General features: G+C 38.7%; 1 protein-coding gene and 1 long non-coding RNA gene across 6 annotated transcripts; one reads left to right on the top strand and one right to left on the bottom strand.

Annotated features, from left to right (window-relative positions):
* Window positions 1-2,245: 2,245 nt before the first annotated feature.
* On the bottom strand, window positions 2,246-41,082 carry WARS2 (tryptophanyl tRNA synthetase 2, mitochondrial). Of its 5 annotated transcripts, none has more exons than XM_014884208.2 (6): window positions 40,938-41,082; window positions 20,986-21,243; window positions 9,851-9,931; window positions 8,018-8,103; window positions 5,231-5,349; window positions 2,246-3,230 (listed from the first exon to the last, which is right to left on the bottom strand). In XM_014884208.2, exons 1-6 carry the CDS (start codon window positions 40,989-40,991, stop codon window positions 2,782-2,784), a joined length of 1,047 nt encoding a protein of 348 aa, XP_014739694.2. In that variant the 5' UTR covers window positions 40,992-41,082; the 3' UTR covers window positions 2,246-2,781. The 5 variants fall into 5 exon arrangements, with proteins under 5 accessions (XP_014739694.2, XP_014739700.2, XP_014739695.2 ...); XM_014884214.2 differs by lacking the exon at window positions 40,938-41,082 and adding an exon at window positions 40,619-40,789; XM_014884209.2 differs by lacking the exon at window positions 40,938-41,082 and adding an exon at window positions 40,480-40,778.
* Window positions 41,083-41,186: 104 nt separating this feature from the next.
* On the top strand, window positions 41,187-43,259 carry LOC148224697 (uncharacterized). Its single transcript, XR_015801243.1, has 2 exons — window positions 41,187-41,785; window positions 42,231-43,259. It is a non-coding gene; the product is annotated as an uncharacterized LOC148224697 (long non-coding RNA).
* The last annotated feature ends 11,509 nt before the right edge of the window (window positions 43,260-54,768 follow it).

A 54,768-nucleotide genomic window follows, 5' to 3' on the forward strand; every position in this document is an offset into this window, starting at 1 on the left:
TGTTCTAACTCAACTGCACTACTTAGTAAACATTGCCACAGAACCCTATATAGAATGGGTGCTTATAAAACATTCCCAAGAGGAAACAGAGAGGTAGAAGAGGAGAGAGTAGCTTGAAATCAACTCATTGCTTCAAGCTCAGCTAAACCAGCTGAATGGTTAACTCTGCAGAAAAAATATGCTCTATGAAAACTGAAATAGGCAACAGATACCTGCAAACATCTACATTTGTTGTCTCCTCTCAAGGGATTCTAAAGATCATGGTCGTTAATGGGATTGGGATTATCTCACTGGGCAAACACATGTTATTTTGAGAATTCCTGCAGAGGAGCAACTAAAATGAAAAGCTAACTCAACAATCAGTAGGTTAATATACTTATTTTACACAAGTTTGACTTTCCTGAAGATGATAAAACATGCATATTTCCTTACTTGAAGGAAATAGGTCAGGCAAATAAGACTTGTTTGACTGATAGGGGAAAGGGAAGGGAAAACCCCCAATGTATTCTTGAATTAAAAAGAGGCAAATTAGTGGATTTGATTGAAACACAGCTAAATACACAATGACTTAAACTCCAATCCCAAGGAAAAGGCTCTTCTGAAGTTTTCCTGCTTTACTTACATGATTTTCTCATAAAGAATCTAACAGTTTTGGAAAGATTGCTCAGAACAGTTTAAGTAACAAACCAAAATTACCTATTGGTATCAACCCCTCCTATGAATGCTCTTATTTTCCTTCCACTGCAAAGAAGGTGTGTTGAATGGCAATTCTATATATTAGGTGATTTGAGTATCAGAAATGTAAAGAGATCTTCAAACTGTGATTTGTCTTTTGAATATATACTTCTATCTTTGCTAGTGAAAAAGAGATTTGGGTAGAAACTAGACACGCCAGTATTAAAGATTTTCAAAGTCTTCATGAGCACAGTGTTAGGTTCTCTCAAGGTACATACTGTGAGACCTTTGCAGAAGTCAGTCTATATTAAAAAGCACCACAGCAAACATTTTATGCTAAGTCAGGAAGCAGCAGTAATTGTGTGCCTTAATTTTTCATTGTAGTGCCCTAATGCAGCTGCTAAACACTGATAAAAGTTTTGTAAAACTATGTAAATATAAACATTTATAACATGTCCTTTCCTTATCCACTACAGCTTATTTAACACCACAGACAATTTTTGAATATACTTATTCTTCCCAGAGGACATTACCTTAGGCTTGTCTATACTGAGTTTGGTTCCAATCAGTCTGTCTCCATCCACTCTGCTTCTCTAGTTTTGACTAATTTTAGAAAAGCTGTGATCATCAAGTTCTTGCATGGCAGTTCTCTTCTTCAGATCTGGAGACGCACAGTCCTCAGCTTTATGTTTTGGAAAATTAAATATTTCTTTCTGAATCAACTCACTATAATTAACTAAATACTGCTTTTTAGAAAAACCCCAAAACAACCAACCAACCAACTGCACTATGCAGAAACACACCCCCTCCCTTCATATTTTACTAACTCAGTCATGTAAGACTGCAATCCTTCATGACAAATGCCACAGGCATAGAGTGGTTATGAGCTGCCAGAGTACAGGATTAACTCAATTTACATTACAGTACAGCAATTTCAAACACAGCACCATGAAGTGTAATGACACAGTTAAATATGTTGGCACAGGACCAGTAGGGTTTTGTTACCTTTTAACATGTACTACTACCCCTCTTCAGAACATGGTGTCTCCTTTTGGCAATTCCCCTTTGCCACGCATTCCCCAACAAGTGCCACAATCCATGGGTCCAAATCTGTGGATCTTGTGAGACCCAAGATCAGGGCAGGCTAACACTGTTCTCCCATCACTACACTTTCTCAAGGCTCAGTAGTGAAGAGTCCATAAGTATCTGTTCAACTCTATTCTGGCTCTGACCTTGGCACAATTTTCTAAAGAAGCAACTTTGTAAACTTTACAGAAAATTCTCTGATTCTTAATCCAAGATTTCTTTGATTCAGGAGTACATCTTCTCTTCTGCACCTTTTTTAAAGTAATCCTAGACTTGATGCTGAACTGAAAATCCAGGAGCTTCCTGCCAAACAGAACAACAGGTGAAATAGGAGCAGCTGAAGCACATGTCATTTCTCACTGAAGTACCTCAGACCTGACCAACAGGATGGCACAAATGGCAGAAGTGAAATTCACTTCCCACGAACTATCTAAATAAAAAAAAAAATTCACACTGAATTTGAAGACACTATAGAAAGAAGCAGTAAGTTCTCTCCTCATCACCCTGACCATTTATTTTTAAGTCTCTGCTTTTATTCTGGTTATCCAAGAACATGTTCAATCACCATATCAAAGCTTAGTAACTCCCAATAGGATAAACTGCCCATCTGTAACAAGATCACATACAAAGCTAAGTATGTTCTTGAGAGGATTACAAATCTTTCTGCTAGATTTTGATCACCTTGCCCACACATCGGCTTCTTGCAGTGGTCAATGGAAAAAATCCAAAAACCCACGCAGGCAAACTTATAATATGCTTTTGCACAATTTCTTAGTGAATTGTGATTGCTTCTGTTCTCCCTCTTTGACTATCCAGACAAGCTTAATGCTGGTACCACTGGAAATACCTGGCTTCATGCACATTTTTTAACGCAATTACTTTCAACATTCTCCTTGGATCTTCCAGGTAAAAAAGTTTTTGTTTCAAACCAAAATTATTAAAAATTAAGAAATTATTTTATTACAAATAACAAAATCTCTGTCCCATGATACAAAAGTCTTTGAAACTACTCAGCAGCTTCTATTGAAATCCCACCAGTCTTCTTATTTCTTGATAGATAGGAGCAGCCAGTTCTTTGGCTTTTTCTGCTCCATCCTCTAAAACCTTTACCAGATGGGACTTGTCTTCCTGGAGTTTCTTGATTTCATTCCTGATAGGTGCAAATTTTTGGATAACGGACTCTGCTACCACCATTTTGTAGTGAGCAGTGTCGAGATCAGTGGCTTGGTGCAGCACTTCTTTGATGCTAAGCCCCGTTACTGCAGCGTGAATGGACACCAGATTGGAGACACCGGGGCGAGCGATGGGGTCATAGGTCACCTCCGAGGTAAAGTCAGTCACAGCTTTGCGAAATTTCAGCACTATTTCATCAGGGCTGTCTGCTATGTTAACAGTAGCTAACTTCTGTGGGTCTGACTTGGACATCTTCACTGATGGATCTCTGAGGGATTTTATTTTCTTTGTTGTACCTTAAAAAAAAAAATGAGCACAGACAATGGTTTCTTATGATAATTGCTAAGAACAATGTGCAGTTATATGATGAAGCTGTTTATCCTTGCTCAAAAATGAATTGCAAGGACAATCATGTATGCTCTGTTTAGTCCTTGCACCCTTCCTGTCCTTCTAAGAAGCTACCTTTCTCCTCTCATAAACTGAATGAAGCTTGTTCCATCTCTCCCATCTTCACTAAGCACAAAATTCTGCTGGGGCTACTCCTAATATTTTATGGGGCTTGCATGCTGATTTCCCCTCCAAATTTCTCCTCCCTTCTATTACTACACATTACTGAAAGGTTCTGAGCAGTGGAGAAACAGGTTAACTCCACTGGTAAAAAAAAACAGTAAGAATCACGTAACAGTTAATCTCTTTATTTCAGGAAACTCTTCCACTCAAAATCACTTGGCAATTCTCCTAAATCTCAGTAAAAACAGTTATTAAAACTCTCTAACTCAAAACTAACCAACTCTGTTAGATGTAAAGCACTGTTCAGGTAAGAAAGGTGTGGGTATTGTACAAACTGCTAAGATACATGCATGTACATGAAATAGATTAGTAGCATTAGGAGAATGTTGGAAAGTACTTTAAAAGCATCAATGCACTCTGTTTCAGTTTTTCACCAAGAAATATAATTCATGGAGTATATAAAGTATCACTTATCCACAGAGTACTCACACCAATTATTTCTAATACAGCCAACTAAATTACCTGCATATTGCTCATAGTTGGCTTATGTACTCAGTGAAAGGATAAGAGTTGTTCCAGCATACAATTCAGATTGCCCCAGAAAGTGCTTTGTTCTGAAATCACCTATTGTAAGAGTCTGTCCCTTTTCTGCAATTTTGAAAGAGTCCAGGTAATTCAACTGTCTACAGCTAGTGAGTCTGAATAGATCCCTACCTTCTCCATTCATCTAGGATATTTTGTTGGTTTGCATGTACTTGTGAACTTAAGAAGGAATGCTTTTTGGGAGCAAATTGAAACGTTTTTTTCTTTTTCAAACTGAGCTTTTTATTTAATGGTCAAGAGTCTCACTGCATTATAGGTTACACTCAGCTCCTCTTTATAGTGCTTAGTGCTCAATTAGAAACTGCAGTTTGCAACCCCTAATATTCTCAGAACTCCACTCTAGGTCTAACATCGTTTTTGTCACTGAGGCTTGAAAATCGAGAAAGGTTTATTACTGCCTGTCTTTTCTAAGGTGAGAATTCCTTGCCCTTTTGGGGGCGAAGGTCTCTGCTGTGCATTCCTCTCCATTACTTACAACAAAGATGCAACGCTTCATCCTTGCCCAATTATTCACGTTTCTTAACAAACATGCCATTTGCGCCATCTGACTCCTCCTCACCCCCCGGCCTATGACCTTATTGCTCAAAAATGGCTGAGAAGATTTTCCTTATAAGTTTTCCTGAGTCTAACATCAAAACCATAAAGTCTTAAGCTCTCTGACAGATACATATTGAAATACTCAAGTATATATTAAACACTCTTAAAAAAAATTGGAGCACTGTACATATAAACCAACAGGCTGTTCAGCATGCTTAAAGTAAACATCTCCCACTCGGACACTGAAGAATTCTGCTTGCTAGAGGTCTCTTGCCTTGCTGCTAACATGTCTCCTGAATGAGCAACATGGAACAGAGACACTACTCTTAAAAAGTCCAGAAGTCCTTGAAGTCCAGAAGTCCTTGAAGAGCAAGGCTGACTGGCAGCAATAGAGTGCATCTGGCCCTCCGGACTAGAATACCAGACGTCATGTACATTCCTCGACCATGGATTTCTAAAGTCCTCTATCTATCTTGAAAGTTCATTTTCATAGCCTCTAGTCTCTTATTGCCACTTTTTAACTTTCCACTCCCTTAATATCAGATTGCCCCCTTTTCTTGATCCCTGAAACTATTTCCACAATATTTAAATCAATCTTCAACTTCAAGTACAGTTAAGGGAAAAAAAATAACCAAGATCAGCTCACTTAAAATGGCTTTGGGCACAGGAAAGAATTCTCCATATTTCTTGTTGAAATGTTGTGCTATATCTTGGGCTAGTTCCAGGTGCAGGACTTGATCTTCTCCAACAGGAACACGTGTTGACCTTTTAATAAAAGACAGACACAGGAAACTCAGCAAAGCTCTCTGATTCTGCTGAAATGTTACTCAAGACTGTCACAGCTTCTGCCATGACTGAGGGCCGGATTGAGCCAAACACTCAGTCCCAGCTAGATATAGGTGCTGTGGGAACAAGATCCCAAACTGATGGGATGACTCAGCTTTTTGAGCTGAACTGAAGCACATAACCAAGGGCAAAAATCGCCCTTTTGTGAAGACATATACAGCAAAGATACCTGTAAGAGCAACTCATTAAACTCAGCTCAAAGAAAGGTTTCTGTAGTATCTCCTGCTGCCTCTTCAGAGATCAAAGAGTACATTTTATAGTATGCAAATGAAGTAAGAAAGATCTGCAAGGCATCAAGTGCAAGCACCTTGCCATGTCAAGTCTCAAGAAAACATAACTGTTGAGGAGTTAATACTGAGGAGGTTACAAAGAGAAGGAAAGAAGAGAGTGTTTCTTCCCCATCACAATATTATAAATCATGTGATCCAGCACCTCTATTGTCACAAGTGTTGTTAGAAGATTAGAACTGCTAGATTCAAAGGATAACGTGATCTTCTGTATTGCACTCAATGGCTTGAATACGCTTTTGGAGGGAAACACAATCTGCATCAGAGAACATCAGGAGGTGAAGAATCCATTACTTCCCCTGGTGGTTCTTTCCCACAGTTAATCATACTTGCTAAAAATGTTCTTTTAGATGAGGCAGACTTGAAATCTTGCCAGCTTTTGATTACTCTCCCATCCCCCAGCAGATTTTTTTCTAAGGGTTATGGGGTATTCAGCTATGAATACTGGACATATTCCAAAGTAAGAAAGCTCACTATGCATCTTTTAAATTCCCAGAAAATTTCAGATCAACACGGTACTCTTTCCTTCTGATTCTGAATTACTAGGCTGACATGCAGGAATCAATTTGTCCATCTTTATTCCCAACCAGTCAGCAAGGCAACCTAAAAACAGTTACAGTAGTCAATAGGAAATCACAGTTCCCTATAACTGAGAGAAAATCAGTTACCATAATCAATATACTTTAAGCAGGTCAAAAGAAATGTTTCCATATGCCAAAATGGTTCCATATTCACAAAGTTTGCCACTAAACGGAAAACATATTATCTCTATAAAAGTCCCTGCACAATACCTTACCTTTTTCCTTGCTGGCTTTTAAAAAAATATTTTTATTCTGGTGCTATTTTTACTCCTTTCTGTCATATATTTACCTTATGTCCATTTTCCTGTCTCTTTGATCCTTGGTTCATCTGAGCTAGTACTGTTTTTCTGCCTCCTCCAGCTCTAAATTCTACTTCATGACTGCTGTTTTCTTCCTGTGTTTCCGTTTCTCACCATTTCTTGTTCCTCATATTATTTTGTTGACATTAAAACATTTCTTATTAAAGATATTAAGTCAAATTTCTTCAAAGATATATTGTTTCTCTTTCACTTCCTTGTTTTGTGCTCTGTGTGGACAGCCTGCTGTTAACATAGATAGTAGTCAAGAAACCACTGGCTTAACTAAGAAAAGATGGAATACCCGGTCTTATTAGAGATGGAAGAGACAGACATGGTTGAGTTCCATCAAAACAACGTGATTTCTGATAAAGTTGTCTAAATTTCACCCTTCAATACTTGACACTCAAATCACTCAAATATTTGACAATCAAGTGGGACTCACTTCAAATAAAGTTACAATATTGTATTTGAATATTATCATTATAATATTAAAATTAATTCTGACTTTTGCTTGCTTCCTGGTATTTCTAGATAAAATTCAGGTAAATTAGAAATACCATCTCTTGGTCTTCTAACAGTCCTGTTTTCCCTACTATGATCAATTAACATGAAATTTATCTAGATACATTTTTCTGAATTCACAATTGGTTAATCTTGATTAGTCTGACCTGACATCCTTGTCCTCAGACCTGTGCTACTTCTCTGTCTCAACCAATACTCACAACTTCCTTCAGAACAATGACACAAAGTACATATGCTCTGAACATAAAAATAATTCATACATGGTGCCCTGTCCTTAACATTTACTTACTGAGACAGTTTAAATAATATTATGATACAATATGATGAAATATAACCAGTCATGACAATGCTCTACAAATTATGTCATCCAGGCTACAGGTTTAGGGCATGCTGAGTCCTCAGTTGCTCACTAGGCTACTTCCACTGCAGCACACAAAATTGACAAAATTGAGCCAGCCCAGGTTACTACAAGCTGCAGTCAGTAACTTAATCTTTTTCATCAGTATGAACTGGCCTACACAGAATCCCCTACTAATACTGGTGTACTACATACAGACAGTTTAAGTACATCTACAGTACACTGCATAAAATAAAGCATGACTACTTTGAAAGAAGTGTATCTGTGTGAATGTGTAATATACATAATTAAACATCCGTCTGTTGTAATTCCCTAAGAATTATTCTCACGTGACCAGCTTTTGCTCTTTACAGTCCTGTCAGTAGCTTTTTAACCAGGCTAGATTTCAACCCGCCACTTGAGAGTCTGTCATCCATTTCCAATCTTCTGATCTAATCACACCCAGCTCCCCTGCTCAATAAGTCAGCATGTTGACCTGACAAGCATTCATTCCAATGTAGCTGAACGACATTGCCCATGGGCTCACATTCTGCCTCTTACTTGTACAGCAAAATATCTGCTGCTTGAAGCACAGGGTAAGTCAACAAACCAACAGTTCCTTCGCTATTCTGGCTGGCACGCTTCATCTGTTTGGAAAAGAAAAACAGAGATGAATCACACTTTTGACTAATGGTATCAAAGTCCAGGATTTTAATTAATTAGAATTCTGAATAACTGAGTAATTTATTATGTAGCTCTATAGAAGACAGTGTCATGTAAAATCCACTCCTTATGAATGTATTCTGGTTTATGTCCTATGTTTATGAATTTCCCTACACTGTTCTGAAATTCTAGTGAGAAGGGAACATAGGGTTTCTTTTGTTTTCCATTTGTAACCTTCTTAATGGAAACGATTTCACATGCAAAACCATCAGGCTGGGTTATTATATTTGTATATTACACATAAATTCTACTTTTAAAATAGTGTCTTCAGCAATAAATTTTTGTAACACTTCATAATGAAGATATAAAAAGGTATTAATACCTGTGTTAGAGATCAAGACACCGTGATCACACAGTCACTATGATAGCCAGTGACAGCTGGGAGAACCTGTGACAGTGACAGCTGACAGAACTACAGGGGCAGAGTCCATTGTTGTCTCTGTTAGCTCACACTGCTCCCCACAATCCACCTAATGCATTCTTATGCTCCCTGATATGGATCACCTAGAACAAGACAGTCAGGCTACAAACACAAATTCTGTTCTAGCTATGGCATATCTATGTTTTACTCTTAGCAACAGTTAAATGTACTAACCCCCTTGAAATCTGAATTATTTCATTAAGACTGTTCAAATATATTTAGACTTGTCTCACACTCTCCAACAGATCCTGTATTCTGTCTACATCTCTAAGTGCCTAGGGTTCAAGGAACCTAATCTGCAAAGCCTTGCACCTGTAACACCTATCTGTAGGTCTGGAAAGTCAATCCAGTCAAAGTAGGATTTAAGAGCTTAACTTTAGAACCTTAGGTTTGAAAAGGTTTGCTTTAATCTATGCCATGCATTAACACTGGTTGCTGTATTTAAGTTTTACTGGTTTTATTTAATTAAGAAGGAAAACAGGAAAAAAGAAAACATCTGGAGGTATTTAAGACTGCTGTGAACTCTGCAAGCCAAGCTGCTCTTAAGCGGTTGGGTTTTTTTTTCCTTTTTCAGATACTTCTCTCTCCTATCTTTTTCTTTTTCTGCTCACTAAATGTCAAAATAAAATACAAGGAAATTAAATGCAAGAACTCTCTTGATGCAGTCATGCTGATGCAACACTGAGATTATGAAGATGAACATTTGAAGCTTGTAAAGGCAAACATTTAAGATACAATATCACTCAGCACATTTTTAATATTTATAATTTCTATACTCCTCTTCAAACATATGCCTCTTTTTAACACTCTTCCATAAAATTTACAGAGCAGCCACTCTTTATAGTGGAAAACGAAAAGCTGTTTACAGAACTCCTTAATCAGGAAGACCCAAGTTTGCCACTGCAATATCTTGCATCACTTTTGCATTATTAAATAAGCATTGAAATAACACTGAATGTTCTAGCAAAATCAGTTTTATAACAGTAAATAAACTTCATGTTTAGTACAGTTTTTCTGCAAGTCTCTGACAAAAACACCATTCTGTAGCTTTCAGCGGGAAAATGTTCACTAAGAGGAACAGACCTGGAGAGACATGTTTTCTCCCTTCCACCACAGGACTACAGAAACCTTAAACCTAAAGCAAGAATAACCAAGGTACAGCTGGTACTTCATAGATGAAAAGTACTTTCAGGGCAACATTTCTCCTGAATTCCCATAAATTTCTTTCAAATTTACCAAACAGTCCATACCTTCCACTGGGGCAAACGTAGCAGACGTGGCACATTAGTTAAGCACCCAAGAATCCAGGCAAGTTCTGCATGCTCAGGAACCTGAAAGTATGAAGTTAGAATCCATTTAAATCTTCTTATTTTATATGCATATTTTCTCAAAGTCAATAAGAATAAATTGCATCAAAGACCAGAAAACCATTTATTTCTGTATATTACTTTTTCAGTGAGGTCAAATGACAAGCTAATGGAAAGTTTTGGACACTGCCAGGATTGAATGCTTTACATTAAAATAGTATAGCAAGGTTTTTGATCCTATCCACTCATATTATAAACAAGAAAGAAAATGCTTTAGCAATAGCAGAGTTGAACACATATGTAAACTCCTTTGCTTGCATACTTGATTCACTCTTTGCAATATTGGCAGGGTTCAATCTTTAAGAGCATGCTAACTGTATCAAAGACGTTCAAAACTTCATGCCTGCAACATGATATAACAACCCAGACAGAAGGCAGTAAAAAGTGTTTGTTAATAATTAAGAATTACTAGGATTATTAATTGCAATTCCTTTGTTGTCACATTTTAAGTATACTGATTTCCTAGCTAGCAGTCATTAGACTACTTTGGTCACCAATGTGTAAAAGTATCCAACCTTCAGGCTACAGCTCAGTGGTTAGAAATATTTCAGTTTGATTCTTTCCCTTCTTTATGCCTTTCCCACAGATTCAGGGTTTTTATAAATTCCCTCATGCTTATTTGACCTGCAATCTTCTGTGCACAAGACAAAGTGCAACAAAATACCGGAGTAAAATTAACTTCACGGAAAATACGAAGCACAAGACTCCTATTTCATCTAGAAGGAAACACCATCTGGTTCAAAGTGGTTTTTCATTTCTTTCTTCTAGTCACGGATGGAGAGGAGATGGTGCTCTGTTGCACTTGTGTTGACAAGAACCCTCTTTAAAAGCTATGCAGTCATTGATTCGGCTCTGTCAGATGTTGATTTCGCAGCCAAGACTGCACGTGTGTTTCACTGGATCGGTGGATTTGACATTACATCAGTTACCAAAACACAAAGTGATCTAAACAGCATTTGTTGGGTTGAATACACAGTTCTGGGTCCTACCAAATTATATTCATTTCCCATCTTCAAACACCAAGTCCTTTCCTAAGTAAGACTAAAGTGCTGAATAAGCTGAAGAAAAAGCCTGATAAAACGGGGACAAAAGATGTAAAAGCATACCAAAGTGTAGAGATTTAAGTTGGAATAAAATTCAATATCGGAGGCTAATGAGACAGCATTCATCATTCAAATTACAGCAACTGACTGTATATTGGTGTGTGAATCAGGAGGTTCTAGGCTTAAACCACAAATCACTTGTCAGACTAAATCACGGTTTAAGCTACTGTGTTTTACTTGTCAAGAGGGGCAGGTAATTGCTGCCTTTGGTTGGTCATGGTGCATCTGCCCAAATGTTGCTCATTTAGCTACAGTATTCCATCACATTGATTGCACAGATTTGATACAAAGAAGTTGGAAGATGTGATGATGTATATGACACCAGCAGAATAAAGGCTCAGTCTACTCCTCTGTTCACTGAGCAATACCCATGGATCACAATCAGGACAAGACATTCACACAAACTTAATCAGCTTCTTGCTGCAGGTCTATTTAAAATGGCAGGCAAATGTCTTAATTAAACAACCAAAATACAAGAATGTAAGAAATAACACTGTACTGGATCACAACAAAGACAATGCAGTCTCGTGCTCTGTTTCCAGGAGTAGCATGTGGGGCAAACACATGAGCCTCCTGCTTCTTACGAGTATCTTCCCCTCATACTTCTCCAGCATCCATAATCGTTGCACTGGGGAATATCAGAAGGTATTATCCCTGGCCCAGTCCTGGCAATGTATCAAGATTCCCCAGGAATGTGTCTTCTGAACCAGCTGATTCTTCATACCAGCCCACTTCATAACCCCATGGTGCAGCAAGCTCTAGAAGCTTAAACCTGATGTGTAAAAAAAGAATTGAGCCACTAATGTATCCATGTTTGTTTACTGGTTTTGAATACCATCTCTTTCTTATATTGCACAATTTGGTGAACAATTCCATATCCAGCTTATTCAGTGTTTTTCTGATTTTGTAAAATTTGATTGCATAGACGCTGCAGCCTTCTTCTCTTTAAACTGAAGCAAACCTGACTTGCAATTTTTCCTTCTTAAGGCAGCTACTTTATCCCCTGCTGCATGAATTCCTCTCCTTTGTATCATATTAAATTAATTAGTTTGTTCTGGAGATGTAGACTATAAAACTTTACCCAATATTCAAAAAATGGGCACACTAAGGTTTTGTATGGTGATCATCTCTGTCTTATTCACAATACCCTTTCTGGTGATGTGGTGATGACATATCATTAGCTTTTCTGAAAACTGCTAGTGCCGAGCCAATGACTTCAGAGAACTGTCAATCATGACTCCATGACTTTCTTTCCTGCATTATGTGAAGAAGGTTTAGAATACTTTCACCCAGATGTTTTAAAGCATTTAAAGCTCTTCTACCCCTTATTTGCCTGTCCACTCTGTTTCATGAGTTCTTTTGGAATTCCTTTCCTTGACATAGCATTTGGCTACCCATAAAGTCTTGGCATTGCCCATGAACTTCTGTTCACTACCTTCTTCAGGTCATGAAGGAAGAGGTTGACCAGAACTACTCCCAGCAAGAATGCCTGAAGAACATGACTGTTCACTGTGCCATTCAAAAAAAAGTAATCATTACAGCCTACGTGGCTTTCAACAGTGAAATGAAAGGAAATAGAGAAGAGACATCTCATATTTGGATAAATCTACAAAACGATTTCCAGTTGATTCCTATTGTGTTAGGTAGTGTTTATTGTGCCATCACAAGGAAAGAAGCATGACTTTTCACAAAATTTTCATTAAAAAGGGTATGACTGTTTGAGAGGTGTTCTGCTTGCTTTTTTAGTTTATTTTTTTCAAGGTTACCCAATAATCTAACTAGGATTTCAAGAAATAAAACTATAAAGAGTTCCAATTAATTCAGGCTATTCTGTGTATACTTTAACCAGTATAAACTGGTTAATTATAAATAAAATTATTATAATTTTATATTATAAATTCTAACTCAACTTCTTTTGTGTTTTAAAATCTGACAACGAACTACTGTCCAGAACTACGATGTACTTCAGGAGTTACCCAGGTTTTCAAAAGAGAATAGATAATAATAAACTTAACTCTTTTCCAATGAAGACATACTTTTCTCAGTGTGCCCTCTCCCCCAAATACATCAGTATAAGAACAATATAAATGGTAGAAAACCAGAATTACATCTCCTATTAACAAAACCCACAACCAGTGACAGTGCCTGAACTGTATGTCAAACCTAACTTCAAGAATATTACAATCACTGGTAATTCTGAAAACCAGCTATCTAATCAACTAAATCCTTCAGGTCAACTTCAGCTACTTTTGTGTCCTTAAAAAAATATAATTGCCTGTTTTCAGTATAAACATTCTTTTCTTGGGAAATATTTCTTGCAGACCTGCTGAAAATATTTCCAGAAATACCAGTGTTTTAAGTGCTCTATTTACTGTTTCCCTTTACAAAGTCAACTATTTCCCATTAAAAATTTTCTAAAAAATCTTAACCACATCCATATAGCAATCACCCTTTTCCAGCCCAAATCCTACCCCTTGCTCTTCTCAGTAAATACAAGTTTCTCTCTTTTCTCCTGCTCTGTGCTCTTGCTCATTTTAAGTTTTCTCTCCTAATCTCATACAAGTCTGTAAAAACCATCAACATTTCTCAAAGGGTTAAGACGGTCATCTCTATGCTATTACCAGGAACACATTTCCTCCCTCACTCTCAATTGCATTAAGCATTCTCCACAACCTGGCTTACTAATCACTAATCAGAGTTATTTGCAGACCAAACTACTTACATTCCTTCTTAGTGGCCTGACAAGGCCAAGGCTGCATAGCCAGATTCCTTTTTCTTTTTATTTAAAGCACACGTATTTAACAGAGGTGACCACTTCCAAACGATAATGAGCAGTTCTCTAAAAGGCACAAACATTTCTGTTTGTTCACCTGAGTGCCCTGCTCTTCCCTTTTAAAAGACATATAGCTTCTTAATTATTTACTTGTGCAGCCATGTGAAGTTATTAAACTCAGGTCACAATTTATACTTGGATAATCTCTGGAGCTTTATATGCTGAAGTACAATCTCAGGGCTTCTTCCTGCAGATCAATTTTTTTTGTCCTTGATCCTAGCTATTCCTTACCAAATTATTGCTGATATTCCCTGGCCAGAGCCAATGAAATATGCATGGAAAAACAGTAGCTACTTCAAGTCCAAATAATTCTAGATAACTTTTTATGATGAGACATACAGCTGAGGAAGACAGCAAGCCATGAGATTCAAGAACAGTGGGAGAGGCATGAATACTGGAAGCAGATCTGAAACCAACCAAATCAGCAACAGTGGGCCTCAGCTTTCTGAGGTTATAATACAAAGTTGTATGTTGGCAGCTGAACTGGCTTTCTGCAAGAAGTGATGCAGTGTTTTATTTTCAAGATCGATTTCCTCAAGTTGCAACCCATAGCCCTTCTCTGTAAGGCACTGCAAATTTGCTGCATATCTATCATGTGGAAACAGCTTTCCCTCAGTAGTTAACCTCATTAAGGGCTACATTTTAAAGGGGCAGTAAATTTAAAAGATTTAATTTTGATAGAGTACAAACAAATAGTCTCAGGAGGTAATTTGGATAGCTGTGTACTAAAAGAAATTGGAACAGAGAAGGGAAAGAGTCCTACACTTAAAAAGAAATGTTTTAGGACTTTTGTCTCATCTAGAAGTACCAGTAAGAGCTTATGCAAAATTCAAGAGGTCCTTTTTAAAAGCAAATGATGCTCAAAATTTTCTTGAATAAGAGGTAAGGTTTTATTAATGCCTAAGATTGCAGGCAGTATGTTCAAGATACATACGTCTCTATATTATACAACGGAGGGAAAAAAAAGCCATAAAGAAGACAAAAAAACTAGACTACTCTTGAGTCAAATGCACATAGTGCAGGTACTTCTATGACAGAAAATTTGCCACAGTATCCCAAATTTCTGTTCCAAGAAATAACTGATTGGGTAGAAAAATTTATGGTTACAAAGGCAGTATCAGATTTAAAAAACTTGTTAAGCAACGTATTGAATTGAGGGGTGGTTATCTAGTTACTGTCGATAAATGTGTCAGTTTCTACAGCTTTCACCTTTACCTTGGAACAATTTAGTCTCGTATCCTTATTTATATTTGGCTAAAACATACAGAAAAAAGATCTGTCTCTCCTTTCTGAAGAAGCTGACCAAGAATAATCTTACTGGAATCAAGCTTTACTGGTTATAAACCCCGACAGACCACAGTAATTTGGCTGAAGCACCCTTTCCTCTCCTTTATTCATTATGAAATTAACTTATTTTCAGAAACATTCTCCTAGTATAACCCCCAATACTGTTTGAATAATTAGTTTGGTGTGTCGAGAAGACCAGTGAAGAGAGGAAAATATAACAGCTACATAACAGTATGAGACGAAGACAGTAAATTAACGCAGAAAAGAAAAAAAAGAGAAATCCTAGTGAACCATGACTTTCCTTCCCACTGAGCTGTAACTATGTCTAGTCCAGTCCATGAGAGAGAAAACAGAGGAATGAGAGAAGTAGAATAATTTTCTAAATTAAACAGTCACATACTTCCTCTTATGACAGGAAGTTTTCAATGGACCATGCTAAATTAATGTGCTTTAATGAATTTATACGCTATGATGCAATGGAAGCTTTTCAGACCCTCTGAAAAATGGAAACGGGGTAGCGTGAATCTATTCAAACTCTGCCCACAAAACAAAGCAGATGGATACTTCTGGAAAATAACAGCAGTGAAACAGTGCACATATTTATATTGCTGTATTTTGGGTTTTGGAGTTAAGGCTAAGACAAATTTGCAAATTCCCACCTCCCAGAGTTACTGCTTCTATTTGCTTGCACACTGCAAGAATACTGCAGTTGATTATACTCAGAAAATAAATCACCCTATCCAGAAGGATGAAAACTGCAATTTTCCGCCCAGAAATTGAACATTATGTTGTCTAGAAACTCACAGGACTCCTCAGAGAAGTGTTCATGCAGCGTATCAAGCACCGCCTGCTGAATCAACTCTGATGGAATTTTAGTTTCTCTTGGGACATTAAGCATGTGTCTACTACAATAGATAGGTGGACAGGAAGAACAGCCTGAGACCACATAAAAGCAAAATCAGTTTCTAATATTGTTTTGACTGTGAAGCAGATGAGATACAAGATGGTTATGGGTAAGAACTGAAATGTGTAGTGTACCCACCACGAGTCAGAGAAAATGGGTTATATCATATGAATTTACCATGTGTGTAGATGGCATACTGTCTTCCTTATTTACTGCCCCCCCCAGTCCTTTTTGGTTTTAATAAAAGATCTAAGTTTTACAACAGATGACTGTTACAGCTTTTATCAGTTATGGTACAATTTAAGGAATATATTTTCAGTTTCTTCTAATACTTTCATGATATGTTGTATAAGTCATTATTCCATAACTTCTTTTGTATGCCTGGTAGGCAAAGGCAGCCACTTAAAGCATATCTTGACATTATTTTCTCTAAGAGGGTTTCATACATCTTGCAGCTGCACTCCAAATAAAAATGCACTTGAAATATGCGTTTATTTTTATTTTTTATTCTTACTAAAACTGTCACTTTTAAATAAATTCCTACTTGAGAAAATATAATTATACAAGATGTAATGAAAGTGCTTCTCTCACTGGGAGGCCATCTCACTGTCCAACATACAGTTTTTCTAGATATTCTAATTAAATCTGCTTGTTCATAACCCTTCACAGACAATGTGGTTCCAAACACTACCCCAATTATTCATCGCAACCCTTCTTGCTTCTAAATATTTTCAAATTATCATCACTTGTTCTTTGTAGCCACTACTTCCCTAGGCTGGAATTCAAGTTTTTATATGGCAATATAAGTGTGGGAGGTATTTGGTGAATTGCAATGTATTAAGACCAAATATGCAGCCAGCCATTAACTTACTGTTTGTACATGTTTTAAAACAATACAATCTATAAATGGTAAACTCTGAAGCATATTAAACTAATTTTCATCCAACTACCACTTTCCATTTATAGGTAATAGCTGTATATCCAACAGATGAGAACATAGGCCATATGCTCTCTAAACAGTACAATAAAAATTTGCCTATGCAAGATTTCTGTCACTTTTATTTAATTTTAGTTGAAAGGTGAGGACATCACTGAAATCTGTTCTGGGATTCCAGGTCAACTTCACCTGTATCCTTATCACAGCAGCACCTTTTGGATCTAGCATAAGCATGAGAAGTATCTGTTCTCACCACACTTTCTCCCAGCAGTTAGTCTGTGATTCATATTGCTCAGCCTGTTTTGTCTCTTGCATTGAAAAGGATGATGAAATGTGTGAAAACTCTGAAGGCAGGTATTTCAGATTCTCTGGATTAGAGATTTGCAAAAAAGCCTAAGTAAGTAAAATAAGTGAAAACCTTACCAAAAAGCACAGGCATTTTGAGAAACCAAGTAGCATTATTTCTTTTCACATATGGCAAACATCCTAGAGAAGCAACACAAGCAGCAAAACATAAAAAGAATAAGCCAAACAAACAAATAAAGAACAAAAAAACCACCCCTTTTCAGCAATTCTAGACCACTCTTGCCCAGTGTAATCCAGAGAAAGGGAGAGAACACAATACATTTACATGAATGACTGCATGAGCAATTCCCTTACTGGGGCTTACCATTACTAGTAATATACATATTAATAACATATACTTCTTTAGTGCAAGAATTTCATTCCACCTTTACTGCTATAGAATCAGGGTACAGAAAAAGTCATCAGTTATGGTGGGTTTTGGTGATTAAATTAAAAGTTCATAAAGAATAATTTTGTTGCAGGATGTTTGTTTAAAAAAAAGAACAGAAATGCCATTCAGGAGTAATTAAAGAAATATTTCTGTGATCTACAGATTTGGTAATTTTCTAGATAGAACTCAAAATACAACAATAATTACAGCATGCTAAGCTACTGAGAATTCTCTCATTTAGCAGTTTGATCTGCCATTAAAAAAAACTACTCAGTCCATAACTAAATACCTAACCCAGTTCTCTATTTGCGGCTGGATTTTCACTGCTTTCCTGCTGACCTCTGGAAGTACACACCCTATTTCAGTATACAATCAGTTTTGGTCACTTTGCTTTACACCTCAGCCAAATGTTTGTAAGCTAAAGTGGGGCTTTTTTAGACCCCCTTGGAGACTGCTACAGTGGCTGAAAAGGAGGCCAGCTCCTTTTTTTTTTTTTTTTTTGAAATCTGAGAAATTTCCAATCAAAATCAAGCAATAAACTTTCTTGATTAGCAATAGCTGCAATCCATCTTACACCTTCATTTTTAGGAACAATCATCTTGATATTATGACATTCCATAACGTACTATTTCATTATCATACTAACAATAATCACATTAGCAAGGGTCCTGTCTCCTTTCCTCACATCAAGAGCTACACGCAGACACTCCTTTTAATTGCTTCCAGAGAAACATCTGGTGCTGCCTATGTAAATGTAACAGATCATACTGCATCTCTGGCTATACCTGACCACTTCATACAGCTTGTACAGACTTGGTTTGGGGAACCTGACAAACCACTGCAGCCTGAAACAGAGCCGAAACAGTCTATATTCACAAACAACTGTAACAGTTCTTCTGATTGCAGTGTGACAATGAGCTTTCAAAAACATGCTGGAATCAGCCACTTCTGAAAGTTGTATGGATACTTGTGTGGTAAGTATTAACAAACGTAACATTCAAGACATCAGACACAGCTCAAATATTTAATCTAATGGTTTAGATTTAATAAGAACAATGGCCATTACATCTGGACAGATAAGAACACAGAAAAATTAAGGTAAAAAGGCAGTCTATTTAATTGAGGCCAGTCTATCCACCATAAGGAAAATCAGAATCATATTTGTTGGAAACTTCCATTTGATAAAGCTGAACATGTTCAAGTTTAGCTGTCTTAGGTTTTCACTAGCTTTTGACTGTATTGTAGAAGCACTGCACAAAGAGCCATCATTTCCTGAGTCTGACACTTTCTCTTTGGGGATTCAAAGATTCAATCTCTGCATTATTATATTGTGAAAGATATTTTTCTGTGGCTAAGTGCAATACAAGATCCTCACTGATAATCTGCTGGCTTCAAGGTGAAGCCTGAGTGTCGGTTTTAGCAAGACCTGGAACAGCACTAATTTAGCTTTTAGACCTGTAGGAATATAAGAAAAGCAACACTGAACCAGATCAAATATCCATCTCTGACAGCAACCAATGAAAAAAAAGAACGTAAGTGCAGAAAAGCATGGATATTCTCCCATCTGTGGTTTCACCACTTCCTGTAGAGGGGACTGCTCAGATATGCAACAGTCCCAAAGCAATTTTTCCGATTAATTTGTTGAGTCCTTTCTGAATTCATATAAATTTCAGCATGCACTGTATCCTGTGTAAACGGGTTCTGTATCTCAGTTGTGGATTTTGTGAAATGCAGCATTGTTACGCTTGTGTTGAATCATCCAGGTGTTAACTTGTTTTGATATGTCAGTTCACATTCTTCAGTGGATAAAAAAATTTCTCCATATCACTTGCAGTTTTATAAACCTTCACTTTCTTCCTCTCTAACCGTAACCTGCAAAGCATTTACCCTTCATGCTGAAGAGCCCTCTCTGCGTATCTAGTCACTGATCCTCTGTTGTAACTAATTTAACTGTTCAGTTGCTTGAAAACAAGAAAAAACCCCTCTCTAGATTGGTTTTTACTGCATCACTGGCTTGTAACTCACCTAGCGATTATTCCAGCTAATGACTTCATCATTTTGAAGCTGACAAGTCAGAGGAGAGGAAAATTAAAACCCAAGCAGGTAACATGTTTAAAATTATAAACAGATTTGAAAAAAATGGGGTGTATTTATTTAAACGTATCTCCACTAGAATTCTGAGATCATCTATTTAGACTGGATTTTTAATACAGAGGAAAAGTGAAGCAGGAAGTATATCTGTCTTCATCAATTCATTATTCACCAGGGATAGAGAGCTATGATTGCCATTTGCAGTTTAACAACCCCAGGAAACTGACTATAAAGAATTGTGTTGAAAGGGAGAATGCCACACCATTTCAGCTTGCATCAATAAAATTCAGATCCTGTGTACATATCACCTTTGCAATTCTGTTGCAAGATGGACACCCATTTATGGGTGTCTTCACAAGAGCAGAAGCTATGACACATTTGTGTCTGTAGAAATTACAGAAGTTTGCCAGTCTAGAGTCAGTAACAGAAAGTTCATCGAGCAAGAAACTAAGTTGTGTTCCAGAAATATAAAACATGTGATAGCTATATGCCAAGTGGGAAGATAAGCCCTCTACCCCTTGGAGTAGTCAAGAGAAGCACATGGTTTACATAAGAATTACCCGATCAGATGGAAAAGCATGCACATGAAAAGGAGGTTATAGTAAAGAAAGTAAAATAAATCCCAGAGAAGTAACTCCCTGATGATCACGGTGGAATTGATACAGAACTTACCATGTTAATCACCTGTTACTTCGTGATTACTGTGCAGCTGGCAGAAAAAGTGGCAAGAGCTGATATAAAAGCATAGAAATGCGTTTTCCATACATTTATGGTTACACACGCCAGGTTTATGCATTTTTGATTTAACCTTTTGTGACTGAAGTGTTACAGAGACGAATTAGGTGTCTTCTAAGAGGTCTTTGAAGTATTTTATTCATAACCTACACAAACTCCTATCTCTGCTTCAGAAATTTACAGTGTACTTATCCCTAAATGGGCTTCTCAGTCATCGTGGCAGCCTACAAAATTTCAAAACTGCAGCAAGGGATAAGTTTAAAATCCAACACTGTTAACATTTTCTAGGACCACCAACACGATAAAGGAGTTCAGCAATGCTACAGTCATTCAATAAGATGTGTGGAAAGCCACTTAATCAGAAACAAATCCAACACAACAGGAGCACTCACCAGTGACTGCCGGAACAGGAAACACTTCTTCGGGTCAATCCCACAGGCAAGGATGGCAGCAGTGGTGTCGAGGATGTTTTGGCGCAGGACAGCTGGCTCCTTGGGCATGGTGAGAGAATGCATGTCCATAATGCTGTAGAGCACTGAGCTGCACTTTTCCTGCAGATTCACCCAGTTCTGAATGGCTCCAAGATAGTTACCCAGATGAGGGGTCCCAGTTGGCTGGATACCAGAGAAAATCCGATCCACAACCATATTCTGTGACAAAGCATTGGCAAAATTAACACACGCCTTCTTTTTTTTTTCTTTTTCTTTTCTTTTTTGACAGATTCTTTTGTATTTAAAAGCAATTTAAAAAGCCTCATTTATGCCTGTCTCTTCTCCCCTCCTGTGGGTGTATTAATATATAAATGACCTCAGAACTGATAATTGCAGTAAGTCAGTTAAAATACTCTATCTTACAGCAGAGACTGACAACTACCATAATTTTAAACTGTCAGACTGCATATGCAAAAAACTACAGCTGTAAACAAGATTGGAGAAAAGTTGGTCTCAGAAACCAAGTGGTAGATTCTCTCATCTTCTTTCGCACCAAAGTTGTATTTTTCTCTTTAGTTTCTATATCCACTCTGATATAGAAAATTAGGGTCACAGTGTAGAGAAATTCAAACATTTTTGTTGTAAACTCATGCAATGTCCCAGTAGATTGCCATCTTAACTCCCATGAACACTGAAGTCTTATTTTTCTAGCTGCAAAGAACATTTTGAGCAGTTCCTGAAAGAAACCTACTTCTTGACCCAAAGGTCAAATAATAATGAGAGAGATCATCAAAGTTCTGAAACTCCCCATTCTGGCAGCAATAGAATTTCTAAAAGAGCGCTACAAAGAAATACGGTTATAGCTCAAGATCACACCTGGAATACTGCCCATGCATCAGGCCCAGTAAAATGTCAACATTGGAAAAGAGTTCACAGAGAAACAGCAAAACCAAAAAACGACTAAGAAGCTGAGGTTGTGAGGAAAGATTAAAAAGCTTGAAACATGTATAGCTTGGCTAAGTGACAGTTACCATCTCAAAAAGTTTGTTTTCCTGCATCCCAGCCCTCCATCTGACCATTTTCTCAGAGCCCTGAGCTGTCAGCATATGATCAATTACCTCCTCGACCTTCCCAAAGAATTTCACCATATTCAGAAGTAGCTCAGCAATGTTTCATGTGAAAATGCCTGTTACATGCAGAATTGCAAAAGCATGCAAGACTGCTCAACTTATAAAAGAGGGTCCCCTCCACCATAGCAAGCTGTACAATACAAATCCTCAGAATCAGTTATGTGGCAGGATCATCCAACCTCATTATGCTTGTGGCTGCATGATTTTTTTTCCTGCTAACTTTTATAAGTGACATCTATAACTTAGCAGGAAGAATTTATTTACTGATGTAGTCTGTTTTCTTTTCTGTGAATCTCTTACAAATGTGTGTGGGAGAAAAAGAAGTCATACAGCTATTAAACCACACAAAATGGCAGTAAAAGTCAAGGCCAACTACCATTATTTTTAACTGTTAAAAAAATACTTCAAATTGACTTAATTCATTTTGACTCAGACTTCAGAAAAATTAATGAGGAAGTGTTTCCGAGTGGAATAGGACTTTTTTCACGATCTATAGCTTAGAAAAGCCTAGACTATTTCTTTCTAAATTTGCTGAAAAATGCTCTTTTCTTTTAAAGTAAACTTGTTTTTCAGATCAAGACAATTTTCTTATCCAATGTTTAAGTGTTTGTGCTGACAGACAAGAGCAGCTTTGGGCTAGCTGGCATGCTAATTTCTCCTGCTCACATAAATGCCTACATATTTAAGTCTTGATGGCAACTCCTTTACCCCATCCCAAACATCTTCTTGACTTCTGGTATATTCTTGAGTCAGTTTCTAAGTGTTCTTGGAGAACCTCCAGCACAGGAGCTTCAAGGTAATCACCTGAAGCAATGAAAAGCACACCACTTCTTCCAACAGCAATTCCAGCTTCCAGTTCTTGTGTTCCAGTCCTTGACCACCCATGCACCTCTCTTCTTCATTATACAAAAACGGAATTATGACACTCAATCTCTCACTTGGCACTTGATTCCTTGTTTTCCTAGGAACCTATATCAGAGCATTTCTCACCACTCACACAATCCACTCACCTCCCACTAAGCTACTACCTGGCCTAGGACTACAGCCAGCTTCCTGTTAACACTGAGAATGGCCAGGTGCTCTCCTACGGAAGGAGGCATTCAATATTCTAACGTATATAAATGAGATGAAGTCTTACAGAAACTTGGGATTCACTGGACTTCAGAGCTGTACTTCTACTACTACAGGCCTAGAGCAGCTGCTAGGCAATGCAACAGGCATGACATTTGTCTCTTGCTTCCTATGTTTCTTAACCAAGATAAGAAGTCTGGAAGCAAACAGTTGATGACTAACATGGTGTTCTACCCCTACTGGGATCCCAGAACAGTTGGTTGTTTGTCAGAGCACAAAGCCTTTTTTCATGTCCATGTTTCCCCTCCCTAAGTTCAAATCCTGATGCTCCTTCCCACAACTACTTCTCCCCACAGTACTGCTTACTTTCTGTTTAACAATACTTTTCTTCACAGACCGTACTTCTTACAGGCCTATTCCATTTTCTTATCAGACAATTTTATCCCTCCTGTATTCTCTTCTTCTTCCACTTGTGCTTTACATCCCTTGCTTCCCCAAAGAGCTCTTACATATAGCACTTGATATACAGCTCTTACTGAGTATCCAGACAGTAAGAAGGCACAGACAATGCCATGTTAAGATTATTACTATTATTACTAATTAAGCTATTACTGCCTTGACTCCAGTGACTTTATAGAGAACATGTTTTCTACCTGCACAGTTATTAAAGCTAAGAAACGTTACCATGTGCCAGAAATCCACTATGGATCCACATCAATTAAAGTACGTTAGGAAGATCAAGTTTAAAGCATAGTAAAGAAACTTGCACATCTTCCAACTTTAGTCTAGTAAAAGACAGCATCACCTGGCACGTCTCCTGATGTTATTGTTGCTTCTCCCTGGGATCCTGAAGCTGGTGCTACTTCAGTGCAGGAGCAGCTCTAACCCCTGGGGTAACTGTGTGTTATGCCAGGGCACAGGAATTTCTGTGCAGTCAGCATAGATCAGCCCATGTGACAATATCTTGATGCAAAAAGTGCTGACACCCTGATTCTGTGGAGAACAGTTCTGCCTAAAAACTTTGTTGGTCCCCAAGGCAGACAGACTCTGTCCCTTTTGCAGCTGCAGTCCTTGTTTTGCATGCTTCCCATAAGATGTTCACTATCCGCCTTTTCAACTTCTCAGATCACTGTCCAGTCTGTGATGTTACTATGAACATATTGGGTGTATTGGCAAAATTGGGTCCCTTAATGTGAGTATAATACACACAATACATAAAAATGCAATAGTAACATTTAAATAGGAAGTTTGAGAATGTCTTTCACCAAGCAAATACGAGACATGAGAGTCTCAGCATAAACTGTATGTTCAAACACTGTACTAACTCCAAATGTTCAAAGGCTAACAATGAGCTAATGAAAGGTAGGTTTGTTGTAATGCTACAAAAATTAGCATCTGGTGACACACTACATGTTGAAAAGAAAACACACAATCTACAATGTCCAATGGACACAGTTTCATATAAAGAAAGAACCAAGTTCTCTATCCATTAAAGAGAATACCTGTGAAAGCAAGCATGACATCTTTAATGGTGCTTTGTATGTTCAAATGATAAACAAATACTTACAAAAGGTTTATTCAGTATAACGGCAATAAATAGCAAGTGAAACATTAAAAACAAACAGTAACAGTATTATGTTCAGTCTAAGTTCAGCAATTACTTAACCTGAAGTAGAGAATTCACAGAAATAAGTAAATCCAATAGTGAAAACTGAGCTAGGCTGAACCTGAGTAAAGCATTAGTAAATCCATTACAAAGAACAAACCCATACTGGCTCCCAGCTGAGGGACCAGTTGACAAGAAGTCTTTCATCTTTAACTCCTTTGATTCCATTTAACAACATAAGGCATGAGAAGTTACAGCAAACAGGGTGGCATGAAATATTCCATTGTGTTAGCAGAAGCCTATATTAAAAAAAGCCCACACGAAACACCCTCAAATGAATCTTGGATTTCTTGCACTAAAAATATACAGAGAACATTGCTCCTTTGGAGAGAGTTTATGTTCCCTGTTTGTTCACTCTGTGAGAAGCAGCGGGCAGCATAGCAGCGTGGCAGGGGACTTCTGCCTGGTACCATGAAATCATGAGGCTGGAATGCACTTCAATGGAGCTGTTAGGTCAGGGGATGGGAGCTGTGTGCTCCAAAGTACTAGAGCTGGAAAAGGATAAAAACAAAAGGAGTGAAGACTTCCCAACGGAGCAGAGTGAAAGCCACAAGACATGCAGTTCCAGCCCGCAGGCACTCACTCATTCAGACATCTGTAGTAAGCACAGTGTGAGCCTGCTGTTCGTATGTTTAACTCTGTGTGGTGTGTACACCTACACCAGCCGTGCCACACATTATTCCTCAGGCCTGTTCAGAGCACAGTATCTGACAGTGACTTAGCATCTACTATTTGTTTTCTCTCTAAAAGACCTCTGCATGGCAATGCTAAACACCACAGTGCATTTCTCAGCTGCATTACCGAATGAAGCTTGCCCTCAAACCCATAAAGATTCAGGTGTTCTCTCACCTAACCTCCCTTTTGTCATGAGATAAACAATTGCCACTCCTTATACTGAAACAATATCAACATCCAAATGCTATCAAATAATCAGGAATAAGCATAGCATCCTTGTCCCAGAGTAGGATGGCCAAAGTCTGGTCCTGCCATCCTGTGGCATGGCCACATCCATTTTCAATGTAAAACAGGAAAGATGACAGCATCCAAAAATCCAGTTCTGCTCTCTCAGACCAAAGCAGAGCTCTTCTCTGCATGGAAGGAGAGCTGCAGCTGTCAAGGCCTCAATTCAGCAGTCAAAACCAAAATCATTCTCTCTCACGAGATAGATGTGCCAGAACTGGAAGACACACCAAAGCTGATAAAGGAAAAGATCCATGCAGGTCCAAGCATCTCATGTTACAGCCAATTCTTAGTGTCCTGCTTATACATTTCATGTTTAGCTTTATGAATTCTGTGACTGCTGAACACAAGAATTTATTTACCTGTTGAATACATGTATTTGCCTGGTACAGTCAAGAAAAAGCTGCATCTCAAATATGTAGTAAAATCAGTTGTAAAACAGTTCCCCCTTTACCAAGAGTTACAGAAATAAAATCAAGTGAAAGCATTCACAAGGCTGAAGTTTTCAGAATCTCTCTTCTTTACAGCTTCACATAAATATTGCCATCACACACTTGAAATGACAGCAGACAAGCTGCAATTATAAGGTAACCTTATGCCTATGCTTTCATCTCTTTTGGGTTTTAAAAACAGAGAAACATAGCACCCATTCAAGGGGATAGGAGAAAGCTGCCAGTAGACAAACAATTCTTAGGATTGTTTCCTCCTTTTATTTTGGCATAGGCATGTTATAAAATTACATAAAAGTATACATAAAAATGTGGCTGGTTAGAGTCCAGTTATGAGCTATTGTTTAACACAACAAACCATTAAATGATCACATTAATCCTACCCCAGAAGTACAGAGGCAGTGCCTGTCAGCTTCTCAATCTACCCAGTCATGGGGGAGACAGACACATCTTCAAAATCAAATTTCAAGGAGGCTTTTGCTAATTATATCCTTGGAGTGACTGAAGGCAAGCTTTGGACGAACTAGTCTTTGTTCGTGACTTTATCCCAGCAGCCTAACAGATGAAAGATAGGCTTATGCCTCCATCTATACTATATCTTATAGATATTTAAATTTCTAAATAATAAAAAGACTAAGTCACAAACTCACCCCGGGCTGAAACAAAAACAAGAGATTTTAGGCCCAAACCCCACAATGTTACATAAAATTATGACAGTATTACAAGAGCAGCTGCAACAGAAATCACCCCCCAAGCCACAGAGGTGGTTACTATTCACATGCTATAGTATTCAGCTGCTCTGTTTTATTTTAACAGCCATTTACTCGGGGCAGAACAGGTGAAGAACCAAGTGAGATCTGCAGCATCAGAGCTAATTCTAAACACAGGTGGTGGGCATGACAGGGAGAGCAGGAAGTCGACAGGAGAATCACTGCTGACATGTAGGACAGGGAAGATTGATGGCTTCCCTCTCTAGTTTTCCCCACTGTGTAGGCACGCAGGGGGTGGGGGAAAGGGACGGAGAAGCTGCTGTGCTGGCGACATAACACACCACAAGCCTCCACAGCACCAGCACTGATTAATGACACTGGAACGACTCAGGAAACAGCAAAGGATCATTCACAGACCTTGCTCTTCTTATTATAATTTTATTCGTGGGGATTCATTTTGCCCCAGCTGTCCCCAGCTGAAGCAAGTTCAAATATGCCAGACGAAAAGAAAAAGTGGAAGTCGAAGGGAAGAAAGCACAGTATAAGCAAACACAGACATACGCATAAAACACAAAAATTGGAAAATTTGAAATTTCAAACATGAAGATCTTCTCAACAGGGATCAAAAAGGGAAGAAAAATAAAACCAAAACAACACAACCAAAAACTTGCTCCAACCTCAGAGACAAAAGAAATACTTTGGCTGACAAAAGTCATCAACTACTGCATCTGTCTACAATTTTTTTATTTCCCTCATTAATACTTTGCAACTTCAAAGCTCTGGTTGCTAAAATAATATGCTCGTCTGTTACCACTGGCTTAGTAAAACCTGTCTTGAGACAGTTATTAAGCAGCAAAATGAAGGGAAGCCAGACGAGTCAGATTTTACTAGCTAAAGCATAAATTTTAAAGCCTAATTGGGACAATTTAAGCATTAATGTTGTTATAGAAAAAGAAATGAAGGGAAAGAGAAACTTTGGAGCAGTGTATGCAATACATATTTTGTTTCATTTATTGTTTTTAACGCAATTACTTCTCTGCAAACTTGCTGTAGAAACTTTTAAACATGCTTATTTTGATCTGATAATTCATCTGGTACAAATGCTATTTCAACATGCTTAATTCTTAAAATGAGAGACTAAAGATCTAACATTAAATTAGAAAGAAACATATTTGTACCAGAGCAAGTTTTCAGAAAAATAGCTTCTGAGAAAAGATTAACCTATTGCCCAGAAACTGAACTAAATTAAGATTTAAACAGCACTGCCTAGTATCCCTCTCTTGAATGTCAAATGCACTCAAACTCCAGTAGGACTTTAATTTTTATATTTCAAATGAGAAACACATTTAAAGGAGGAACATTTACAGCACACACTAAGCCCACCCTATAAATTTAACTCTGCCCTCTAGGGCTAGCAAAAGAAGTCAGTGTAACTGTGGCTGGGTTAGGCTGCCCTCTCACGCTGCCTTCGTACAGATGACTCCGTACAAATGGCTCCTTTCATGTGGCTCGCTGCAGCCCGCAAGTGCATTCTCTCATTTGCATTATGAGCCCCACGTGCCAGTCGGGGTGCTAATGACAGCTGCACTGACACACCCCAGCTTTATGGACAGCGGGCCGCCAGCTCCTGCTGCCACACACCGCAAGGCTCCTCTGCACCTGAGGCAGGCACGGACCCTTCTCTCCCGTGTGGAATGGAACAGGGGATACAATCTCTGCTTAGGGACCTGGAGGCAGCCAGCAGCCTCCTGGCTCAGAAGAGCTGCGTTCAGTTGTCAAGGACAAGAGGCCTCTCTAGAGGCCTGTGACAAGAACTTGTGCTAACATTTGTGCAGAGCTGGTGAAGGAACTAAGCACCGGGCCTGCATGCAGGCAGCAGCAGTCACCAACCTGACCCTAAACCACAATGCCTTCCTTAGCAAGGACACAGCCTGGTGGTTATTTTTTGTGCTGTGCTCCTTACAGTTCTCCACATCAACTTGAAGGACATGTTAGAGCTCCTGTTCAAAGCTGAGCCACAACCCAGCTACAGAGCAGGTCCAATGCACACTGAAATGTGTACTACTTCTGCACCTCCTGGGTTCCAAAGGTGTGCACAGAACTGCAATTAATGGCCTCAGATGCTGCCTGATGCAACCCTGATTAATGATTCTCAAACCATTTACTTGCCTTTTTAAAGCTGGGGCAATAAAGTGTCTGCACTCAAACTATCTAACCATAGACAGTAACTGCAGGTCTTATCAGTCCATTTCACACAGGGTAGGTGAAAGGCTAAAGGAATTTATAACAATATTTTTTGACAATTACCACATAAGGAAGGCAATTAGTCCCTCAACGACAGGAAGCTGCAGCAGGAGCTAAGCCTGAACTATCAGCAGAAACATTCTGGCCAGACAGGCAAGGCAGGAAGGTAAGGTCAGATCGTACACGCTGCTTCCAAAACCATCAGATGATGCACTCGGTGCTGAAAAGCACTGAAAATCTGACAGTACCAGTACTGCAGGCATTGCTTGGAAGAGGTGGCACCAGGGAAAAGGAGAGGGAAAAGCAGGACAAACTTTTTAGACTGTGAGGAACTCCCCTAAGTTACAAATCCATACAAAAAGTAGTTTACTGTTCATTGAGCAATGTGTTGAATCAGCAACAGCTAAAGTTTTCAGGCACAGGTGCCTCCTGGAAACAGTTCCCCAAAGCACCCATCAGGTCTGGCTTGTTTCTGATCCACATGCAGCCCCACAAAGCATACTGGCATGGAAGCACTGGGCCAGGGAGCTCACAGAGAACCTCGTGTTCCACTCTGTGACCTCACAGAGTTACTGTGTATCAGTCAGCTCAACTTCAGCTCCTGGAAAAATACAGGAACAAATAACGAACTTCTAAGAAATTACAGAAATAACAGAAGACAGCAGTATTTCTCAAGAACTAGCGCCTCTTAAAAACTCTAATTGCCTCCCATAGTACAAGAGATGCTAGAACAGAGAAGAAATACTAAAGGTTATATGCTGATTTTTTTAAGTTCCAATACTATCTCAGTTTCCAACAAGCTAGAGAAATAGCACCTCGAATACAATATTATGTGCTGGGGGTGAAACTGGAGAGAAAAAAATCCTGACAACAGCACTTATTGATGGCTTACAGTGACTGGGGAAAGATGTATCAAATACAGTTCTCAGGGTCTTGTTCTGGGTCCAGTATTATTTGATATTTTCATATCTCGAAATACAAAATCTAGATGATGAAATGGAGTTTTCATTTGCAGACAAAACAAAGTTGGAAGGATGATAAGGGCTCAAAATAATCTTGATAAAGCAAAGAAACGGTTTGGAAAAAAAAAGAATGCTATTTGCCAGGCAAAAGCACACAGACTTACACAGAAAAGTTTACTCAACCACACAAATACAGGAAGGAGAACAGCTGTCCAGGCAACCACTACAGAACAGAATCTGGGGTTTACAACATATTAGAAGGTAAGCATGAATCAATACCATGCAGCTGCAAAACCACCACACTTATAACCCACACCAAAAATTGCACAGGAATATATGAATAGGATGAAAATCCAAGAGACAGAAAAATCTTTGCTAATTTTACTCAGGATGAAGATGACCTCAAGCCACATAAGTTGGAGAGTTTTAGGTCCTGTATTTCAAGAGTGGTAGAAAGAGGCCAAAGAAGTTCAACCAAGTCCAATGAGTGACCTGAATAAAAAAGACTACAGAAGAAAGCCCAAAGTGTTTATAGTCCAGTGGAAGGAAGACTATGAAAGTAAAAGGCGTTTAACAATGAGCTTGGGATGAAGTAAGAAAGATTCAGATCAGACGTAAAGAAAAGTTTCCAAGAGTAAGAAAAAGAAGGCCTTTCAGAAGAGTGTTTAGAGAGGATTTTTTTAATTAAAACAAACAAAAAAAAAAGGATGTGTTGATAAAGATGTAAGGGCACTTAATTTTTATTCTGGGCCAGGGGAAACACCAGATCACCCCAAACAGGGTCTGTTCTAGTCCTCTGAGCCCACAATGTTACACAGGCGTGATTAAAGTCAAAATGAGATGACAAAACAATGAGATGGAAAAGGAATCAGAATTCTATTTAGATAGATTAGATCTCATGGCATTTCAAAATTCAAGTCCTTCTACATGCAAGCAACAAAAATGTAAGAATTGAGGCCTTTTCACTGATAGCAGCTGAACACTGCAAGCTTTGAAACACCATTTCGTGCTGTTGAAAGATGGGAAATACAAGTTAACATTTAACACTTGTAAACTGGTACAAGCCCACATCTAGAAATGCACATTGCTCAATAGAATAAACGCAATAGCAACAAGTGAACAATTAGCATTTATTTTGCTACAAGATACATGTGGAACTGTCAAAATGCAGTGAAAAGTGTAATGTATTTCTAAATTACAGACTATTTGATATATGAAAGGTTGCTGTGATTTTAATATTACACTATTTTAAGTACCAAAACCTTAACAATCTTGAATCAAAACAAAACAGAAAGCTAAAGAATGCCCTAAATACTTCCCTCACAGAGAAATTAGAGAAGTTTTATGTTTTTGCTTGCAGTAGTATCCAAATCTCTTAAAACCATCTGATTGCTCTTGCTCTTTCTCTGACCTCTAGCTGAAAGAGATTTTATTGTATTTTTTAATAAATTTTCTTAAAGTGAGGAGTCATCTTGCTACTAAGATCGCCCTATGGGACATAAACAATGAATATCAACTTACATCTAGAGGGATGTTTTTTAAATAATACTTTTTGTTTGGAATTACTACATTTCTTCAGAATATTGTCCTAGAAACTCAAAGAGTAGTTAGTTTCTTTTCCATTATTTTATTTGGCAATTTCCTGTAGCAAGGAAAAGTTGGTATTGTTTCACATGGGGCCAAAATTAACACAGCTGTTCAAAAACTTTCACCTTGTGGTCACAGCATGAAATTCATCTCAGGTGAAGTTTTAAAACCACCTGATAGATGTTGAGAGGCCTTAGAACGTGGAAATCCCAGTAAATTCCCTAATGATGCACACATGCACAAAAATGCTACAGCTGGTCCTCCTTGTCTATGCCGGAGAGAATTCTATGAATTTAAATATTTTAGACATAATAATCACACTTGTATAAGGGACTTACAGAGAATTTAAAAACCTTTTCTGGAGCTAGACAATACTCACAGGGTACATTGAAACTGTTGTTATCAGTGCGGGCTGGTCCTGAACTCACCAGGCCGGGCTGTTTCCACAGAAAGGACAAAAAAACAGATGAGCAATGGATGATGGATGAGGGGGACAGACACAAGTGTTCTTTTGTGTCCAGGTCAAGAGGATGTAGCCAAGTGAGATGAGAATGGTGACAGCAAACTGTGACTTGCTTATTAGACAGCTTGAACGTGTGACACTCACTGCTTTGCTTGTCCTACCTGTATTATTCAAACTGGCCAGGCCAGAAAGCCAGGCAAATCACCAACTCTCACTTTGGATGTACCCTGTGGAGTATAAGAGTGTAAAAAAAGCCATGTGTTTTTACTGTTAGTATCCCAGAGATGTACCATACTCCATTTTCTTTGGGTACTGGCAAGTATTCTGAATACTGGAGGCTTACAAATTTGCATGGTCAACTGTTAAAATATCCCCCTGGAGGGAATGACAGCACCTTAGACTGTTGTGACCTGGCTTAATGCTTGATGAACAAGAGTCAGAGTGCTGACATTGCTTTAACTCTGCAAAGATCTAAAACGTGGATATCGTTAAGAAAAATACCCAACAAAACACTCCAGTGGAATTGCATGAATGGCAGAATCTGAACTTGACTGCAGAAATTACATGGGCTAATTTGTTGCCAGCAGAGATGCAAAATGAGATTCGGTCAGGAATTCAGAGGGCTGGACCCCTCATTCCGTTTACGTAAGCAACAAAGAAGCTTTGAAATGTTTGAAACTGTTTTGTTCTTCCATGCAAACGGAAAGCACCCTATGGATGCCTATTAAGTAAAGTCTTTCCATATCTTGGCAAGTATGTGATTTCAAGAAAAATATTTGTAAATGGATAACCCAATCCAAGAAGAAGTCAAAGACCACCTTTGAAAGAAACTTTGATGTGGCTATAAAAATACTATATTTAGGAAGGATAGCATAACGTGGTTCTGTTGTTAAAAGTTTGTACCACCCCGTATTTCTTTGCTGTTTTTCATGTAAAAAGCAATGCTGGTAAGCAGAGAAGTGAAAGCCCACGAAATGTAGGATTAAGGCAGAATCCCTAAAAAGAACTGCTCCTGACTGTTGGATAAAGACAAAACAAGCCATTTAGCAATCTGTCATAGGATAGGGATATTGGAGCATTCACAAGTGTGAAAGCAAATGACAAAAATAGTTTCTATGCGAATCTTAGGTGAGATCACCAGGAAGCCTGGAGTCTTTTATTAACATGGAAACACTGCTATATCTTTCCCAAGGTACAGCTATCAAACACAGACTTCAAAGTCAGAACTATGCACACCTGGCAAAAGGAAAGGATGATGGTGAGACTAGGAAGTTGTGAAGATATTTGCAATTTACTTTCTTTTTTAATGCTGTCCAACAACCTTCAAATGAGACTAACAGGTCAGCCAGACTCTGAGGATGACACTATGCAGATCAATATACAATAACTGACTGTCACTGAGTGCATGTGATCAGAGACAACAATGACGGGATTCAGAACAACGCATCTGTCAGAATGGAGAAGGTATACCATTTCATCTCCTTTCAGCTTCTGAAGACTTCTTGGAATTGGAAGAGTCATACAGAAGCTCTGAGCTTTAAAAATGGAAATATAGTACTATTCAACTCTAGGATCTTTCTGCACAAGAATGTAAATATTGACATCCACCTACATAAGTGAATGAGATGGGGTTACCACATTTTGAAATACCAGTAGGAAGCATTTAATTCACCTTCTAATCTGTATTGTAAGGCTCCAAACCACTTATCCATAAAAAATACAGGTGGTCCAAACAAAAAGAAATTCCTAGTCTGAACAGTTATGAAAGTGTCATTTAAATACAAATGAAGCATAGAAGGGTTTTATCTGCCTGTTACAAATATAACATCCTTGCAGTAGTTTATAACATGAACTATGTGCAACACCATGAAAACCGAGGAAACCCCTATTTTTAAACTTCACACAACACTTATTCTTCATTCAGTTATTGTGCAGACATCACTGAAGCAAGTGGGTCAACTTCACCACTGTATTGCTTTGGCCAGCTCCACGGAGCAGATACATGTCCTAGCATAAATTCAAAGAACTTGAAGCTAAAAGTAAAAACGGATATTTCCGGTAGCAATCATCACATTTCAGCACAAGAATGAGTGCATGAAAAAGTAAGATATATGTATTTTATTGTCTATTTTTGTGTGTATACATATATACAAATATGTATCTATTTCCTCTCCTGTGCAGCAAGAATTTCAGGTGGATATCTATCTCAGGGGGCTTTTAATCCTGTCCAGGGGATATACAGATTTGCCTGATACAGCAGAAAATTATAAAATCTGCCATGTGATTTGTCTGAGCTAGGGACTCCAAGAATGATACTGTTAGTCAAGGGCTGAAATAACCAAAGGGGAAACAATTTCAATTCACTGATTACAAACACAGCAAAATTCAAAAGACACATGATCTAAGGTGACTTGACTGACTTGGGTTTTTTCTCCACTTCAGCTTCTGATCCTGCTGCAATTTGAGTAAATTCCACAAAATCTTTGTTCATCTAACCCTAGAGTTGCAGCGTAAACCACAACTTATGCTATGGAAAAAGTAATTGTTAAGTGTCTAGAATAACACTTGCTGTATTAGTAAATGGAAATTCTATCTGCCAATGAACCAGCATGAAATGGGAGCCCAGTCTGCTGTCCAGAGACAGAGGTGATCTGCTATAGACTGACTCACAATGCTTGTTCAGCATATGCACTGGAGAAACTCACAAAACTTCAACATCCACGATGGCCAGAGTAGCATCTTTTATTAAACTCACAGTACAAAAACATGTTAGTAAAACCAGAAATCCCTCAAGAGAAAAACCAGGCTTACTCAAGACACTGAAAGCAAGGGCCAGAGGGGGAAAGAATGGTGGGACTCTACCCAAGCCCTGCCAAGATGCCAGAATAAAGGCCTGTTTCCTGCTAAAACAATCTATGTTTGCCAGATTCGATTGTTAGAACTCCACTATGGAAATGAATAGGACTCGTTCACGCCCCAAAGATCCTTCATTTCTGTCTACAGTGGGGGATCTCTCTGTGCAGCTACAACAGTGGTCAAAATCCACTAGAGACAAGGCACTAAGCAAGGCAGATTACAAGAAGTCTCTCTACAACTGGAAGATTAATAAATCTGTGTGGATCTCTCAAATCCAGTGAAAACCCAAGAAATGTATATTCTCACTGTATACTAACTTGCCTTTCGTTCTGAAAATGTTACAAAAGTTAATGATTTCATTCTTGCATGAAGAACTATTCCACTGCTTTATTTGAAAGATAAGCCAGTTTCCCCAGAGGATTAAATATATTATTTACTTATTGCTTACCTATTTATTTATTTAGCTATTTAGTGATTAGAATAAAAACAAGTGACCGATTAGAAAAAAAACTTCCATTCCAACATGAAAACAACAGAGGCTTAATCCAATGGCTGGAATATGTTGCTAAATCTAGTTGATTTCATAAGTATCTGGGTAACTAAATAACTTCCAGTATCTGTGCCCAATAATAAGAGTAAAAAATGTTAAAATTCAGGAAAATAAGAAATTGGAAAAAAAAGGCACCAATTTCTACATATGAATCCAGAAAGAGGCTACTACCTTAATTGGAAAGAATTTCTCAAATCACTTAGATCTTTCCTAAAAGTCCTGTATATTACAATATATTGAACCAGCCCATACTGGACACCAGGAAACATCAGGGTCTTTGCTGCCGAACAGGTATTTACATTACCAGCCTTTTTTCCTCAGTCAAAAGCACTTTGCTACTTCCAACCTTCATGCTCCCTAGAAGAAAGAGATGCAACACAGAGGACTGTCACAATCATAAATCCAGGGCAAGCACTTAAAAATCTGCCTGTTCATCCATCAATTTCAGCACACAAGTGTCTGGACAGACATTCTGAAGTTGACCTGCTGCAGTAACCTGTGTATGTGCGCATCTTGTTACATGCACCTGGGGACTCATTTCATTAATGGTTAACAAAGTGACCCCTACGTGACAGCAACAAATTCAAGATGGGAACATGGATGCTTTTAAAGTGTTTGCATTTCATTCAAAGAACATTTGAATGATACTGAAAACTGTGCTCTCTCTCCCACTGTAGTTTTAACTACAATATTTGAAATCCATAAGGATTAGTCTGGTAATTCCAGTTACTTCCTTTCTCTGGAGGTCATATGGTAACTATAGCTAAAAATTTTGAAGATTTTATTTACAATCTGGGAAAAAGCATTTTAATGGTCTTCTCCAAAACAACCCTTCAATTTTTACCTAACTGCCTTTTTCACAGACATCTTTGTTAAAAAATATGAAACATGACCCATCATTAACATGAGTAGCACAGTAACAATAGCTTGATCAGGTGGCCTGAATACAGAAGGAACAATACTTGCTCAAAAAAAGTAAATCAGATTTCACCAGACCCAAACAATCTAAACATCTCCCAGAAAAGTGGCCAGAATCACTGAGGTTTACAGAGGCCCAGGAAAGTATCAGAAGACCAAAAAAGGAAAAATGGCATTCCCATCTTCAAAAATACAGGAAAAGAGGAGCAGTCTGGGAGGTAGTCTGCTTAGCATCAATACTCAGTGAACAAAACCCATCTTTTGCAACTCCCTAGAAGATAAGTAGAGGAAAACAACAGAAAATGTGGATTTGTTAAGAGCATGCCAGATTAGTCTAACTGGTCTTGAGACTCATTAGGCTGCCAGAGCAGGGGAAAATGCAGTAAATGCCTCTTGATTTTAGCACCACCTTTGGTCACGAACTGTAAAGCAAAACAGAGAAACGGCATTCAGGGATCTATACTGTGGTATTTTTAAAAGATAATGACTCAGGTCAGAAAGAAACAGATACATTCCTAAATGAGCTACTAAGATTCCTTGGATTTGAAGATCCTGTACTTGCAGTGGCCATGACTAAACATTCACCAGAGATATTTTCTGTGCAACACTCACCAAAAGGCAGAAAAAAATTCCTTGGAACAGTGGGACTCAAACCAACTTTCTCTTTGTATGACCTGAATAGCTAGAGTCAGTGTCCTGAGTTTCATTACAGCAAATCCACCTTGGAGTGCCAGAAAGAAAAAAAAAAAAAAAAAAAGAGTAAATTCTAGTACCAAAGAAGAAAGGATTTTGTGTTAAAAAACACCAACCCTTATGGCTGGAAGATGCAGTTCTGTACCACATAAAGCCAAAAGAGAATCCACTTCCTGATGCATCACTCCTGTGAAAGTTGACAAGAGATGAAGGTTGTAGGACATAAAAATGTACAATAATACAGCCACTATCATAGATGTGTGAAGGCCAGGCAAGGCTTTCCTACCAAAGAGGACAACTAGGGTGGAGAAAAGGCAGCAAAATAAGAAGTTCTTGTTTTTTTTTAAATATATTCTCAGGAAGAAAAGCAATACAGGTATTAGAGTATCCTTACAGTAATTGTAATAGTGATAGCTACTTTGATACTTGAAAAGAAAAATTATGCCAAAGACTCCTGACTTCTTGGAGGCAAATAACATGGAAATGTATTCTTCCAGCTGAGTGTCTGGAAGGCCATCTAGTGATGCATGAGACCATTAAAACCAAGACCTTGCCATTCTTCTACTTCCCCTTTGCAGCCAGGATTAAACCTAATTCATGTTTTATCAGGACATATACCAACAACTGATTGACTCACCTTTGACTAAATTTTCCTATTGACAAGTTATGGCATAGTTGGATTTCTCATGATTTTATCAGTAATTCCCTGGAGTACCTGTAGTAGCCATTTTTAAGAGTGTCTCATCAAAGAAACACACCTGATGAAATGACTTTCTATAACCCTGGCTTAGAGAGCACTGAAGAACATAAATTAGGGAATTTGAAAATAAGCTCTTAAAAGTCAAGATACCCCAAATGTAATGGATCTCTCCAACAAAACATTACTTTCTTCTTAATCACATATGCCGACAAATTTTAGTTGTGTGCTAGAAATATGTACAAAGAAATTTTCCACAGCATGGTAAATCCAGCACAGTGATGAGCTGTGCACTACAGTGAAACAAAGATGAAATCACATAAATTATGTTTTCTAGTGACTATGACTGCACTATTGAACACTTAAAACATCAAAACTATAAGGCTGTCAGTAGACACACTGTTTAAGCTTGAAGGCAAACACTTTTCCACATTGAAATTTGAATATTCCTTATCAGGAGGCAGCAAATACATGATCTGTTCCAAACTGTCTGCCGTAGTAGTTGAACCACTCCCAAGTCCAGCCTGGCGACAGGAACAGCATAAATAAGGAAGCCATTTTCCCCCTCAAGTCTTTTGAAGATATAATGTAAGTACCATGTCAATTCCAGTGCAATTCTTTCCAGATAGACATGAGAGCACTTAAAGAGAGAAAAGTGACAAAATCCCACAACATACTGGACTCGCAAATTTAAAACCAGAGCAACAACTTAAATTACTGCTGTTACTTGAGGGAGGGTGATCTGAAGCTACACAAAATTGGTCAGAGCACGGTGCTAACAACACCAAGATTGTGGGTTCAATCCCCATATGGGATTTTACTTAAGGGTTGAACTCGACGATCCTTGTGGGTCCCTTCCAACTTAGAATATCCTGTGAATCTGTGAACCAACACGAACTTTGTGGTCTTTGTTTGTTTGTTTTAAATGAAAATATTTAAAGAATAACAGGAAGGAATCACATTCTCAAACCTATCACACCTTTAAGATATAATGGCAACAGCAGATACATTATAAAGTACCTGGGTAAGTAATCTTGACCTGACAGGTAACTCAGAGGTGGCAAAGAAATGCACATCAAAGGAAATATTAAAATACAACATGAGCCATGTTCACTCAGACGAGATTTCTTTATTATGCAAGATAAACCAGATTTCTTTGTTGGAGGAGTGAAAGCAGGGGAGGGCATCTGCTGTGATACTAAACAGAGCCAAAAGAGTCACCATGTGCATTAGAAGAGATAAGCATATTAAAATCCTTTCAATATTTTTCAAGGAACTTCTGAGTTAATTAGTGGTTTGAGATATCTTTGCAAGACCTGGTTTGGCAACATATTACAGGGACAGTGCAAGTATTCAAATTGTAAGTGCTAGAAACGTAGGAAGATTTTGGCATATATAAATGAAATTAAATCAAAGCACTTCAAGGCATGAAAACACCCAACAAGCTTATCGAGTATGCCATACTGAGATTCTTTAGCTCTTCTATATTGTTACAATTCAAGCAGTCCTATAGATAAATGAATTCTGAAACAAAAAATATAAGCAGAAACCTTACTTCTGCCTCACACTAGCAATTAGTAAGAAGAACACAGTTACTAGGTAAAATAACCGTTATCAAAATTTCATATGGCAAAACAGGTTCTTCCTCTTTTGCTTTTACTCTACATCATCAACAGAAAGGGCATAATCAAGGTCATCAAAACAGTATTAGCTGTTTTAGAATGTAATGAAATATGCCTTGACTTCTTAATTTTAAGAATCTTGGTTCAGAAATAGTTCTGCAATGTGTAGTTTACCTAGATTCACCACCATATACACCAACTCTTCGTGCATTAGTGTGTGTTACAGCTTGATATGCTCAAAATATCAACTCCATGGCTGAGGGTAACACAACTCACTTGCTGCAAAATCACAAAAAATACAGATTACACCAGGAATGCGAAAAGAATCTTTGATCTTCTACTTACCCTATTTCTCCTCACAAGTAACATGAGACCTATCGACCCTGGCAACCATTCTGAATGTGTCCCATTATTGAAACATACCATACCATTTAGGATTTGGATGACATGCAAAACGCCAGAGTTCAATGAAAAAGCCAATTGTCCAACTAGGGGAAACATTCTCCAAAATGATGCAATGTTAGTATTACTGTCATCAAATTCTTCCACTCACTTTAAAAACAAGGCTCCAAGCTACAGAAGAATTTCGATTTCTAAGGCAAACCATTCATAGATGTAAAACTATGAAGGAGGCTGCCTACCAACACAAGGTCACCGAATATATACCTACCTGACTTGGCTGATTGTTTAGGGTTATATTCCAAAATACAATCAAAGCAATCAGTTGTTCCTTTACTTCAATTTTCTAATACAATAGAGGGGAATGAGAGGGAGGAAGGCTCCTTATGGTTACTATGAAAATCCCAAATGTATCAAAGAAATTAAACACTACACCCCACTGAGGTCGTGTAAGTACCAAGGGGAGGGGCTGACATACATCCATTCAGGCACTTATGAGGTTTGGTTTTTTCCGTCCCACTGGAGAAGACAGGAGTTTGTAGCCAGAAGGCGCATTTAAAATCGAAAGGGAAGAAGCAATGACCAACGCTGAAACCTCGCACAACGCCCAGCGGTACCTGAGCGCTTGAATGACCGCCAGGACGCCGGCACTTGCCAGCTCAGGCCTCCCTCTCTCCCGCTCCCCGCGGAGTCAAAGCCCCTGCAGCCGAGCGGAGCCAGCGAGAACCAGCCGGGAAGGGGGAAGTGGGAAGCGGGGAAACGGGAGCGGAGCGCGGCTCCCTGAGGAGCCGGCCCGGCCCCGCCCCTCTCCCCCGCCCCGCGCATGCGCAGAGCCGGCTGGCGGCACGAAGTGGGGGTGGGGCCGGGCCAGAGCGCGGGGCTCAGCCAGAGCGGCCGCACCGGGAAGCGGCGGGGGAGATGCTCCAGGCCGGTTACCTGGCCGAGGGTCCCACGGTGTAGGGCCCGGATCAAGCCACTCGGTGTCGCCATGGCAAAAACGGGAAGGAAGAGGCGGGGGGGAGGGAAACAGGAGGGGAGCCCGGTAGGGTCCGCGCATGTCCCGCAGGCGCGGTGCCGGAGCGGCCGCTGGTGGGGCGCGGCTACCGGGAAGGGGCGGGGCTGGCGTTGGCATTGGGATCGGACGTGTCCGGGCGGAGGATATCGCTTCCTGTTTTCCACGGCCGTGCCTCTCCTCCAGGACACCTTTGAAAGGGCGCCTTTCAGTAGTACGTCCCATGCGAGGCCTTCTCCATCCCTGCGTCCTTCCGCCCGCTTGGCCTTGCCCACAGCAAATCTTCCATGGAGAATTTCTCAGCGTGGCCGCTGCTGGAAAATGCGCACCTCTGCCCGTCCTGTCAAACTAACTAAAGTCACAGAACCCCCCCCAAAAGCTGCTTTCTGCCCTGCCCGAAAGCCGAGGCAGAAGCAGCTCTCCAGCCCCTCACACTCGGCGCGTCCCCAAATCCGGTGCCGTGTCTCTTCAATTGAACCAGGTAACAGAACCAAAGCAAGAAACACTGAAGTTACTAATGAGGTTTGACCAGCTCCTGAAGGAGTTGTACATCAACCCCTACTGTCAGCTCCTCTGCAAAAGGTGCCTGGTTTGTCCCCAGCTCATTTCTCCTCAGTTCAGTCCCCAGGCTGGAGAGCCACAAAACGCTTGTTGCCAGTATTCAGGTGATGTGAAGCCACGCACATCTGCAGGCCTGCAAACATCTGGGACAGTGACTGTGGGAATCTGCTGTTGCAGGCTCCAGGAAAACAAACCACCATCAGGAAAGAAGGTGCATTTGTAGGTTTGTTACCAGTGGCACTGTGCATTGGACCGGTGATTATTTCCAGTAGCCCGCTCCAACCCTGAGGATATTATTATGGGATGTTCCCAACTCTAAAATCTGGATTTCGTGGTTAAACCCACTGTAAATTTACATAACTTTATTTATTTTCGCTTTGATTCATTGGTTAGTGGCAATTTTTATATTTTAAAACCACGCATGAAGAGCACTTAGTACAAAAGAGCATAATCTTCATTTAGTTTCCCAGGCACTGCTCTGATACAAATTGCAAAAAAATGACTTTGATTTTTTAAGAACTTTAACTTGAACCCAGAAATGGCATATACAATTTTTTGTCATCATTTGCATCGTCACTATAAATATTTTTCATAATTTGAGCTGAAAATTTCTATGTGTGATGTTCATCTTTGGTGGTTTTATTCATGTGCTTCAGCAAAAATATGTCAGCCATTTTTTGAGAACACAACCAGGCAAAAATGACGTGAAGCTCGATGTAGGAAACATCAGGGAAGAAGCTGAGAAATTGAATATGTTTTGAGATTTTCTAGTTCTAAGACCGAAAAATGATTGGACAAAACCTGTGGATGCTCCTAATGTGAGACTGAAGATTTAATCTGAGTGGAGCATCAGGCAAGACCCCTGATGGTGGGAGGGAGGGCAGTTGCCCTACCCCCTGTCTCCCAGCTAGAACTGTTCTCTTTGGAGACTAAATGGAGCAGGAAGAGCTGTCTTAAACTAATGCCATGAAGAGTGGGATGCTGGAGACAAATGGAATATAAACTTACCTTCAAAAAGTTGTGAAGAAAATTGATGTAATGTTATAAGAAAATGTTAAGACGATTTTTCAGTTGCAGATAATTTAAACCAAAAAATTTTTCCAGGGAGAAAGCTTTCAGCATATAACAAATATCAATATTATAATGTGGTCATAAATCAGTAAGTTAAACATTGGTTTGAGTCAAAATGATGAAGATAAAGCTATGTAGAATTCAGCAATAAAAAACTAAAGAATGCAGATGAAGTTAATACTACTGAAAAAGCATTAGTGCACATTTTCAAGGTTATTAGAATTTGAGTTAATAAATGGAACAGGAAAAGGTTATACTTTTTAGGCTTTTGTAATACCATTGACTTAGTATCACAGAGAATTCTGATAAACATACGTGAAATGGTTAAGGGCTGATCAGATGACAGGTCTTCAAAAGTACCTGTTATAGTAGAGTTTTATGGTGACTTGTACTTTCTCCTGCTCAATACTGCTGCTGGTAATGTGGAAATAGATTCTGAATAATTTGTGTTGAAATGTGCTGTTGAAATAAATATTGACAGACTTGTAAATACCACTAAAAACATCATGATTACACAGATAGTAGCAATCTATTAAAACAAAGTGTGTTTTTAAATCAAATTGAAATGGAAGTAAAAAGTTGAATTAAAGTTGGATTTTTTTTTACTTTAACCAGAACTGAGCCTGTGTTATTACTTATAAGTCTTTATTTAACCCAAATTAGGGCTGAGTGAAAAAAAAAAATCAGTATTTACAACAGCTCTTTAAAGCAAGAAGAGCCCACTGCTATGGCAGACATCTAGCAGGGGCAGAAGAATGAGCATGTGATGTTCTTGGTGCAGGCAGAGAGAGAGAGTGGTGTGAATGTGTAAGGCAGGTGAGATGAGGAAGAGGTTGGCTTGAGAATCCCAGAGAAGACGACATAGCTTGCATCCTGAGAGCCAAGTTAGGAGAGGAGAATGATTCACTGCTAATATTTATTGTTCCCTGAAATCTCCTGCTGCTGCCCAAACACCTCTGGCCTCTTTCATGTATTATTCCTAGACACTTCCCCCCTACCCTTATTATTCCAATGCACGTTATGAATCCATTCACGACTATTGAGATGTGAGGAATTTGCTACAGAGCCAAGTTAGGAAAATCTGGTAAACCAGAACTCAGTAAAAATATCACCAGTGCAATTTGCTGTTTTTAATACCACCAAACTGACTGTGGACAGAGAAATAAGAGTTTTAAACCAAATCTTTCAGATCAGTGTGTGTCCCGTGGGATACGGTGATTTTGCAAGAGATCTAGAGATCATGTTGGACAAGTAAATCTATTTGCTAATGCTGTCCTGTAACTCATAAGAGTCAAGTTTTTAGTACTGGGGTACCAGTCAGAAATTGCTAAGTCCACTTCGGGTTTCCATCCTTAAAAAGAGATATCAGGGAAAATCAGGGAAAGAACTACACATGACAGCTGTAAAATTATTTAAGAAAAGACTAGGCATATGCACAGTTAAGTAATTAGTGAAGATGCAGGAAGTCCTAGAAGCAGAACAGAAAGTCTGGGGTTCTTTTTTTTCCAGGTAGGAAGACCTCTGTAGCTGGGCTACAGCCCACAAAACTTTTATTTTCATTAATCCTTTAAGAGACAGTGCTTTACATAGGAGCATGTATCATTCTATGATGTGAATAGGGTTCTAGGGATCAGTTAGGGATGTGTAGAGAGTTTTTATGCACAGCCGTCTTGTCTAACATAGAAATTGGAAGTTTGGGTTTTGGCAGCAGAGTGTAAAACGGAAGAATTGTTCAAGAAGTTGAATAAATTTTGAAAACTTGGCTTTATTCCTAGCTATTGTGAAGAATCATGTGTGCTAAAATACTTTTTGTACCTCACCTGAAAACATATCAGAAATTCTGTGCACTCCTAGCTAAAAGCTTATTTTTTTTTGCTACTGTGCTTCCTATGTATCATATACTAAAACCATGAAACAGTCTAAAATATTTGAACCTGCTGTTAATTTGACATGTAAGATTTATATTTTATGCTTACTCTATTTGCAATTGATATCCTGTCTTTAAGACAGAGTAACAGCTATTCAAGCCAGCATTGTCGAAATAATTTCACTAATACTCTTGAATCATTCACATCCTCTGATAAAAGTAACAAAAAAATGTAGAAGGAAATTAGTAACTTTCTACTCAATGAAGGGATATGACAGGAAATCCTATGGTAAGAAAAATTTGGACACCATTTTGGATAAAAAAAGTTTTTTAAAAAAATCAGCAATATTCAATGAAGCAAGACCTTTGCAGAAAAAGTATTACTGTGATATAGCTAGAGATAGTATCATCATATTTATACAGAAGAAGAGAGAGAAATTAATTAAATCACATCACAGGGTTGATGCTGTCATTTCTCAATTTCTGAGTGATCATATATTTGAATGTAGCTTGTGAGAGGGGTAATTATAACTATAAATGTTTTTATTGTCTGCTACAGCATTGCTCAGATACTGTCTAAATAAAATGCCTTTGTGCTGTGCATTACTCAAGCATGCACTAGATAACAGCCCCTGCTCCAAATAGCTCCCAGTTAAAAAGACATGAACACAGATCGAAGAGCGCATGATACACAGAGTGGTAAATGAATTTTCAGAAATCAATATGCAAATATTGTTGTTTTTCAAGTGAAAGTTGTCATTAGCAAAGTACTGCTTGAATGAAAGAGCAAGGAAAGGGGATTTAGGCAAACTGGAGAAGGTAGAGAAGGGAGACCAGGGAGGTTGTGTTGTGAAGAAGAGTGAGTGGAGAAGTTTGAACAGGCAACCAAACATCACAGGAAAGAGCCCAGTCAAACCCTTCACACTATCATACATAAAGAACTTCACTTGAGATGTGTAGGTTGGCGTAGTTTAAAAAGCACATCTTCAAAATTCTTGACAGCCTAGAGGTTAGCAACAAGACTGGCTGAAGAGGGTGAATCAATTACTCTTACCTGTTTCATTTTGTGATTTACACATGCTATGGAAGAATCTTTTGGCCATTTTTATACATCTGTCTGTTCAGTGAAGCTTTAGCAGGGTAGTCACTTCGAAGTGCTGAAGATATGGCACAGAGCAGGAAGAGAGTTGTACTGTCTCTTGTACGCTGAAACTGTTGGTAGTATTAAAGCATTGCTGAGAGCTATATCCTCTTAAGTTAATGGAAAAACACTTTGTTGGTACCCACTGAGAAATAAAACCACCTAGAATCTTCTGAAATCTGTAAATCTTTTCTCTCTATAGCATGTTGAGGAAAAGAAATCTTTCCTATGTGTTCTTTTGTATTATCATCAGTTATGGTGACTGTGTTCTTTACATTCATTTTGAATCTGTGTTTCCTGTCATGAACAGATTAAAAACAGGAGAGAGTGGAGTGAAAGTTTTCTATTGCAAACATCTGTTTCTGAAAAAGGATTGTATTTCCATGTCCTGGAACATCAAGGGGAAAAGCTTGCCCTCCCCAGACACACACCTTTGGTTTGCAGCAATAAGGAGTTTATAGACTACAGTAAATAGAAAACCCATTTCTGCTATTATTTCTGGTGATTAATACAGCCTGGATGTCTGAGGAGACCTTCAATTGTTCCCATCAGAGAGCTATCTTATTCTATATCTTTAAAATGCTTAACAATTTTTTGGGCCTAACATAAGCAATACTTTTAATAACTCCTATCTTTTGTATCTGAAACCGCAAATATTGCTGTCCAGATAAGTGTTCTTAGGGAGTATCATTAGAAATGGTGAATGGACATACTTATCCCATGTAACTCAAATGAAATCCACAGAAAAACCCCAAAACTAGTGTCAACAGACTTCACAAAGAAAAAAAATTATGCTGATGTATTATCCTTATCTGTCTCCTTTTAAATAACACAAGGGTGGAAATGGAGAGAAAAGATGTAAGAAGTACTTGGGGCCAGATACACAGTACTTTCTCATACTTCTTGGTATTCTTACAGGAATTTAGCTCTGGAAAGGAGGAAATTTATTTGTTTAGAAGCTGCTCTGAGACCTTCCTATCTCCTACATAAATGCCTTCCTTTTAAAATTTCAATATACTACTATGTATCAGTGCAAATATCACCCAAAATATATTGTACTAGATTTATGTACTTCCCTCACCCCATTGAACCCAGAGATCTGTGGTTTGCAAAACTGGAAGAAATTTGGGAAACAGTTTGATAGAATCATCATCTGGGCTGGTTCTTAATTTGTAATTGTCTTGGGCAGTGAGGAGCCTTTTGCTGGTATGCAGCAGTGATTTTTCCTTTCCAAAGTGGAAGCACATCTTCAAGTAACAGTTTTACTTTGGTCAACATTATTAATGAGGATGGACTTCTGTTTCCTAATAATTTCCCTCATCTATCAAATCTCCTTCATGTATACACAACTGATGGTGATATTTCTGTATCTGTGAACATATTAAAAACTCAAGGCTTCAGATATTAATACTAGAATGAATAGGAAAAAATGAAGAAAACGTAAAGCTTTAAAGTTTCAAAACAAACTTGACAAAGTTAGGAACTTGCTTGTTAGAAAATTCTCGTAAGCAAATAGATATGAAAATTCAGGGATAGGTAGGAATTCACAGTCTGAACCTGTGCTTTGTAGCTCTGGTTGTTCAGTTTAGTAAGGGAACTCACAGTTGGCTTCTTACAGTGGCAATTAATATGACCTCTCTCTCACTTTCTCTGGAGGATATATTACAGTGTGAATATCTGCCTGTGACTTACACGGCTGTCCAAGATACTCAGAAGACAATCTAAAAAGAATAAAGAAGTGAATCCTTTATCCTGCTTGTTGGAATAAGGATCCTTAAGATGTGAGAGTAGGGTACAGAGAGATCTTGTCTAATTTGCATTTAAACTGGGGGTCATTAGGCACCAGACACTTATATAAAGACATTGATGTAAACTCTATTCTTTATTTTTATAAATAGTTCCAGTTTCTATTAAGTAAACCCTATTTCCAATATAAATTAGTCTAATTTTACTTTTCAGTTTTAGATTGTGTAACCTCATTGCATTTTAAGCTTTAAAACACAGTTTAAGAAGTCTTCTCCCCTTGTAATCAAATAATGTTTTTTTTTTTTGTTTCTTAAAGAAACAGCATGGACTTTTTCCCCCTCCTAAACTGTTGTAAAATAGGCTTTACACACTTTAAATTACAATTGCAATTCCCTAATCTTTTCAGTTTTTCAAGCTCTTCTGTTCAGGGTAAGCACCAAAATGTGCTGCAATACTATTGCTATTCTCATTATCATTCATCTGCTTCTACTCAATCATTTGCTAAAAAAAAAAAAAAAAATAGAAGCTTTACCAAGAAAGTTTGCAGATGATGCACAGATTTATAGAACAATAAATAGCATTTATGTATTTGAGAATAGGGTTAGCTGCTGCACCAACTAAGCTCAAATTTTTTTTGTCTAATCTCTATCAATTTCGGTGTCAGTGTTTTCCATAGTCCCACAATTTGTAAGGATGAAGGTATTTTAGTTTCTAGGTATATGATTTTCCCCATTTATGTGTGTTCAGACTCATTGCTTGAATGAGTTCCCCTTCCTACCAAACAATTCAGCTGTGTATAACTAGCTCAATGCAGTTTATCATTCCACCAAGCTGCGTATCATCTGCAAAATTTTATTAGCAGCACTTTCCTATTTTCTTCCTTGTGGTTAACAAAAATGATAATTGCTAAAATGAGATCAGGAGCTTAACACCTGTTGAACTGGTAATGATTTAACACCCAGTTAATGTACAGTTCAATATACACTTTACTGCTTATTTTATGTTAATCTAAAAATATGTCTATCATGAAGTACCAAAATAAACTCTTTTCAAAAAAATGTTGCTATGGCACAGCCAAGTGTTATTTCTAGAAAGAATGAAGTACGTAAAATGCAGAGTTGTTATAATTATATCTAAAAAGATCACTTGCATGTGATTCTTTAATAACATTCCTCAACAAAGTTTTTCAAAGTTGTTCTGTTTTTTATTTTACCTTTTATATGCACTTCTGTGCCTATGCTCTGACTATTGTGTTCCCATCTGGGGAACGCAAACCACCTATGGTTTATGGGACACTTTGACTGGGTATGCAGCTGCTTTGTTTCATCAGAGCAATGAAAGGCTGCTGAAACAGATTCTAGCACCCTTTGCTTTCTGCACTCCAAATTCTTCCTGATTTGTCACCCTCGACCATCAATTATTCTTCATACCCCCTTGTTTGCATTACCTTATCTTGGCTTCATCCTGCGAATATGAGGAATTCTCCTGGCTCACATAATTCTTCTCCCTTTGTATGCCAAACTGGTTCTTAATTCTGGTGGAGCTACCAGCTGCTGAGGGCACCGGGTTGGCTGGGGGTGTGTTGGGGGTGACAGCAAAACCTCCCTGCTCTGCCACCTTCTTATCTTGTGCCCTAGACTCAGAGAGTGCACATGCCCGCTTTCCTCTTCATTGCTCCTCCAGGGGAGGGCTCCTGGCTTCCCCTTTGGCATAGAAGACAATCATGGTGCCTCCCACCTTCCTCTCAGCTTGTCAGTAAAGAGGGCCTGGTGCAATAGGTGCTTTCCTCCCAGAGGCTTCATATGAATGGCCATACTTGCTGTTGGTTTTTGTAACTAAAAGTTGTTTTGTTGTTGTTGTTGTTGTTGTTGTTCTCCCCCCCCATGCAGAGTTGTTCCCTTTTGGACTGGCCACCATCATCCATTGTTCTCCATGAAACAGAAACTGCCATAGCCCCTGGGGGAGACAGTGGCTGCCTATACTGTGAGGCATCATAAAACACAGACCCCGTTGGGAACAATGGGGAAAAGCCTTCTCAACGTGGCCACCAGCTGAGGCCCACGCCGAGCACTGGGGAGCAGCAGCCATGCTGAGGGGAGGCAGTGGTACATCCAATAGCCTCTTGGCCCTGCCTGAGGGAAAACGAGATGACATGCAACAAGAAAAATATCCAAGCCAAACCAGCTTCATTACAAGAAGCAAGTGAAATAAAGTCTTTGTGCAAGGTTACAAAGAGTTCTACTTCTGTGTGAGCTAGCAGGGCTCTTGGCCAGTTTTGTAGGGGAGGTTGAAGTTCTTTTTGCTGCTTTCTCTTTTGGTTGCCTTGACTCCCCCTTAAAAACTAAGTGAACAAAATTCTTATTTTACAGTTTAAATAGGCAGCAATTTTTGTCACAAAATAATAAGCATTTTGTCTATGAAAATACTGTATTTTTCCACCCTCCCTTTTTATTGGGCAGCCTTCTTCCTCATAAACTCTTGGCTCTAAGGAGTACATACTATTTCTTAACAAGACCAGAGATAAAGAAAGGTCTAATAATGGGTGGTTCATTTTCAATCTCTAAGTAAGTCAATATATTCAAATATGTCCTTCAAGTTAATGTAAAATTTGTAACCAAACCGAATGCACTGTGCTGCTAAGGAGAGTACACAGTATTTTTTTTCATGGAGAGTAAGGAATCGTCAACAAAGCATGCCTGACTCTGAAAATTCTACCTAACTCTAGAGTATTTTATTGCCTCTGAAACATGCATTTAGTGAGAGAAAATATTTTAAAAGATGAAAAATTTGAGGCCAAACATCATCAACAATTTTGCACAAGCTATACTGTAGGAATGTTGTGATTATTTTTGAAAACAAGCATTGTGAGTCAGGGCAATAAATTGGCAAGACCTCTCTTAACAGGAATTCAAACCGTTCAGGTAATTAAAATCACAGCATACTCAACCAAGTCAAACCATAATCTGTTGAAATCTCTTGGACATAAGGCTCCAGATCTCCATTCTTGTACATTTGCAGTTTCATAGGAACAGTCATTTCCAGCCATTATTCTTCATAGCAGAAAATTTCCTCTTGAGCAGAAGTCTTAATCTTGCCACGAAGTGACACTTTATGATTATGCCTATGGCTATTTCAGTGTCCTTGTAATTCAATTTGTAAAGTTGAACTGTAAAGATTTAGCATATGCTCTCTGCTCTGCAGAGAGGGACAGAAATTACTTTGAAAGCAGCAATTGATCTAGAATGAAGAAGCCACATTCTCAACACAGGCAGTTAATTACTGGTACTGTACACTTATTAATGTGACTTCGGGAGCTGAAAGGCAAATTTTTGGTTTTAAATCACCATAAATCCCACTTAAGGTGCTAGGTATGCTGGTTGCCTTCCACACTGACTAAGAGAGTGTTTAGGAATAACTTAAACAATGGAGTCCACTGCCCCAACATAAGCATTGAATGCAGGGTCGGAGGATCAATTAGAGTGATTGAAACAATGGAAAGCAGGAAGAAGCAGGAAGGGAACAAACCCAAAAATCATGATACAAGAAATAAAGTGAATACACAATGGTCTTGAAAGAAAGCCAAGGAAAGGAGTTTTTTGAGCAGAGCCCTGACGGCAAGCAGATCTGGGATCATGAGCAAAGTAACAGATTCTTGTTCAATCTTACTGTTATTTCAAGAAGTGGGATTTTTTTTGTAGTAAAACAAGATTACTTCAAAGAAATACCTGGCTCTTGTTACCAATTTCTCATTCTAATGGAAACAGCCTGCTATATCATGCATACAGGCTAACTGCTCAGGCCACGGTGGAGTTAGACACTAAAACCAGAGAGGGCAAACAATGGAGAAAAACAGGAAAAGAAACAGAGGGAGATTTTAGAAAAAAAACATGGCAAAGTGGGAGAAAAATGAAAGCTTGCAGGAAATTAACCTAAGGCACAGAGGTATAATCTTCAGCATGATAGTTAGTCAAGCAAGAGATGCTAATGTCTGGGGGAAAGAGTAAACCCTAAAGTGTACCCATGTTCAAATTTCTGATAAAAAAGAGCCTGTCCCTCCCACAACTTTGCCATTTCAGAAAAGCAGCCCTCTCTGACAGGCAGCCAGGCATCATGATGGAGGGCTGAAACACATGAAGCTGCTGCCCATTTGGAACACACTCTGTCTCCTTTCACATCTGCAGAGCATTTAGCTGCTTGCATCTGGTTGTGTTTGCGCAAATATAATTCCATATTCACTAATAATTCCCGAGGCTAAAGGCCCCTCTCCTGTAACCTTGTTAATATTCTCACAAGGCCTGGTGTGAACGCCTCACAGTATTTGGATTAGAATTCAGTCTGGTGGGTTTTCTCCCCCACCCCCCATCTCTTGCTCTTTCTCTTGCTCGTACTTTTCTGGCCTCCAGTTTCCTGGCCACCCACATGACGAGACACTCTCCCTCCCGCTCTCTCCCCATTCTCAGTTTCAAGGAATTTCCTTTTGTCAAAGGCGAAGTGTGATTGACATATTTTCCCCCTCTTAAGTGCGGTCTTCTTAATACTTGATTTAACTATGTCCTTATGGGGCTCCTATAATCATTACCTAGGTGAGAAAGAGACCCCTTGCTCCCTCACTTGCATCCAGTCTTGGCCTTCAAGCACCAGACAACTGGCTACTTAGCACTTTTTACGTGGTTTTTATTCACTTTTTAAAGAGATTTGTATTAATTTGGTGGTGATGAGGTGTTCCAGATTGACAACATTGGAAACTGAAGTAATTTGTTTGTCCACAAAACAGGTACCACCGAAGTAGCAGAACTACTGGCTCCCTTACTAGTGTTCATGGGGATCCCCTTTCAAAGCACCTCATCAAAGCCAGAAAAATTGCCTTCTTCTCTGGCCTTTGTGGAGAGAAGGCAATTCAATTTTCTAATCAGTACTTAAACCTGATGCTAAGACTGATAAAAAGCTGAGCTGGAGCTCACCCTGACCACAGTGTCACAAGAATGAGCGATATAAACATTTTGCTGGTCCACTTCTGGTTTCTGCACTCTTTAGCATGAAAAGTGGTTTTGTGTTGTTCTCCAGACTATTTTCCATGTGACCTGCATAGTACAGCCTGTCAACAAATGTCCACCCCAAGGAAGAGTCCAAGGTCTGTTAGGATGGGGTCAAAGGGTTGAAGGAGAATGGCTATGGGATTTAGGAATGTAGATGGTCTGCTGGCAGAAAAAGAGGAAGGTGAGACCTAGCCTGATCGTTTGGAGTCTTTAATAATTCCCTGGTTAATCTTTGTTGGCCACCCTGCTGCAATCCTGTTTTCATCCATGTCTTATAACAGGAAAGTAAAACTCTGCATTATTATGTCTGTGGGTTGGCTGTGGGAATGGAGTTGAAGAAGTTGCTCAGATTGAACCAAAATTTTTCAATACCATTTAGGAAGGGTTACTAATGAGTTTTTGAATTAAGATTTGCAAGATCTTAGCACATCTTTTAATCCATATGAGATCCAACCAGAGTTTTGTACTGAATTTAACATAGTCCTTAAAACTGATTGTTATTACCAGCCTATAAGGAAATGTTTATAATAATGTCTGTTGAAAATTTATGCCACATCATTGTGGCACATCTTTTTTTCAGTTTTGTATGGACTTTGCTACACTTGAAATAACTACAGTGAAATTTCCCATATCAGGGGTTAGTCTCTGTATCTTGCATCCTTCTTTTCCCCCTTCTGTGAAAAATGGACGAAAAATAAATAACTGAGTTTTCAGAGAAAGCTTTGGTAGAGCTATTCTCACATATGCTAAATAAACTGAAAGGGATGCCAGTAACAATTAATAATCCCTACCTAATTTGGATGAAAGAGTTGTCTTTTGATCAGCAGATGGTGTGGAAGGTCCCTCTGATGTCAACAATGTATTCTTGCCCATTTCCACAAAAATTTTCCCACATTTAGTCAAGTTGTGAACCTCAGGAAGTCGCACTTCACAGAAAGACATTAGAAATGCATGTTCTCTGAAGGATTTCTGCCCGTTCTCAACCCCAAAGATGGATGGCAGTCTTCTCTCCCAGAGGAGCAGTGGAGTACATGTTGTGCCCATGCTCTCTCAAGGCAGGGGAGATGAGCAGTGCTACTCTCTCCACTGTGATTTCAGTGTTTGTCTGACAGACCATGGGAGAGGAGAAGGAACCTTTCTGAGAAGACTGCAAAAGGTAGGGACCTGGGACTGAAGTACTGTGGATGAAAGTATTGGGACAAAAAGCTGCTGAGCTCAGTATCCTGATGTTCTGAGAAAAGGGTAGGGAGCTTAGAGGCAGGACTGCAAGCATGATGAGGGAGAGGCATGGACCCAGATACTTGTCTTCAGAAACAGAATAGGAATTTTCACACATTGGAATTTCATAAATTAAATATAAGAGGGAAAAAACACCCCAAACTAGAACTAGAAAAGTAATCATTCAGGGTTCAGAGGAGTTTTTGGATGATATGCAGTGTAAGACATGAGACACCTCTTGAACAATGAGTATAAAGGAAAACCTTGAATACACAGAATCTTCTATAGAGATCCAATGGAAAATTGTTGTGTGGTTATGTAATTGAACATGGTAAGGTAGCTCACAGAGCTGAAATAAAGTCAGCTTATTACTGATGATTCTTGACATCTGAGTGTTTGACTTTGCAACATCAATAGTTTCTCAACATATTATTATTCATACTTTGACCTGGTATAGCCTGTAGGCCAGGAACTCACTGCTGCAAGGTGAGTTAGGTTCTTTATCTCATGAATGGCTTAAATTAAACTAATTAACAACCGTTTACCTTAGCTCTGGCTTCAAGAAATAAAGATTCAAAAGCATGCATCCTTTGCAAAGCCGGATTCTGTGTATTCTGCAATGAGATGGGACCAAATGGTAACGATATAAAAAAATCCTTTCATTCTTGTCTTCCTTTCTTCACACAAACATGTGCAGCTGTGGCCCATATCTGCTGAAAATAGTCATCACCACAGTATGGTAATGAATATTTTCAACCATTCTTTCAAGAAAGCTTTTATCTTTTCTTGGCCTCACAATGTCTCCAGGCAATCTATCTCCATTGTCAGGACCTTGTTTTGTGAAGTATTGTTTCAAGAAGCATAGGCCAGGACTTTTTTTTTTTTTTTCCTGGTATGTGCCTGGGAAGGAGTTAATTTGTAGATGGCTTAAGCAGTGTATCACATCACAGTCCTCAGCCTTGCTGCTGCCATGTGCCAACCTCTTCCCTTGCCACAAAGACCTAAGACCTGTTTTGCCCTGCTTTTGCATGCATTTGGTTTGCAAACTGGCCAGAAACTCATGTTTGGTACCTGACTACAGATATTGGTAAAATACTGTGTTTATGAGTTAGGGG

Source organism: Sturnus vulgaris, chromosome 2, assembly GCF_052056855.1.
Source record: "Sturnus vulgaris isolate bStuVul1 chromosome 2, bStuVul1.hap1, whole genome shotgun sequence".
NCBI lineage: Eukaryota > Metazoa > Chordata > Aves > Passeriformes > Sturnidae > Sturnus > Sturnus vulgaris.

Excerpts from the sequence above, each read along its gene's own strand:
- WARS2 (XM_014884208.2), bottom strand. The coding sequence starts at position 40,991 with ATGGCGACACCGAGTGGCTTGATCCGGGCCCTACACCGTGGGACCCTC. Across the intron at positions 21,244-40,937 it reads ACCGTGGGACCCTCGGCCAG|AATATGGTTGTGGATCGGAT; the intron begins GTAACCGGCCTG and ends GCTTTGTCACAG. Across the intron at positions 5,350-8,017 it reads GCAGATATTTTGCTGTACAA|GTCAACACGTGTTCCTGTTG; the intron begins GTAAGAGGCAGA and ends TTTTATTAAAAG.